General features: G+C 38.3%; 1 protein-coding gene and 2 non-coding genes across 3 annotated transcripts; 1 reads left to right on the top strand and 2 right to left on the bottom strand.

The window, feature by feature from the left end:
- Positions 1-32,438: 32,438 nt before the first annotated feature.
- Positions 32,439-34,057, bottom strand: LOC138885264 (uncharacterized). Its single transcript, XM_070166195.1, has 2 exons — positions 33,745-34,057; positions 32,439-33,019 (listed from the first exon to the last, which is right to left on the bottom strand). The coding sequence occupies exons 1-2, from the start codon at positions 34,055-34,057 to the stop codon at positions 32,439-32,441; spliced, it is 894 nt and encodes a 297-aa protein (XP_070022296.1).
- Positions 34,058-67,562: 33,505 nt separating this feature from the next.
- Positions 67,563-67,644, top strand: TRNAS-AGA (transfer RNA serine (anticodon AGA)). Its single transcript has one exon. It is a non-coding gene; the product is annotated as a tRNA-Ser (tRNA).
- Positions 67,645-67,695: 51 nt separating this feature from the next.
- Positions 67,696-67,769, bottom strand: TRNAN-GUU (transfer RNA asparagine (anticodon GUU)). The gene has a single exon. It is a non-coding gene; the product is annotated as a tRNA-Asn (tRNA).
- Between the last annotated feature and the right edge of the window lie 4,320 nt (positions 67,770-72,089).

Raw genomic sequence — 72,089 nt, 5'->3', positions numbered from 1 at the left:
ATCTCACTAAAGTGCCTTAATTTGTATGTTTGTTGCTGAATTGAATGCTCGTAACGGAGCGTCTTGATGAGCTGATCTGGAATGAGTCTTATGCCATGTGTGGTGAGGTTTTTGTGTAGTCCATGTATTGTACTTGTGTCTAGAACTTGCCCGATATGTGAGTTGAAGCGAAATTTTAGGTGATGCTCGATTTGAAAAATGATTTTAGGTTTTCTTTGATGTTTTTGCTTAATTGCTTTTCACAAATAAAATTTGTCCCAAATTAACCCTTTTGAGCCTATGGACTTTTGTTTGGCACCCGCATTACGAGCCTATACCCTTTTTGTTCTTCATTGACATTGTTTTGATCCTTTTACCTCTTAAAGCACTTTAATTGTGAGATGAGCGCTAAAAGAAGTAAGACGGAACTAAGTGTGGGGTGGCTTTTGAGTGGAACCAATAAAAGAAAGAAAGGTGCACTTGTTTTGTAAACTAATACACTACTAGCGAAAACTGAGTGAAAAGAAAAAATAAACTGAAAAAAAAAGAGAGAGGAATACATTGTGTCTTGTTCCAGGTAGTGGGTATGAATTAATATAGTGCTTAAAGAAGAAGGGAGTATTTGTAGGGTGACATTGTTTATGGAAGTGAAGTGGGTTGAAGAAATTGCGCTAAAGTTGCTCATGTTATGTGTTAAAGTGCTTAGGAGGGTTAGTCCATATTCCGAAATATATCCTACCCGTCCCTTAGCCCACATTACAACCAGAAAAATGTCCGAATTTATTTTGGGTCGAGCAAGCCTACATTAGTAAAGATTTACATTAAGGGCAAGCTTATGGTACCAATTGCATGCATGTGACTTCTTTTGTGAGGGTGAGTGATTTCTTTGATATATGTGAGCATATGATACGAATGTGTGGATTGAATTCAATTTTCGTTGATGTGATTGTGAGGGCATATGATTCGTGACGGAAAAGCAAGTCTTGACTTCTATGTAGAGTACGTTGAGGAAGTATGAATATTGCATGGAACTTGAAGAGTCGACTTTTGAGGCTAGGATTGTTCACTGCTAGGCGTAATATATGTAAATTGTTCTGGGTGTAGGGCGTTAGGGGAAATGGTTGAGTGAAGGAACCTTTAGAATGTATAGTTTGATTGCTCGAGGACTAGTAATGAAGTAAGTGTGGGGTGTTGATAATATGTTAAATCTAGGTAATTTGGCGATTGTTTATGCTCCCACTTGATTATATTTGTCACACCTCCTTTTTCCGCGCCTGAGGGGGCGCAGGGGAGTTTTATCCAATTAAAGGACAATCGAAACGGGATTCGTTTAATTATTTCAGAGTCGCCACTTGGGAGATTTAGGGTGTCCCAAGTCACCAATTTTAATCCCGAATCGAGGAAAATAATGACTCTATATTATAGTCTGCGTACCAGAAATCCGGATAAGGAATTCTGTTAACCCGGGAGAAGGTGTTAGGCATTCCCGAGTTCCGTGGTTCTAGCACGGTCGCTCAACTGTTATATTCGGCTTATTTATCTGATTTTTAATACAATATGAACTTATGTGCAAATTTATCTTTTAACCGCTTTACTATTATTTTTTTTAGGAATGTGAACATCGCTTAAAATATATCTTTGGACTGTGTCACATGAAATGCACCCACAATCCGAAACATATTTTATTTGATGTTTTAGGATTTGGATTTGGGTCGCATGAAATGCACACCCAAGTTTAAGAAAGTAAATTATTAAACACGCGCCTAAAGAGACTATCGCGTTATTATTTTGCGGAGGCCGTGAAGTTCGCTAAACGACCCTCCTGAATTCTAAGTAATTTTAAACAAAGTATTTACCGAGGGCCCCGCAATTTGTGTTTTTATTCGGCGAGGCTCGTCTCATCCTTATTTTTTAAAAGGAATTTGCAACGTCATGGAAATGCATCTCATACCACGTCACAGTCAATGTACCCGTGATTAGAGACACATTTCGATTTCGTTGAGATTTGGATTTGGGTCACATAAATGTGCACCCGAGTTTAGGGAGATAACATTATTAAAGGCGCGCCTAAAGCAACTAGCGCATTATTATTTTGGGGCAGGGCCGTGAAATTTACTAAACGGCCCGTCCCGGAATCTAAGTATTTAATACATATATTTTGCGAGGGCTCCGCAATTTGTACATTTTTATTTAGCGAAGCTCGTCTCTTTTTTTTTTTATTATTATTTATTATTATTATTTATTTTTTATTTTTTATATTTTTAAAGGGATGCCATTTTTACGCCTTTAACCATACTAAACCTTACAGCCTCTTTACAAATACAATCTCATAACTTGTCAAGATTTAACAAAAGAAGTTAAGCGAATGAGTGTTTCGGGCGTAGCAACAACAGGTACTAATACTAATTTTGTCCAAATAAACTAAGACAATAATAACATAACACATTGAACGAAAATGCATACGGTGAAACATAAGCAGAAAATTATCATATCAATTGATATATTGCAACTTCAAACATTGAACGTAAAATTTCATTAATCCAATACATCGAGGTTTACTAACCTTTGCACCTCGACAAACTCAGAGCAACAAACACGATTCCGACGGAACTTAAACCGGACCTTTCTGAACGAAGAACAACGACGGAACCTCGGACAGCGCCTCGACGTACCGGACCTCGACTCAACCTTTGGACCTTGGACTGGAACTCGACCTCAACACAAGGTCAAGCAGCTCACCTCCATGAACTCCGGCTCAACTAGTGGCGTGAAGTTGACGGACTGTTTAGTCGACGATTGTGGGGGTCGACGGGCAGTGTTTAATAGTGACGAGGTGATGGTTGTCGACTGGACAATGACGAGGGCGTTAGTTGCGACAGTAGGGTGGGTTGTTTGAACAGTGGTTAATGGCTGGAGCCCGGACGTGAGAGAGTGGAGGTTATGGCGTTGTGGGGTGTTCGTCACTGGTGGTGGCCTCAAGGTGGGTTTGGACGTGGTGGTTCCGGCGTCGTTGGGTCGTGACTTGTTTTTGACGAGTGAAGCAGCGCGGGTTATGGGGTTTCTGGGAAGGTGAGGATGGTGGTCTGTCGGTGATGGTGGAGCTGGAGGAGGGGCTGTTTTGTCGTTGATGGAGGTACGTGGAGGTGCGACTGGTTGTTTGGAGGTTGACGACGGTGGTGATGGGGCTGGTGGTTATGGCGGAGACGGGGTTCGACTGGAGTTTTTGGACGTGGGGGGTGGTCCGGCAATGGAGTTTTCCGGTTAGTAGGGTTTTGCTCTTTCTTCTTCTTTTGAAGAAGAAGGAGGAACAGTGGTCGAAGGCCTTGTTTGGTGCTGCTGGAGGGTCGTTCGGGTGGTTTAACGGAGGGGTCGTGACGGGGAGTGTGAGCGTGGGGAGGGAGGTCCGGTGGTCGAAGCCCTTTGGTTTCTGCTTCTTCTTCTCTTTTAAGAAGGAAGAAGAACAGTCCTGCTTCAATTTTTTCCAAAAGTCCCTTTTTAAAATTCCCCCCGTCCCTTTTTGTTCGTTTCGTGTTTTGTAATGCTTTGCCCATGAAAATGAGCCCCACGCGTGGTGGGGTTCGAGGCATATGTCCCCCACGCGTGGTGGGGTTCCCCACGTGTCCTGGACACGGTTTATTATGGGCTCGGTCCGAAAATTAGGCCTAAAACCGGGTAGTTTGAACCCGAATATTATTCTTTTGCCCGGACCCGAAAAATAGGAACACGTTGCTTAACTAGTCCTATGTAAGCAAAATAACTACCGAAAATAAGACTAGTATTCAAACAAAACTATATCTTTTTTTAAATATTTTTTCAAGATTTAAAATAGCTACAAAATATTAATAAAACTATTTTTGTAATTTTCGTTTTTTTTAAATATTAAGATAAAATATGAAGCAATATTTTTTTGTATTTTTCAAAGTTAAAATGACCATAGAATATTAATAAAACTATATTTTTTGTAATTTTAGTTTTTTAATAAAGACAAAAATATAAAGTAATATTTTTTTTGTATTTTTCCAAAATTAAAACGACTACAAAACATTAATAGAATTATATTTTTTTGTAATTTTCGAATTTATATAAAGTACCAAAATAAAGTACAATTTTTGTATTTTTCAAGTTTATGAGAAATACATAAACCTAAAATTTATATATATATTTTTTGAAATTTTCTTTTTGCAACGAAATAAAGTAAAAATAGTTAAAATAGCTATACTAGACCCAATTTCACATATTCACGCTAAAAATGTGAAAATTCTCGGGGAGGGTCAAAAATCACGTGCTTACAGCTGCCCCTCTTTGACTGGAAACACGAAGAGTTTTCCGACAAAGAACGACTAGACGTGTTTTTGACCCGACCATTACTTGGACGGACTACACTTAAGGAAAGGGAGGGAATGTGACCGAGCCCTGGTATCTGAGCTGCCTACATATCCTTGGTTATACAGGAATCAGGCCACGTGTAGTTCGGGATGAGAGAGATAGTGAAGTGTACCGAGGTGAAGAGCCGATCGAGGTGCCGTTCCGTTGAGGTTCCGGTCCGCGGTCCTGTCATTACAACAAAAATGAAAACTGAAAAAGACTAACTAAGTCTATCAGCTACTAGTTACAAGGTTTCCTATCTCTTAAGTCTTCTGAAACTTGGTCTTGAGTCTTGAATGGTGCTTCATACAGACTTTGGATTTGAATCTTGATACTTGCTAGTTGTAGGCGCTAGTTCTTGAACAGACCACATTTGTTCTCCACTTCCGTATTTTTCTCCCTTTTTGTTTTTCTTCTTTTTCTTCTCTTTTTTTTTTGTTTTTGTTTTTGTGACTAGCTTTTGTTGACCCTCTCAGACTGTTGACTCGCATTCTTGGGGCGAGCTTCTTGTTGCTTCTATCTTGGATTGAGTGCTGGGGACTTCTATCGTAGCCTTCTGCCTTCCAATGGGTTGCGGCTTGACTTTGAACGATGTTTCCGCTGTTCTACAGGCGGACCCCTAACTTCTTCAATCTTCGGCGTACAACAACCTCCGCTCTATAGGCAGGCTCCTGACAACCAAAACAAACAACACAAATGAAATTTCCTAACCCAGTTTGCACTGGGAAAGTTTGTGAGTCATTAGCAAAATTGTAACTCATTGATACTACTGATGCAGTGCTGAGAGTGAACTAAACACTAGACTAGGATGTATTCCCTTGTTATACAGGTGGGCGCCTAATTTCAATGCTTGAAATGTAAGGACTGAAATGTATTCCTCTGTTCTATGGGCGGGCTCCCAATTTCAACACTTGAAAAGTAAAGACTGAAATGTATGTCTCTGTTATCTGGGCGGGTTCCCAATTTCAACACTTGAAATAAAAACTGGAATGTATTCCTCTCGTTATACAGGTGGGCGCCTGGGTTTAGGAAAATGACTCTTTTTTTCTTTTTCTTTTTTTTTCTTTTTTTTTTCAAAAATGTTTTTTTTTAGCATCTTAGGAGAAAGATTCATCGGACTAAGATTTTGACCCTAGGAGAAGGTTCGTCAGATTAGGTCTCTATCTTAGGAGAAAAATTCATCGGACTAAGATTTTGATCCTAGGAGAAGGTTCATCAGACTAGGTCATGTTTGTTTTTGGTATCTCAGGAGAAAGATTCATCAGACTGAGATTTTGATCCTAGGAGAAGGTTCGTCAGACTAGGTCTCTATCTTAGGAGAAATTCATCGGACTAAGATTTTGATCCTAGGAGAAGGTTCATCAGACTAGGTCATTTTTGTTTTTTGGTTATCTTAGGAGAAAGATTCATCAGACTAAGATTTTTTTGTTTTTTGGTTATCTTAGGAGAAAGATTCATCAGACTAAGATTTTGATCCTAGGAGAAGGTTCGTCAGACTAGGTCTCTATCTTAGGAGAAAAATTCGTCAGACTAAGATTTTGATCCTAGGAGAAGGTTCATCAGACTAGGTTTTTTTCTTTTTGGTATCTCAGGAGAAAGATTCATCAGACTGAGATTTTGATCCTAGGAGAAGGTTCGTCAGACTAGGTCTCTATCTTAGGAGAAAAATTCATCGGACTAAGATTTTGATCCTAGGAGAAGGTTCATCAGACTAGGTCATTTTTGTTTTTGGTATCTCAGGAGAAAGATTCATCAGACTGAGATTTTGATCCTAGGAGAAGGTTCGTCAGACTAGGTCTCTATCTTAGGAGAAAAATTCATCGGACTAAGATTTTGATCCTAGGAGAAGGTTCATCAGACTAGGTTTTTTTTTGGTATCTCAGGAGAAAGATTCATCAGACTGAGATTTTGATCCTAGGAGAAGGTTCGTCAGACTAGGTCTCTATCTTAGGAGAAAAATTCATCGGACTAAGATTTTGATCCTAGGAGAAGGTTCATCAGACTAGGGTTTTTTTCTTTCTTTTTTTTCAAAACAACTTAGGAGGGAATGCATCTCCTATGGGCAAAACATAACTTTGAGGAAGTGCGTCTCCTATTGGGGATAACTGTTCTTAGGAAGTGCGTCTCCTACTGGGTGAAACTATTCTTAGGAAGTGCGTCTCCTACTGGGTGAAACTATTCTTAGGAAGTGCGTCTCCTATTGGTACAATGGATCTAGGAAGTGCGTCTCCTATTGGTAAAACTTAACTTTTTTTTTTTTAGGAAGTGCGTCTCCTTAGGAAGTGCGTCTCCTATTGGTGAAATTATTCTTAGGAAGTGCGTCTCCTATTGGTACAATGGATTTAGGAAGTGCGTCTCCTATTGGTGAAACTGAACTTTAGGATGTGCGTCTCCTATTGGGGAAACTTAATTTAGGATGTGCGTCTCCTATTGATGAAACTATTCTTAGGAAGTGCGTCTCATACTGTAAAAACTGAACTTAGGAAGTGCGTCTCCTATGGGTAGAACTGAAACAAACTTAGGAGGAAATGCATCTCCTATGGGTGAAACTAAAACCAACTTAGGAGGAAATGCATCTCCTATGGGTGAAACTAAAACCAACTTAGGAGGAAATGCATCTCCTATGGGTGAAACTAAAACCAACTTAGGAGGAAATGCATCTCCTATGGGTAAAGACGTGGAATGTATTCCCTTATTATACAGGTGGGCGCCTAATGGTAAAGACACAAAATGTATTCCCTTGTTATACAGGTGGGCGCCTAAAATATGAAATGCACAGACAAAAGTATTCCTCTCGTTATTCAGGTGGGCGCCTGATAAGAAATTTAAAGACTGAAATGTATTCCTCTCGTTATTCAGGTGGGCGCCTGGTGGTAAAGATATGAAACATGATATGCCCGCATTATACTGGTGGGTGACCTAGAACAGAAATGAAAAGACAGAAATGTATTCTCGCATTATACTGGTGGGTGACCTAGAACAAAATATGAAAAGACAGAAATGTATTCCTCTCGTTATTCAGGTGGGCGCCTGTTAAGAAATGTAAAGACTGAAACCAACATATCCTATTTGAGGGCGGATGAACCCAACATATCCTATTTGAGGGCGGATGAACCCGACAGATCCTATTTGAGGGCGGATGAACCCGACAGATCCTATTTGAGGGCGGATGAACCCGACAGATCCTATTTGAGGGCGGATGAACCCGACAGATCCTATTTGAGGGCGGATTAACCCGACATATCCTATTTGAGGGCGGATGAACCCGACATATCCTATTTGAGGGCGGATGAACCCGACATATCCTATTTGAGGGCATATTAACCCAACAGATCCTATTTGAGGGCGGATGAACCCGACATATCCTATTTGAGGGCGGATGAACCCAACATATCCTATTTGAGGGTGGATGAACCCAACAGATCCTATTTGAGGGCAGATGAACCCAACATATCCTATTTGAGGGCGGATGAACCCAACAGATCCTATTTGAGGGCGGATGAACCCGACAGATCCTATTTGAGGGCGGATTAACCCAACCTATCCTATTTGAGGGTGGATGAACCCAACATATCCTATTTGAGGGTGGATGAACCCGACAGATCCTATTTGAGGGTGGATGAACCCAACATATCCTATTTGAGGGCGGATTAACCCAACATATCCTATTTGAGGGCGGATGAACCCAACATATCCTATTTGAGGGTGGATGAACCCAACATATCCTATTTGAGGGCGGATGAACCCGACCGATCCTATTTGAGGGTGGATGAACCCGACAGGTCCTATTTGAGGGCGGATTAACCCAACATATCCTATTTGAGGGCGGATGAACCCAACATATCCTATTTGAGGGCGAATGAACCCGACATATCCTGTTTGAGGGCGGATGAACCCAACAGATCCTATTTGAGGGCGGATTAACCCAAAATATCTTTAAAACTTGAAAATGTCTTACCTTGAATACTTGCTGGGGATTGGGATGAATTTTCCCTCTTTTTTTCATTATTATCTTTTATTCTTCTCTTTTTTTTTATATTATTCATAGCTTCTTCCTCCCTTGAGAGTCATTTTGCCTTTCCCCGAAAGGAACCGCTGAGGATACCGACTTTCCAACCTTGTGTTGGACTCCTCGCAACTGCTAGGGATAATACTGTTGGGGAATTATTTACTTACCTGTTGGGGGTAAAATGTTATCAGCTGAGGGTACCTGACCTACAGAAAATATTCTGCCCCAGTTTGATAATATCCCTTGTGGCATGCAGTTCTGGCATCAATGCCATTTCCTTTACCTGTTTCAAATTAAACAAAATTGTTAGTTTAAAATATGGTGGTTGGTTGTGATACTCCTACTGGGATGGATTTCCCTTTTCTCCTTCCTTGCTCTGCGTTCAACAACTTGTTGGGGATGATATTATGTGCTGGGGATAATCCCTTCCTCCTGGGGGATATCCCTCTTCTTTTGTGGCATAGCTTGGAAACTGGCATTTCCCCGACCTTTTAGTCTAGTATGGATTTCGCCAAATCATGCTCACTTCTCTCCTTGCTCTGTTCATGGGCCTTGGACTTTGAGGTTTATAACCTTGGGTTTGACAAGGATATCTCTTTTGACGCTCGTCAATCATTTTGTCAATTCCCTTTGCTGGGGATATCTTTTTTGACACTGGCCTCGCGCTTGTTCCTCGCTGACTATACCATTTGGATATACTAGTCAGATCTCATTTTGGAAAGCTGATGGCATATTTTGAAGTCATTTTATACTTGTTCTGACCGGACAGACTCTATTGGGGAAAGTTTTTTATGAAAGGAGAAAAATAACAGAAACAAAATAAAAGACGAAGGAAACGATGACTCTTTTACAAAAGAAACTATAAATAAAAACCTATCAAACGCATATACCGATTCTAATGGCCATGACATGCGTATGTGGCCTATCCTCTACCGTCAATCATCTTTCAAGATCTTCAATTGGCGATTCCCCTTATGATTCCCAATCTTATTCGACTTGCAGTGCCCGAAGGGTTTTCACTATCAAGTCTCTCTCATTTTTGGCCTTTCTCTCAGCTTTCATCGCCTTATGGTGCCTGTGAAGGTTTTCACCGATAAGACTCTCTCATTTGTATCACTTTTCAGCTGGGAATTTGGAGTGTTGCCGGCATGACTCTTTTTGTTGGAGATTAGAGTCCTTTCTGTTGTGGAAACAGAATGTTATGTTCGCCGGTAAGAATCTTATTTGTCTGACTTGACATCTTTTGAAGACTGGTCAGAAGGTCTTTCTTTGGACCGTAATGTGGGTTTTGGATAGGGCTAGAAAGAAAGGGTATTAAAGGCTCAAAAATGCATTAATTTTGGGTTATTAATTACAACCTTCGGAATTAGATTTATTTACATCAAACGCAACTTTTTGCCCCAGTTTCTTGCTTGGGGATATTTTAATTGATTTTTTTTTTCATTTTTCAAAACTATGACCGAGCCGTGAAGCGCCTACGTATCCTCTTTGAGGAATCAGGTCAAACGTAGTTCCCAATTCCTCTTTTTCATTTGACTTTCCCCTTTTTATTTTGCTTTTTGTTATCCTTTTTCTTTTCTCTTTTTCTTTTCTCATTTTCTTTTGTCGTTTTTTTTCTTTCTCTCTTTTTCTTTTATTCTTCTTTTTCCATTTTGTTGTTTTCTTTTCTTTCTTTTCTCTTACCTGCCATGCTCGCGTATTTTATTCGTTGCTACTAATTCCGAACGAGGGGTATGAAAGAAAATAAATAAGGCTCAAAAGGGTAACGAAGGATAAAGTGTTTGGGTAGCAGAACAAAATGCCTTCGTCATTCCAGTCTTCAAAACATGCCAAGTGCAAACAACACAATTTAAATTTGTACTCTCTTTTGAGGGTGCTGGACTTGACAATTATATTCAACATTTGTTTGTTCATCTGTCACTTCTAAAGCACCGTTGGGCGACCCTCATGCCAATTTGGCGAATCTTGCTTTTAACGGTTTTTCTTTGTGTTTCACTTGCCCCAGTTCCATATGACTCGAGCTCTGAATAATCTCAACCGTCCTTATTTCCTTTAAATGGTCTGAATCGCCTTTCCAGGGTTTTATGATTAACTTTTAAGATTAGGCCCAAACTGGGTGCGCATGTCATGTCCCTAGAATCGGCATTGAGCGAAATGATAAAAGGACTAAACGAAAAGACGACTGGAACTAACAAAAGACCGGCTTTGTATTAGACTACCGGCGAAATGGTTTGAATAATAAAACAAACAAACAACCAGAATAAAATCCTAACACAAACTGGACAAAATTTAAACAAACTGCTATGACAAAATGGAAAGATAAGAAGGTTTGACGCCAGAAAATATTCGGATTACAACTCTAAGAATAATCCGGACAACAGAAATGACAACAAAATAAGCCACCACCAGCTTCTCTTTTGCTAATCCAAGGAACGGAGCGTGCTCCCACTTTATCAAAACTGGCATCTTAGCCACTGAGCTTCGCAACAATACTGTCAAGACCATTACCAGCTTCAATATCATCAATCTCCGTCAACAAGTTTCCAACAGGATTCGAATGCTTCTGTCATCATACCTGATCCTCGCAGAGTGTGCATCATGAGGTGCAAGTAAAGGATTCTGGGTGTCATTGTCCGGCTTATCACAAACCAACCACCTTAACTTTATTTGCGAAACAAACAGGTTAGAATGGACTCAGTCGGTCCTCATTATTAACAACATTTTTTTTTATTTTTCTTTTTCGATGTTTTTCTTTTTTTTTTCTCTTTTTTTCCGCTTTTTCTTTTTCATTCTTTTTTTTCATTCTCTTTTTTTCATTTTTTTCATTTCTTTTTTGTTTTTTTTTTCATTTCTTTTTTCATTTCTTTTTTCCTTGTGGTCGAATCTTATGGAGATTGCCTACGTATCATGACCCCGCATGAATCAGACCTTGCGTAGTTCGGACCAATAAGAGATAAACAATAACAAACAATTTTTCAATTTTCATACTAAAACATACTGGGTTTCAAAGGTTTGAAGATGACCTATAAACTCGAAAATCAAATAACCCATATACTTTAATCAAGAGATTTATAAGCCCAAAAACAAAAGGCTAACTCCCTTTCTCTGTTCGACAAATGCAACCAAATGGTTATTTTTGCAAATGTGGCCCCTTCCGAATTTCACATGAATTTTGAGGCCGGGGAGGATTATTTTATGACACTTTACCAACTTGTCCATTCTTTTACGAAAATAACCTTTCGACAACTGAAAGATACTCTAAGGCTATTTCGGCAAGAACGGTTTAAGACGCGGCCGAAGCTGGCTCGGCTTATTATGACAAATTTTGAACGGTATTCACTTGACCGTCGACTCTTTGTTTTTTTTTTATTATGATAAAAACCTTGTATTGCAAACACGGCCTTTCGACGTCTCGGGGACGAAGCTTTTTAAGGCTGTGTGGGTCCATATCTCAAAATGACCCAAAGGTGGCTGTTTATGCCAAGTCAGCCTTCCGGCGTCCCTTTCGGGAACATTCGGCTATTTATGACAAAACAGCATCACCTGACTTATTTATAACTCTTTTTTTTTCATCGTTTTTCAAATTAGAAAAGTCAATATTGCAAACACGGCCTTTCAACGTCTCGGGGACGAAGATTTTTAGGCTGTGGGGGTCAACTGGACCAAGTCTTAAAAATGACCCAAAAGTGGCTGTTTATGCAAAGTCAGCCTTCCGGCGTCCCTTTCGGGAACGTTCGGCTATGTCTTGATAAAACAACGTCACCCGACTTCTTTATGACAAAAACTAAAATTTGACATGTTTTTTTTTATTATTATTATTTGTTTTTGGCTTTTTAGCAAAAGGTGGGGTTGGACCCGATGAGGGTTGCCTACGTATCTCACATCCGGTGAGAATCAAACCCGCGTAGTTCGGGCAAATAAACTATTATTGAGAAGACCCTTTTCCATTTTCTATATATATTTTTTTATTATTATTTTCACAACAATCAAATAGACTATTATTCTATTATTTTTCATTTATAACAAACAAACGAATTAACGAAAAACATAAAACATTCCTTCTTTTTGAGAAGGTGGGGTTGGACCCGATGAGGGTTGCCTACGTATCTCACATCCGGTGAGAATCAAACCCGCGTAGTTCGGTCTCAATAAAGGATAAGTAGATGAACTAACCTTTTTTGAATTTGAAAGAACTACTTTAAAAAAAGAAAGGAAGTATTTATTTTTGATTGATTTTCTTTTTAAAAGAAACACTTCTAAGATATATTTTTGAATTTCATTTGCTTTTTTTTTTATTCTAAAAAAGAAGAAGAAAATATTTTTTTGGAATTTTACCTTTAATAAAAGAAATGCTTCTAAAATGTTTTTTTTCTGAATTTTCTAAAGAAGAATCAAAATATTTTCGGATTTTTATTTATCTATTTTATCTTTTTTGAATTTTGAACTTTCTTTTGAATTTTTTTTTTGGATTATATATATACTTATTTTTGGAACAAATAAAAACTCTTTTTATTTTTATTTCTGGCATTTTCATAGACAAACAAAATAAAATAAAATAAAACATTTTTTTAAAAAAAAAACAAACTCTTTTTCATTTTCATTTAATGGCAAAACAAACTATTTTCTTTAATATTTTTTAAAAACAGACAGAACAATGGTGATTTTTTTATTTTATTTTTTCATTTTTAAAATTTCGGCAGAGTTTCGACTCTACTCGGACTTCTATGCTGTTATTTTCTCCTCTTTTTCACGATTTATTTTTAATCTGTGGAAAATAACGAAAACATACAAAATCTTTTTGAATTTTCATGCTTTGTTTTATTTGTAATTGTTTTTTTTATTATTTATTATTTCTTTCAAAAATGTGGCATGGGAGACATAACGATTTCCAAGACTTCTTGGATTCCGCAAATGCTCCCCATGCGCTTTTCCCAACATATGAAGCGTGGGGGACATATGGGAATTCCAAGACTTCTTGGATTCCACAAATGTTCCCCATGTGTTTTCCCAAAAAGCAAGCGTGGGGGACATAGGGAATTCCAAGGCTTCTTGGATTCCACAAATGTTCCCCATGCTTTGATTAAAATAACATCATGCTGGAAATGACCAAATGACCCATTCGCCCTTGACTGAATATAACATGTAGCACATAGGATGCCATAAGATGGTCTATTATTTTCAGGTTGCTTGTCCTAGACGGACCCAACCCCTGTGTTGAGTCCCCTAAGTCAAATGCACATGATGCAAATAAACGTTCCTACTAGGGATCCGGCATGTGGCTTTGTTATACTAGGTTCAGAACCTGGGTGTTTGTTCTAGACCTGGCTTACCCGAGCGGACAGCTCGAGCCGAGGGGGGGCAGCGTACCGGGAATACAGAAGCTTCACCGGCTTAGCAACTTATCCGAACCTCGTTCTAAATTGGGATTTGACACTATACAGAAAAGAAGTCATACGAAGTATGCCCTTCTTCATGATTTAGAAGACTCAGAAAGTATAGGGGTTTCGGCACAGTTTATATACAGTTCACGTAATATCAAAGCAGTAAAAGCAGCATTTAGCACATTATGCTCAAACATGTAAAAATCAGATAATAAATAAAGCCAAATAATAACAATTATTCTAAGCTCGAATTCTTAACCCTGAACCAGTGGTTCTGGGTATAAATCCCCAGCAGAGTCGCCAGAGCTGTCACACCTCCTTTTTCCGCGCCCGAGGGGGCACAGGGGAGTTTTATCCAATTAAAGGACAATCGAAACGGGATTCGTTTAATTATTTCAGAGTCGCCACTTGGGAGATTTAGGGTGTCCCAAGTCACCAATTTTAATCCCGAATCGAGGAAAATAATGACTCTATATTATAGTCTGCGTACCAGAAATCCGGATAAGGAATTCTGTTAACCCGGGAGAAGGTGTTAGGCATTCCCGAGTTCCGTGGTTCTAGCACGGTCGCTCAACTGTTATATTCGGCTTATTTATCTGATTTTTAATACAATATGAACTTATGTGCAAATTTATCTTTTAACCGCTTTACTATTATTTTTTTTAGGAATGTGAACATCGCTTAAAATATATCTTTGGACTGTGTCACATGAAATGCACCCACAATCCGAAACATATTTTATTTGATGTTTTAGGATTTGGATTTGGGTCGCATGAAATGCACACCCAAGTTTAAGAAAGTAAATTATTAAACACGCGCCTAAAGAGACTATCGCGTTATTATTTTGCGGAGACCGTGAAGTTCGCTAAACGACCCTCCTGAATTCTAAGTAATTTTAAACAAAGTATTTACTGAGGGCCCCGCAATTTGTGTTTTTATTCGGCGAGGCTCGTCTCATCCTTATTTTTTAAAAGGAATTTGCAACGTCATGGAAATGCATCTCATACCACGTCACAGTCAATGTACCCGTGATTAGAGACACATTTCGATTTCGTTGAGATTTGGATTTGGGTCACATAAATGTGCACCCGAGTTTAGGGAGATAACATTATTAAAGGCGCGCCTAAAGCAACTAGCGCATTATTATTTTGGGGCAGGGCCGTGAAATTTACTAAACGGCCCGTCCCGGAATCTAAGTATTTAATACATATATTTTGCGAGGGCTCCGCAATTTGTACATTTTTATTTAGCGAAGCTCGTCTCTTTTTTTATTTATTATTATTATTATTTATTTTTTATTTTTTATATTTTTAAAGGGATGCCATTTTTACGCCTTTAACCATACTAAACCTTACAGCCTCTTTACAAATACAATCTCATAACTTGTCAAGATTTAACAAAAGAAGTTAAGCGAATGAGTGTTTCGGGCGTAGCAACAACAGGTACTAATACTAATTTTGTCCAAATAAACTAAGACAATAATAACATAACACATTGAACGAAAATGCATACGGTGAAACATAAGCAGAAAATTATCATATCAATTGATATATTGCAACTTCAAACATTGAACGTAAAATTTCTTTAATCCAATACATCGAGGTTTACTAACCTTTGAACCTCAACAAACTCAGAACGACAAACACGATTCCGACGGAACTTAAACCGGACCTTTCTGAACGAAGAACAACGACGGAACCTCGGACAGCGCCTCGACGTACCGGACCTCGACTCAACCTTTGGACCTTGGACTGGAACTCGACCTCAACACAAGGTCGAGCAGCTCACCTCCATGAACTCCGGCTCAACTAGTGGCGTGAAGTTGACGGACTGTTTAGTCGATGATTGTGGGGGTTGACGGGCAGTGTTTAATAGTGACGAGGTGATGGTTGTCGACTGGACAATGACGAGGCGGTTAGTTGCGACAGTAGGGTGGGTTGTTTGAACAGTGGTTAATGGCTGGAGCCCGGACGTGAGAGAGTGGAGGTTATGGCGTTGTGGGGTGTTCGTCACTGGTGGTGGCCTCAAGGTGGGTTTGGACGTGGTGGTTCCGGCGTCGTTGGGTCGTGACTGGTTTTTGACGAGTGAAGCAGCGCGGGTTATGGGGTTTCTGGGAAGGTGAGGATCGTGGTCTGTCGGTGATGGTGGAGCTGGAGGAGGGGCTGTTTGGTCGTTGATGGAGGTACGTGGAGGTGCGACTGGTTGTTTGGAGGTTGACGACGGTGGTGATGGGGCTGGTGGTTATGGCGGAGACGGGGTTCGACTGGAGTTTTTGGACGTGGGGGGTGGTCCGGCAATGGAGTTTTCCGGTTAGTAGGGTTTTGCTCTTTCTTCTTCTTTTGAAGAAGAAGGAGGAACAGTGGTCGAAGGCCTTGTTTGGTGCTGCTGGAGGGTCGTTCGGGTGGTTTAACGGAGGGGTCGTGACGGGGAGTGTGAGCGTGGGGAGGGAGGTCCGGTGGTCGAAGCCCTTTGGTTTCTGCTTCTTCTTCTCTTTTAAGAAGGAAGAAGAACAGTCCTGCTTCAATTTTTTCCAAAAGTCCCTTTTTAAAATTCCCCCCGTCCCTTTTTGTTCGTTCCGTGTTTTGTAATGCTTTGCCCATGAAAATGAGCCCCACGCGTGGTGGGGTTCGAGGCATATGTCCCCCACGCGTGGTGGGGTTCCCCACGTGTCCTGGACACGGTTTATTATGGGCTAGGTCCGAAAATTAGGCCTAAAACCGGGTAGTTTAAACCCGAATATTATTCTTTTGCCCGGACCCGAGAAATAGGAACACGTTGCTTAACTAGTCCTATGTAAGCAAAATAACTACCAAAAATAAGACTAGTATTTAAACAAAACTATATCTTTTTAAATATTTTTCAAGATTTAAAATAGCTACAAAATATTAATAAAACTATTTTTTGTAATTTTCGTTTTTTTTAAATATTAAGATAAAATATGAAGCAATATTTTTTTGTATTTTTCAAAGTTAAAATGACCATAGAATATTAATAAAACTATATTTTTGTTTTTTAATAAAGACAAAAATATAAAGTAATATTTTTTTTGTATTTTACCAAAATTAAAACGACTACAAAACATTAATAGAATTATATTTTTTTGTAATTTTCGAATTTATATAAAGTACCAAAATAAAGTACAATTTTTGTATTTTTCAAGTTTATGAGAAATACATAAACTAAAATTTATATATATATTTTTGTGATTTTTTCTTTTTGCAACGAAATAAAGTAAAATAGTTAAAATGGCTATACTAGACCCAATTTCACATATTCACGCTAAAAATGTGAAAATTCTCGAGGAGGGTCAAAAATCACGTGCTTACAATATTCCAATATCATAATATGGTTAATTGATGAAAAATAGGCTCTAATTGTGAATTGTATATATTGCAGGATGAGGAGCCTAGGTGATGCCTTAAACAGTTGTGATTGGAACCATTTTGGAGCAAGAAAGACCCCTCAGAGCTGAGTACGCTTGAAGACGAGGAACAGAAGTGATGAAACACAGAACTGGACATGCGCGCCCAGGTGCGCGACCGCGCTACTTTTAGCGCGTCCATGACAGAATCTCAGCCAATTAGCGCGGCCAGGTGCGCGGTCGCGCTAGTCCAAAATCCGGGAAGAGTTATTTAGGGGCAAAATTGGAAATCTGGAGGAAAACTCACTTAACCTATATAAAGTCAAGCTCGCCCAAGGAAGAGATGAGGAAGTTTTTCATAGTCTAGTGCAAGAAATAGAGAGACAAGAGGCAAGGAGGAGATTTGACCATAAAATTCTTCTTGTCTTCTCTTGGTTTTTGTTATTTGGGATGAAATCGCATCTATTTGTGATGAACACTAGCATGAGTAGCTAAAACCCATTGTTCTAGGGTCATAGGTGAAACATGAATGTTGTTGTTTGAAGTTTAATTTGACAAAGTTGGTTTATCATATTGGGTTGTTTATTTAATTCTGCTTTTAATTATTTTACTGAGTAGCTAACAGTGAAATACTATTTACGAATCTTTAGTTGAACTCGAAAGTGGGAACTTTAGATTGTATATAGAATTAAATAGGGCAAGTTCTTGAACTCGGGCCTCGGGGAACGGATTAGCAATTGGGATAGACATATACCCAATTGCCTTTCTTGGTTGAAATACAGGAATTGTAAATGCATTCTTGTTAATCTTAATTCCATAGACATATAGGCATTGAGTTAACTTGAATAGGCGAGTAAGAACTCGACAGATTCTTATGAGTAACATTAACTCTGTCAATCAACAATCCAGGTAAATCAATTAGTCATTTTAAGCTAAGAACATAACACGATTGTTAACTAGCCTGTGACCCTGGAATATCCTCTCCTACTGTTTGTTACTCGAAATTGTTATTTGTTTGGTTAATTTCTCTAGTTAGATTATTGCTTGGTAGTTTAGGTAGTAAAACAATTACATCTCTATTTTGTGAAAAACCTCTTGGACAAACAAATTAATTGAGTTTGAATTAGTCAACAGTTAATCATAAGTCTTCGTGGGAACGATACTCTACTAACTACTTTATTACTTGACGATCACGTGCACTTGCGTGAGTGTTTTTGGTCGCAACAGCAACTCTGATCGAGCTTTGCTCAAGCTCGGCCTGCAGGGACGCCACTTGCGCTTGAAGGTCGACACACTCAGCCACGACCCCCTTGTTTACCTCGAGTTTGTCCTCCTTGGCTCTAAGCGCCCTCTCGAGCCCATTGCATCTGCCGATGGTCCGCACAAGCTCCTCGTCCTTTTAGTCCAACTCATCTCTAAGGGACTGTAGGTTACCGCCTACTCTGAACCGTGCACGCATCTTATGGTACTTTCCACGATACTGGCACTACTTCTAAACCATTTTCTAGAAAACAATATTCCGCTTCTCCTCTCGATGGGCGCTCTTGATCTCCAAAATGAGAGTATAAAAAAAAGAAGATAAAAAAGGAAGAGACGAAAAGAGTTAGTAAAGATAGAAAGGGGAGAAGGGCGCGAAGTGCAAAAATAACGAGGAAGAAAACTCACCCTCAGAGCCATACCAGATATGCCTAATGACAAATCGACATCCTTAAGCGCTTGTAGAGTCATGTTCTCTGAGGTAGAGCCAAGAGGGGCCAAAGAAGGGACCACACTCAACGTATCGGCCAACAAGTTGCAGTCCAAAGGGATGACAATCAAACGAGAAGACCCATCTGTTCTAACCTCAACTCGGGTAAACCCTTCGTCAAATATCCTCTTATCCTCGGGGTCAACATCGGATCCAAATTCGTAATCGCCTACGACCACTCTTTTCGCCCTCTCTTCGGCTGAGGAGGGAACATCGACCCACTCTGACATTGACAGATCACTCCTCGGAATGACCGCAGTTGCCTCTGGTCGTTCCCCTCCTTCCACGAAAGCAATCTCCACGTTAGACGCGGACACGGTCTTTGCGTCCAAAGCCATTTCGCCCCTCGGTTCGACCGTGGTCAACTCGGGATCACCCCCTTTGGGCCTCTCATCCTCGATCCCTACGTTGTTGACCTCTATTCTCCGTTTTTTAAGTGGAGCGTGTTCTTCCTCGCCCTGCAATGACTCATCCACCAAATGAAACACTGAAGAAGCCAAAATCTCCACTAGTGAGGTAGCAGCTTAGCGGCTAGGTCTACGCCAGGCCGGGGTCCAAGAAGGAATAACAGTCTGAATGGACTCGCTTGCAACCGCAACGAGTAGAGGCCCAATCGAATCACCTAACTGACGGAAAGAGGGAGTAGGAGCCCTCGCCCTCCTCAGAGCTCTCCGACCTACCAACAAAGAAAAACTTGAATAAAAAATGAAAGAAGAGAAAAGACGGTACGAAGGTCAAAATGACTAAGATCGAAATGAAATGACTCACCGGCCAAAGGCTTGCACCCAAACCTCTCATCGAACTGCGCCAACTCACGGATCCCCACCATGTGAGGCAAAATTTAGCTCACCCAGTCGCGAATGTCGGTTACTAACGAAGGAGGATCCTTCTCAGCTACATAAAAAAGAAGGGGGAGAACAATTAGGTCACCAAAGAGAAACAACAAAAATTGGGAGAAACATTTACGAGTAAAGTTCCACTCATCGAGAAATCCATTAGGGTTAGACACTGTCACACCTCCTTTTTTCCTACACCCCCGAAAGGGTATAAGGGAGTTTTTTCCAATTTAAAGTGACAATCGAAACGGGATTCATTTATTATTAAAAATTCAGAGTCACCACTTGGGATAATTTATGGTGTCCCAAGTCACCGGTTCAAATCCCGAATCGAGGAAAAGATTGACTATGTTTTACAGTCTGCGAACACAGAAATCTGGGTAAGGAATTCTGTTAACCAGGGAGAAGGTGTTAGGCATTCCCGGGTTCCGTGGTTCTAGCACAGTCGCTCAACTGTTATAATTGGCCTATTATCTGATTTTAATACATGTTTTAGCCTATGGTTCAATTTTAACTTATTAACCGCTCTTATTCATTTTTAGGAAGATTGCAACGTCATTTAAAATATGTCCTGAACCACGTCACATAAATGCAACCGCGGTCCACGACACATTTTGTTTAACGTTGTTGAGATTTGGATTTGGGTCACATGAAATGCACACCCGAGTTTAGGAAGGTAATTTTAAATTACGCGCCTAAAGCAACTACGCATTTTTCAACTTTGTGAGGACCATAGAAAATTCGCTAAATGGCATGCCTCGAATTCTAAGGATTTAAATTAATTAAATGAGGGCCATGAGTTTTGAGGTTTTATTGTGGATGGAGTGGTATAAATTGATAAGTACAAAAGGCTTAAAGAAATGGGTTAGCTACATGTATATCACTGGAGCCTTTTGTTATAGCATACTACAATTTAGTAAGGTGGAGTTGGCATTTATGTGAAAATAACAAAAGACAGGTGTCAGTTTTGGGTTCATCTCCATATCATCTTCAAAAGACCGACTTTCGTTTTCAAATTCTAGAAAGAAAATAACAAAATTTTATAACAAAATAATGAATCTTAAATGACCATATGAGCACAAAAAAAAAAAGAAACCATGCTGAGAACTATTCGGATGAACCATAAGGAACAAAACAAACATGGACATACAAAAATTCATTTTAAACTTGATTATAACAAAGAACACTTAAAGAAATTAATTTATTTAACACCATGCTAAAGAGAAAGTTGTAGTATCACCACTATAACTTCTACAATACCCTTTTGAAGCACAGGAAGTTGAATCTTCACATGGTTAATTTAAGAAAATATGCAGCCAATAACATAAATTAAAGATAAGATCCTTCCACTAACACAATCTATTTTTTTTTTACATCTTAATGTTGACAAATTATTCAACTTCACATACTTCTTTAAATTTCAAAATATGAACATGGTACTACATGGGCTTGAAATCTAAATGTAAACAAAACAATACCTGCTGGTTACAAGTCATGAGCCAAAAAAAATAAAAAAAGTAAAATAAAAAAAAATAAAAAAACGAGACAGAGTCATGAACATACTAAAATAACGTTAACATTTGCAAATCTCAATTCACTCAATCAAAGAAACATCATTCATGCGAACAGATCCAATACGAAAGAAACTTTATCAAAAGAACCAAATCAATCTGCTTCTGCTTCAATAAAGATGCTTCGACATTTTTTAACTCAAGAGCTTGAATTACATACCTACAAGAGAGTGAATTTAAATGAATAAAATCTGAAAGTTGTAGAGTCAATACAGCAGCAACAACAAAATCTCTATCAACTCTTCTTCAAACCCAAGATGCAAGGCCTGAAATATTGAAAGAAAAATTTAATGAAAATTTTCAACCTAAATTTCTCTCCTCCCCCTCTCTTATTTTTTTTTCCTCAAACTTTCTCTTCTATTTATGGCAAAATTTTCGAGATTTTTTTTTAAAAATATTTTATTATTTTATTATTTTTTAATTAAAAGAAATCTCACTTACAAATTGCTTTTATCTTTTTATAAAAAGAAATCCCACCTTTTTTTACTTTTATTTTTTAAATTTCAACTTTAATTACTTTTATCTTATTTAAAATCCCACTTTTGTTACTTTTTAAAAGAGAATTCCACTTATTTAACTTTTCTTAAAAAAAATCCACTTTCTTTTGCTTTTATTTTAAAAATGCTACTTTCTTTTACTTTAATTTTTTTAAATTTTCAGATACCTTTATATTTATTTTTTAATTCCAACTTTCTTTTACTTTTTATTTTTTTAAAATTTCCACAAAACTTTACTTTTATTTTTTAAATTTCCTACTTTCTTTTACTTTTTAAAAGAGAATTTTACCTACTTTTACTTTTTTTTATTCAATACTTCCCTTTTTCTTATTTTTTTAAATCACTCCTGAAAATTAAAAAAAAAATTAATATTTTTCGGAATTTTTTTTATTATTTTAAAAATAAAAATAAATAATATTAATAGTAATAATTCACTTTTTAAAATTTTGTATTTTTACCCTATAATAAAAAGTGTAACAAAGCTAAAAATTGTAGGTTAAAACCCCTAAAAAATTTACATAGAAGAAGTGATAAAAAATTAATTATTGTCAAAAATTAGGTGCTCACAGTTGCCCCTCTTTATTTGGAAACATGAAAAGTTTTCAAGCAAAGATAAGGTGAGCCATGTTACTAATTTTTGAATGTATTTTTATTCAAAAGGGAAGAAATAAGGATAAGAGAAACGAGAAAGGGTGCAACCGAGTCTTGGTTTTGGACAGCCTACATATCTCGGGTTATAGGGGAATCGGGTCGCGTGTGGTTCAAGAAGTTTTGGTAGCTGGTACTACCGAAGAGCTGTGATTTTGCTGTTATTGCTGCTATTTCTGCTTACTAAACTCCTTATTACACCGTGACAAAATAAAAGAAGCCAGACTAAACTATGATATACGAATTACAAGAATCCTATCTATATCTTCAAACTTGAACTTGCAGTTTCTGCTGCCCTGCTGACTTGTACTCTCTGAGTGAGATTCCTTTGTTGCTGACTTAAATTGCATTCTGAGATGCTTTCCCTTTGTTCTTCAAGTGGGCTCATTATTGTTGTCTTTCTTTGAACCTTGCTTCTTCCCTTCGTTCTCCAGGTGGACTCCTGATTACCAATATTTGCATTGCTTTTCCTTGAAACTTGAACTGCTTCCCTTCGTTTTTCAGGTGGGTTCCTGATTGCTGAACTCCTTTGAACCTTGATGTTTCCCTTCGTTCTCCAGGTGGGCTCCTGATTGCCAATACTTGCACTGATTTTCCTCGAAACTTGAATTGCTTCTCTTCGTTCTTCAGGTGGGCTCCTGATTACCAATACTTGACTTGCTGCTTCCCTTCGTTCTTCAGGTGGGCTCCTGATTACCAATACTTGAACTGTATTTCCTTGCTCTCCAGGTGGGCGCCTGATTGCCAAAACTTGAATTGTATTCCCTTATTCTCCAGGTGGGCGCCTGATTGCCAAACCTGGAATTGTATTCTCTTGCTCTCCAGGTGGGCGCCTGATTGCCAAAACTTGAATTGTATTCCCTTGTTTTCCAGGTGGGCGCCTGATTGCTGAAACTTGAATTGTATTCCCTTGCTCTCCAGGTGGGCGCCTGATTGCCAAAACTTGAATTGTATTCCCTTGCTCTCCAGGTGGGCGCGTGATTGCAAAACTGGAATTGTATTCCCTTGCTCTCCAGGTGGGCGCCTGATTGCCAAAACTTGAACTGTATTCCCTTGCTTTCCAGGTGGGTGCCTGATTGCTGAAACTTGAATTGTATTTCTTCCCTTCGTTCTCCATGCGGGCTCCTGATTACTGAAACTTGAATTGTATTCCCTTGCTCTCCAGGAGGGCGACTGACTACTGAAACTTGAATTGTATTCACTTGATCTCCAGGTGGGCTCGTGACTGCTAAAACTTGAATTGTATTACCTTGCTCTCAAGGTGAGCTCCTGATTGCTTGACTTGAATTGTCTTCTTCTTGAAACTACTTTTCTTTGACTTGTCCTCCCTTGTTTCTCCAGGCGGGTTCCTGATTGCTTGGGTATGAACTGTTTTCTATTCTTTGAAAGTAGTGTTGTCCTTCCATTCTCTTCAGATGGGCACCTGACTTCCACAAAATAGACAAAACAAAAGAAAATTTTCTGCCCCAGTTTGGTAGCCGGGCATATCCGTGAGTGTTAATTGAATCATGGTACCAAATATCTATAAGAATTTGAAAGCTAGACCCCATTATCCAGAAGGGTCCTGAAAACTTCTAGTAAAATGCCTGTTTCAAAGCTACATTATATCTTCTAAAGGTATGACTTCTGCTGAATCTTATTATCTAAGACAGACTTAAAACTCATCCCATTATCCAGGAGGGTCCTGAAAATCAAAATCAAGTTTTATCTTAAGAGTGACATTTTTAGGGATAAATTATACTCCCTTATAGTAGAACTTACGCTAAATCTTGTTATCTAATGGAATTCTTAAATCTAGGTCCCATTATTCAGGAGGGTCCTGAAAATTTCTAGTGAATCCTACCTCAAGCATGAAAACTTCGAAGTTTCGCTTATATTCCTTTGGGGTACATTTATGCTAGATTCTGCTACTCGTGATTATTTTGAATTTCAAAACTAAGTCCCATTTTCCAGGAGGGTCCTGAGAACTTTGCGATCAAACCTGTTTGGTACTTGCTCTTTCTTCACGTAGGATTTCTCCGAAACAAATGAAATTTTTGCCCCTATTTCAAATCAAAGAAAAATCTTGTCAGTTTAAAACGTGGTAGTTAGTTGTGGCAATTTTGCTGAAGGTGGTTCTTCCTTTGCCATGTTTTGCTTTGACTGGCTGCCTTGAGCCGGTCGAGAATTGTTTGACCTTCTAATTTATCCTTAACCCCAGGACCCTAGATGATCTGAGTACTCTACATCCCAACCGTTGTTTTTCATTTCTGACCTCTACATCTCCCGCGATATTACTGAACTATTTCACCGATTTAACTTTTACTTACACTCTATGTCCCACTTTTCATCACACTATCTCTGGCATGGCCTAGCCGTATTTTGCTTTGTGCAATTTTGAAACTGGTAGTAAACTTTGAAATTCCTTCTTATTTGTTGAAATAAGGCTAACCTTGGAAGAGCTTTAGAGGAGTAAAATTAACAGCAATGAAATGCGACGATTTTGAGAATTAAGAATAAAGAAGAAAATCCAAATTTGGATGACTGTTGGAGAGAGAAAAAGAAACTTATCTGAGTGGAGTAACTGCACCAATAATCATGGTATGCATTTTGGATAAATCAACCCAGTCTATTTAACCAATCACTTTTCCAATTGTTTTACTTTGTGCTCCAAGATCTCCGCAACCCAATGTTTACTTTCCGCCAGCTTACAGACCTTGTTCGACTTGTAGTACCCTGAAGGGTTTTCACCGACAAACGTCTCTCATTTGTTCATTTCTCAATTCCTTGTCGCCTCATGGTGCTCGTGAAGGTTTTCACCAATAAGACTCTCTCATTTTTACTTTCTCTCAACTTTCGTCGCCTTATGGTGCCCGCGAGGGTTTTCACCAATAAGACTCTCTCATTTTTTGATTTCTCTTGCATAAACCGGAGTGTTGCCCCTGATATGAATCCTCTTTACCTGCTTGACTTAGCATCTCTCGAAGACTGATCGGGAGGTCTTTCTTTGGACGGCAATGTGGGCTCTTTGGATATGTTTGGAAAGAAAAGGGTATCAAAAAGGCTCAAAGTAACTTAAATGGGTCAAAATTACAACTTTTGGAATCTGATCTCTTACCACAATCACAACTTCTGCCCCGGTTTCTTGCTTGGGGATTTTTGATTTTTATTTTGATATAATATGACCGAGCCGTGAGGCTGCCTACGTATCCTTAACAGGAATCAGGTCAAACGTAGTTCACACCTTAATTTCTTTGTTTTCTTGTATTTTCTCTTTTCGCTTTTTTTCTTTTCTCTTTTTTTTCTTTTTCTTTTCTCTCTTTTTCATTATTGATTCCAAAAGAGGGGTATGAAATAAAATAAATAAGGCTCAAAAGGGGAAACAAAGGGTAGAGTGTTTAGATAGCAGAACAAATTGCCTTCATCATTCCAATCTTCGAAACAATGCCAAGTACAAATAATCAACAATTGAACCAAAGAAATCATACATAATATCTCTTGACTGCATTAGAGTTGATAGCCATGTCTACACATTTGCCTTCGATATCTATTAGATACAAAGCACCATTGGACAACACTTTTGTTACAATGAACGGTCCTTGCCAATTTGGGGCGAACTTGTCCTTCGCTTCGGCCTGGTGTGGAAGGATGCGCTTTAATACTTGCTGACCCACTTCAAACTTTTGGGAACGCACTTTTTTGTTGTATGCTCTCGCCATTCTCTTTTGATATAACTGGCCATGACACATTGCTACCAATCTTTTTCAATCAAACTCAACTGTTCTAAACGGGTTTTGACCCACTTATCATCATCAATCTCAGCCTCAACAATAATCCGAAGGGATGGGATTTTAACTTCTATAGGTATCATTGTTTCAGTGCCATATACCAACAAATAAGGAGTTGCACCTACTGAAGTACGGACAGTAGTGCGATAACCCAGCAACGCAAATGGTAATTTTTTCATGCCATTGCCTGGAACCTTCTATCATTTTCCGAAGTATCTTCTTTATGTTTTTGTTGGCTGCCTCGACTGCTCTATTCGCCTTGGGACGATATGGGGTGGAATTGCGATGTGCAATCTTAAACTGCTGACATACCTTTTTCATCAAATTACTGTTAAGATTAGCACCATTATCCCTGATGATCACCTTTGGGATTCCAAATCGACAGATGATATTTGAGTGAACAAAATCAACCACTGCTTTCTTGGTTACAGACTTAAAAGTTTTAGCCTCAACCAACTTGGTGAAATAATCAATGGCTACCAGAATGAACCTGTGCCCGTTGGATGTTGCCGGCTCAATTGGTCCAATGACATCTATGCACCAAGCAACGAAGGGCCATGGTGCTGACATTGTGTGCAATTTCGATGGTGGAGAATGAATCAAATCTCCGTGTATCTGGCACTAATGACATTTGCGCACAAAACTGATACAATCTCTCTCCATGGTGAGCCAATAATAACCTGCTCGGAGAATTTTCTTCGCCAACACATATCCACTTGTATGTGGTCCGTAGACTCCCGAATGTACTTCGGACCTTACAGTCGTAGCTTGTCTAGCATCTATGCATCTTAACAATCCAAGGTCTGGTGTTCTTTTATACAAAACTCCTCCACTAAAGAAAAATCCACTTGCCAACCATCGAATTGTTCTCTTTTGATCCCCTATGGCTTGCATCGGATATACCCACATTCTGATGTACTCCCTGATATCATGGAACCACGGTTCACCATCAAGTTCTTCTTTCACCATATTACAGTAAGCATGCTGATCTCTGACTTGAATATGTAGAGGATCGACATAAGCTTTGTCCGGATGGTGAAATATTGATGCCAAGGTAGCCAAAGCATCGGCCACCTCATTATGGACCCTTGGAATATGCCTGAACTCTACAGATCGAAAATGTTGACAAAGATCATGAAAACATTGTCAGTATGGTATGAGCTTTAAATTCCGTGTTCCCCATCTCCCAAGACCAAGACTTCCTGGACATCCATGTCTGCAGTTAGACTTAAACCCAAAATGCATGCCTCGTACTCAGCCATATTATTGGTACAATATAAATGAAGCTGAGCCGTAACAGGATAGTGATGCCCTGTTTCAGAAATAAGCACAACCCCTATTCCAACTCCTTTCATGTTGGCAGCCCCATCAAAGAAAAGTTTCCAACCTGGTTTTTCAATCTGCTCCAATTCGTCGATATGCATCACCTCTTCATCGGGAAAATAAGTTCTCAATGGCTCGTACTCTTCATCGACCGGGTTCTTGGCCAAATGATCGGCCAATGCTTGGGCTTTCATCGCGGTTTGAGTCACATAGATGATGTCAAACTCCGTGAGCAAAATCTACCACTTCGCAAGTCTTCTTGTGGGCATAGGCTTTTGAAAGATATACTTTAATAGATCCAAGCGCGAAATGAGGTAAGTAGTGTAGGATGACAAATAATGTTTCAATTTCTGTGCTACCCAAGTTAGGGCGCAACATGTCCTTTCTAGGTGAGTGTACTTAACCTCATAAGCCGTGAACTTCTTGCTAAGATAGTAGATGGCTTGTTCCTTCCTGCCAGTGATGTCATGCTGACCCAATACACAACCAAATGAATTTTCTAGGACTCTCAAGTAATGAATCAAAGGTCTCCCTGGTTCTGGTGGAACCAGCACAGGTGGGTTTGACAAGTATCCTTTTATCTTATCAAATGCTTCTTGACACTCATCAGTCCACTTGACCGCAACATCCTTCTTCAGCAACTTGAAAATAGGCTCACAAGTTGTCATGAGTTGAGCAATAATCCTGCTGATGTAGTTCAACCTCCCTAACAGACTCATCACCTCAGTCTTGTTCCTCGGAGGCGGCAATTCTTGGATAGCTTTGATCTTTGATGAGTCAAACTCAATGCCTCGATGGCTGACTATGAATCCCAATAATTTTTCGTATGGAACACCAAATGCGCACTTGGCAGGGTTAAGTTTGAGGTTGTACCTGCGAAGCCTCTGGAAAAATTTCCTCAAATCTTCGACGTGGTCGGCTTGCTGCTTCGACTTTATGATTACATCATCTACGTATACCTCAATCTCCTTATGTATCATATCATGGAACACAATAGTCATTGCCCTCATGTAAGTTGCCCTAGCATTTTTCAAACCAAATGGCATTACTCGGTAGCAATAAGTTCCCCATGGCATTATGAATGTCGTCTTTTCCGCATCTTCTTCATCCATTAAAATTTGATGATACCCTGCATAGAAATCCACAACAGATCCAATTTCATGCTTGGCGCAATTATCGATCAAAATGTGGATAATTGGATAGTGGAAAATTATCCTTTGGACTTGCTTTGTTGAGATTGCGGTAATCAACGCATACTCTGATCTTGCCGTCCTTCTTTGGTACTAGCACAATATTAGCTAACCAAATGGGATATCGTATGACCCGAATGACCTTTGCGTCCAACTATTTGGTGATTTCTCCCTTAATCTTCACACTCATATCAGTTTTGAACTTTCTCAATTTATGCTTGACGGGAGGGAATGCCGGGTCAGTGGGTAATTTGTGGACCACCAAATCAGTGCTCAACCCTAGCATGTCGTCATATGACCATGCAAAAATATGTTTGTATTCAATCAGTGCTTTGATTATCTCTTCCCTGATCTTTGGTTCAAGGTGGACGCTTATTTTAGTCTCTATGATATTATTTGCATCCCCTAAATTGATGGCTTCTATATCATTCAGGTTGGGTTTGGGTCTTCCTTCAAAGTGATTTAATTCCTTACTAATCTCTTCAAAAGCCTCATCTTCATCATATTCTGATTTGTCATCACACTCTACTTCTTGAATTATTATTTCAAAATCAGATTGATGTTTAAGACTGAGCTAAGGATTCCTCATGCATACCATTTCATTAGAACCAGCGTAAAAAGAACTGTACAGAAAAGAAAAGAAAAAAAAAAGGAAAACCATCAGGAATGATGAAGAAAGGGAGATTGCATTTCATTGAATGATAAAAGATAACAAGGGTTGCACACTCAAACAGACTGAAAGATAACAATCTGGATTACAACCCTGGAATAACCCAGACAAACTGAAGGAAAATCAAAATAAACTACCAAAACTCCTTCCGAGTGGGGAGAGGAGTAGCCTTCCAATTGTTAAGCTTTGTTTTTGGCCCGACAAATTGCACTTCCGCGTTGCTAGAACCTTCTCCAATTTCCACCATGTTTACATCGTCGAACAATTTCTCGAATTTTTCAATTAATTCCTTGTCAGGATCAATCACAGAACTGAGAATTGCTGTTACTGGGCGACTTCTGGTACCAGACTTGACAAATGATCTGGAAAGATGTGGGACCGGATTTGAAAGGACCCATGCCCTCTATTTCAATTTCCTGACTCTTTTTATGTCTGAGGCTGTGGGCTTGAATCCCAGGCCAAATGTTCCCAAGTTTTTAGGGAGGGACACTGGCTGTATGATGCCCTGCAGAGATGAACCCAAACCTTTGCCTGGTACAAAACCATTCTTCAACATTTCAAAGGCCACCCTGACTGATGTGGCAGTTATTTTCGGATTTGGAATGTGTTTCCCCTATGGAACTTTCTCGACCAACATCGTGTCAAAAACCTGGTAGACCCACGGCCCCTTGTCATCTTCCATTTCAATGAACGACACAACGACATTGCTATGAGCGCACAAATTATCTTCACCGTGCACAACTATTTCCTGTCTATCCCATTCAAATTTGACCATCTCGTGTAGTGTTGATGGGACTACTTTAGCTGCATGAATCCATGGTCGACCTAACAACAGATTGTAGGAAACAGCTATGTCTAGCACCTGGAACTCCATTGTGTACTCAACTGGCCCTATTGTCAGCTCTAGCACTATATCCCCAACTGGATCTTTGCCTCCGCCATCAAATCCCCGCACGCAGATACTGTTCTTATGAATCCTCTCATCTTCTACTTTCAACTTGCTCAGAGTGGAGAGAGGGAAAATGTTCGCACTAGAACCGTTATCGACCAATACCCGGGTAACCATGGAGTCCTCACATTTCACCGTAAGGTAAAGAGCTCATTTGTGCTCAGTACCTTCTACAGGTAATTCCTCGTCAGAAAAAGTGACTCTGTTCACTTCAAAGATTTTGTTGGCTATCTTTTCCAGATGATTTACTGAGATTTTATCGGGAACATGAGCCTCATTCAGAATTTTCATTAAGGCTCGATGATGCTCGTCTGAGTGGATTAACAATGTCAATATTGAACTCTGAGCAGACGTCTTTTTCAATTGTTCCACGATAGAATAGCCTTGCATCTTCATCTTTCTCAAGAATTCCTCTACCTCTTCTTCAGTTACAGCTTTCTTCACTAATACTGGGTTATCTTTAGCTTTTCTTAACTCCTCGGGGGCAAAGCATCTCCCCGAACGAGCCAAACCCTAGGTCTCACAGACTTCTTCTTTAATTTTTTCCCTTTATAAGTCACTGTCACCCATTCATAATTCCACGGAATAGCCCTGTTATTGACTCTCGGTAACTGGGTTACCGGCTTAATAATGACATGATCTGTGCGGGCACCTTCCACAATTACGATAGGTCTTCTTGCCATTCCTGGCACAGCCACTTTCACCCTTTCTTGTTTTTCTACCACATCACTTGAAAACCTCTTCTTAACTACCATAGATGGTTCAATTGGCTTGACCTCACTAGACCGAATCATCATGAAGGTCTGTGAAGGCTTCGTAGGCTCCCCTCCCTTATGCATTATTTCAATCATATTTGTCTTTTGGTGGGTTGGCATCGGATTCCGGTTGATATTGGGCGCCTCTGGAGCTTGAACTTCAATTCTATTAGTTCAATGAGCTCCTGGATAACACTTTTTAGGTGCCAGCACTTCTTCGTGTCATGACCCGGAGTACCAGAATAATTTTTGCAGCTTACAGAATAATCCAGATTTTTTGGGGGAGGATTTGGCAATTTTGACTATATCGGCCTTAGCATGTCCAGTTGTCTTAGCCTGTGAAATAGACTAGTATATGACTCTCCCAATGGAGTAAAGGTTTTCATTTTATACAACCTTTCATCTTTAAATGCTTGATTAGGCCGGAAACTTGGTCTAGGAGGGTTTCGGTAGGCTCGTGGTGGTGGATAAGTGTTTTGGGGAATGGGCGCACACCATTGCGCGTGGGTAGGAGGTTGGTTGTATGTTTGGGCGTGGTGGACAGAAAAATGAGGTTATGGTGGGGGTAATAGTGTTGGGGTGGATTACACTGGGTGTGGGGGTAAGTTCGGTGGTGGGGTCGAGGCTGATTATAGTGGTAAGATGAGCCTCTGGTTCCGAACCAAGCTCCTGAATCAATTGTTGCCACATCCTCTCTCTTCTTTTTCCCAATTATTCCTCCCGCGCTGCCCTGAATAACCTGAGTGGTTGCCTTAATAGCTGAATAACTTATGATTTTATTCGACTTGAGCCCTTCTTCTACATTGCCCCCCATTTTCACCACTTCGTTGAAGGATTTGCCTACAGCCGATACCAGATGACTGAAATAAGTGGGCTCTAAGGCCTGCAAGAAATAATCCACCATTTCACTTTCTTTCATCGGAGGGTCAACCCTCGCTGCTTACTCTCTCAAACGGAAACCATACTCTCTAAAACTTTCACTGTGCTTTTTCTCAAGTTTTGTCAAGGACAGTCGATCCGGAATGTCCTGGAGATTGTACTGGAAGTGACAACCAAATGCCTGGGCTAGATCATTCCATGTGTACCATCTTCCGTGATCTTGCTAGGTATACCATTCCAACGCTGAACCACTCAAACTTTGACTGAAATATGCCATTAGCAATTCATCCTTCCCTCCAGCTCCCCTCATTTTGCTACAAAACCCTCTCAAGTGCGCTATTGGATCACCGTGCCCATTGTACAAATCAAACTTGGGCATCTTAAACCCTGCCGGCAATTGCACATCTGGAAACAGACATAGTTCTTTGTAAGACACACTTACTTGACCTCCCAACCCCCGCATGTCCCTGAATGACTGTTCTAAACTTTTAACTTTCCTGAACATCTCCTCCTATTCGGGATTTTTGGACAGTTTCTCAGCTTCCACAGGAAGATCGAAACGAGGAGTGTAAGAATAGGGTTCCAGAGCTTTAAAAGTTGGCTTAAGGGGGTAATACTGGTTTTCATGAGCCCGGAACAAAGGCTCACTGGAGGATCGATGAATTGTAGCAGGCGGTGGTGCTACGAAGACAGGAGTGGCTGGTGGAGGAGGGTACGGAACTGGTTTGGGTTGTGGAGCTTGCGGGGTTTGGGAGGTGGTGCCTTGGTAGTGATGGTAAATAGGAAATCCTGCAGATGAATCAACAGTAGGATGTTCTTGGGATTGAGTCAATGGCGGGATGAAAGCAGGGTTGACGGGGTAAGCTGGTAGTGGTTGCCCTTTTGCCCAGGCCTGGTACATTTCGGCCATCTGCTGCTTCAACTTATACATCTCTTCTTTCATCGAATTAACATCCAATTCTTCCACCTCTCTTGAAGGATCGATGCTACTCGCATCAAGTTTTTGGTTAGACATGATCAATTCACCTTTGGACCTGGTGTTGTATGGATGGGTTGCCAGAATGCTCAACAAACTAACTACCTGCCTTAGCTCTACAACATCAACAACAAACTTGTTAGTAATTAGAGCTTAATAGATTAGTAACCGCATATTTGTGGAATGCAATGCACCTAAGTAATTAATCATTTCTATCATGTATTTGCTCGATTGCTTGTGCCATCTCGGCTTTTCCTTATTTCCATGTACAACTTCCCTTTTTCTCTTTTTTTTCTTGCCTTTCTTTGTTTGACTTCTCATTGTTTTTTTATTCTCTCATTTCCCTTTCTTATTTTGTTTCCTTCTCATGGTTTCTTATTTTCTTTCTCTTTTCTTTTGGTTATGGTCGAGTCCTATAGAGATTGCCTATGTATCATGACCCCACATGAATCAGACTGAGCGTAGTTCTGGGTTATAAGTGTAAAAATAAGTAATAAAACATTTTTGGGATTTTCAAAAGGCAAATACTTTGATTATAACGACTCAAAAACTAACAGACTCAAAAGAAACTAACAGACTTTAACAGAAAGAAAATACAGACTCAAGTAAAAAAATCACGAATACATTAATGCCTCAAATGCTCCTGGGGCCCGGGGGACATCATTCGGTCTCGCCACGGGCCTATATGCAAGATCCTTTTGAAGCCTATCCAAGTCACTCATTATCTGTCGGACAAACGTCATCACTGCCGCGAAGAAAGTGGTGCGAGTCATATCCTCACATGCTTGGCATTTCACAACAATGTAGTTTGCAATGACTCTGACCCACTCTCAGATTCTACCCTTTTCCCGAAGTAGACGCCCGACCTGTTGATCCCGGGCTTCTAACACCTGAGTGTCATGGAGATGTTGATTTTGCAACTGTTGCATTTCTTCCTCTATCTGAGCTATCAAATCATAACAGTGTTCCCTATCAGCCTTGATGTCCTTGGCTTGCTTGGCTACTTCATTCTCGAGGGTAGTCATTTTTCTCTTCAGGCTGGTGATTGTCCCTTCATACTTTCTTTTCATTTGTTGCACAAACTTTGCCCACTCTTCCGCCTCCTTTGCCCATTGTGCCCGGACTTTGGCTAGGTTGGCCTCAGACTTTTCCATGTCATATTGACACTCAAGGGCTTTCTTTTTCAGACTACTTATAAGCCTTTCATCTGCTCGGCTTCTTTCCGGGTTTCTAGCAGCTGTTCTCATTTTCTGAATTTGGGTTTTGAGGGCTTCATTTTCCTGAGTTAGCTTTTTCTTCTCGCCTTCATCCGCGGTGGCTTGCAAACCATTCTCAAACTGAAGGTCCATGACTTGCTTTTCTAGCTTGCCTATGGTGTCTCTATACTCATTTTCTTTAGCCAGCCAATCCCATTGCTCTTGTGATGCTCCGACAAATTCTTAAAGATGAGGTCTTTTGGCCGGCCTTCCAAACTCAACTTCCCTTTTATACTAGGCAAGATATCTTGGTGCAACTTCACCTCTGGACAAATCACGCACTCGAGTGTTCGCCATCAAGTACTAACATTCGCTCCAAATTTGGCGGACTGCTGCTTCATGAAACTGACCATCGGGACCAATCTCGACCACATGGCGACTAATGTCTTCATCCTTGGGAACCATTTGATATCTTCCTAATTGTCTCAAAACCCGGTATGGGGCATAAGGCTGGATACTCCTAAGACCCATCAAAAGAAAATGAGGCCCGGCAGCTGGCATGTATATGATCTCATCTACGGGAAGCCACCCAAACGTCCACTCTATTTGACTTGCACTGACGGAACAGAGATGTGATACCCATTCTATAACCCCTTCTGGCAAGCTAACCCCATCAACCCTCGTATAAAATTCCTCTATGCAGGTTTTCTTTGTCGACCCATAACTCAGGAATTGAGGACGATGGCATAGATGTTCAATCATCCACATCTGCAGCAACAAGTTGCACCCCTAAAAAAAGTCTCCTCCGGCTTTGCAGGCTGTGAGAGCGCGAAAGATTTCAGCTACTATCATGGGTGCGAGGGTGCTTTTGGCCTGAGTAAGCAAAGTGCTGACAACCTCAGCTATTCGTATGTCGATATTTCCATCTTTCCTAGGAAACACCAGAAGTCCCAAGAAGACCACCATAAAAGCAAAACACCTGTATTCTTCCCATTTGAGGCGGTTCCCTTTGCTACAAATTTTATTTTTTGGATTGTTAAACCCTCCTATGTGACCGTATATTTGGTATATAAACTGTGGAGTGGAAAATCCTGCGGCCAAATCTGGGTTATGGACCCCCCTGCTTATCTTTAAGGAATCTAGGAATCTGTGCACAGCGACGACTCTTGGAGCAACCAGATACTTGTGTCTCAGAGGAACTTTAGCGCTCCCAATATATCTGGCTATTTCTTCCAGAGTTGGGGTAAGTTCAAAATCTGAGAAATGGGAAACGTTGTGGGCTGGGTCCCAGAATGTAACCAATGCCTTTATGATGTCCCCTCTAGGCCTGATCTTCAACAACCCAGTGAGTCCTCCCAAGTATAGATTGACCTTATCTTGCCCTGATTTACCTAGATCTTCCCACCACATACACAGCTCCAAAGGGATCTTGTTCATGACTGTTATTGGCAAATTTTGACTCGTGCTCATTCTGCACATTTATTAGGGTGATTAAGCAAAATCATGACTCATTTGACTCAAGAAAAGTTAATTTTTGAAATTGTCATTTCAAAAATAAAACCCGGCTTTGCAAATACGGCCTTTAAGCACTTCCGGGGAGAAGATTTTAAGGCTGTGCTTGCTAACCGGCCAAAAATTCGAAAAAGAGACCAAAGGTGATTGTTCTTGCTAAAACAGCCTTCCGACGTCCTTTTGGGGACATTCGACTATTTTAGACAAAAATGGCATCACCCTGCTTATTTAAAATAAAATATTTTTTTTGTTTTTTGGGCTATTTTTGCAAAAGGGAAGTTGGACCCGATGGGGGTTGCCTACGTATCCCACATCCGGCGAAAATCAAACTGGCTTAGTTCGGGCAATTCTAACAAAACAAAAACCAACGCTTTTTTTTCTTCTTTTTTCACAAAAATTTTCTCTTTTTTTTTTTCAAAATTTTGGCAGAGTTTCGGTATGTTTTGAACATTGGTTTTCAAAAACAGACAATTATCTCTCTTAGTCCCCACATTTTTCTTTTCAACTTTTTCTCTATGAGCCGGTCAACATGCAAATCCGAAGCAAATGAATGCACAAGTAGCAAGTAAGATGGATCAGGATGGTCTTTTCATTTCGGGTACACCTGTCCTAGACAGACTAAACCCCTTGTTAAGTCTCCAAAGTCAAATGCACATGATGCAAGTAAATGTTCCTACTAGGGATCCGGTATGAGGCTGAGTTATTCTAGGTTCAAAACCTGCGTATGTGTTCTAGACTGTGTACCCGAGCGGACAACTCGAGCCGAAGAGGGGGCTACGTACCGGGAACCAAAAGGTCATCCGGCTTAGTAACTTGTCCGAGCCTCTTTCTTATTTCAAGGTATGACACTAACATAATAGGGAGTCTCGACCAGCGAGCACATCCCCGAAATTGAGAAGAGAAGGGTTTCGTAGTAGTTTATATACAGTTCAAATAGTATCAAAGCGGTAAAAGCAATATTTAGCACATTAGGCCCAAACATGTAAATAGATAATAAATAAAGCCAAATATAACAATTCATCTAAGCTCGAATTATGAACCTTGAACCAGAAGTTCTGGGTTCCAGTCCCCAGCAGAGTCGCCAAAGTTGTCACACCTCCTTTTTTACTACACCCCGGATAGGGTATAAAGGAGTTTTCTCCAACTTAAAGCGACAATCAAAATGGGATTCATTTATTATTAAAAATTCAGAGTCTCCACTTGGGTAATTTATGGTGTCCCAAGTCACCGGTTCAAATCCCGAATCAAGGAAAAGATTGACTCTATTTTACAGTCCACGAACACAAAAATTCGGGTAAGGAATTCTGTTAACCCGGGAGAAGGTGTTAGGCATTCCCGGGTTCCGTGGTTCTAGCACGATTGCTCAACTGTTATAATTGGCCTATTATCTGATTTTAATACATGTTTTAGCCTATGGTTCAATTTTAACTTATTAACCGCTCTTATTCATTTTTAGGAAGATTGCAACGTCATTTAAAATATGTCTTGAACCACGTCACATAAATGCACCCGCGGTCCACGACACATTTTATTTAACGTTGTTGGGATTTGGATTTGGGTCACATGAAATGCACACCCGAGTTTAGGAAGGTAATTTGCATGCTATTTGCTGATGACATTATTCTAATTGACGAGACACGAGGCGGCGTCAACGAGAGGCTAGAGATTTGGAGACATGCTCTTGAGTCTAAAGGTTTCAAGTTGAGCAGGACGAAGACGGAATACCTCGAGTGCAAATTTGGAGTTGAGCCGACGGAAGCGGGAGTTGAGGTGAGGCTTGACTCTCAAGTCATTCCCAAAAGGGGTAGTTTCAAGTACCTTGGATCGGTTATTCAGGGGATCGGGGAGATTGACGAGGATGTCACACACCGTATAGGGGTGGGGTGGATGAAGTGGAGGTTAGCGTCGGGAGTCTTGTGTGATAAGAAAGTGCCACCGTTACTAAAAGGTAAGTTTTATAGAGCAGTGGTTAGGCCTGCCATGTTATATGGAACTGAATGTTGGCCGGTAAAGAACTCACACGTCCAGAAGATGAAAGTAGCGGAGATGAGGATGTTGAGGTGGATGTGCGGGCATACAAGAATGGATAAGATTAGGAATGAAGATATTCGAGAGAAGGTGGGCGTGGCCCCCATAGAGGACAAGATGCGGGAAGCAAGACTCAGATGGTTCGGACATATTCAGAGGAGGAGCACTGATGCACCGGTGAGGAGATGTGAGCGACTGGCTGTAGTGGACATGCGGAGAGGTAGAGGACGACCTAAGAAGTATTGGGGAGAGGTGATCAGACAAAACATGGCGCGACTTCGGATTACTGAGGACATGGCCCTTAACAGGGAATTATGGAGGTCGAGTATTAAGGTTGTAGGTTAGGGGAGAGTTGTGAATATTTCTACATCACAATAGAGTGAGACTAGCCAGTTAGGAGTTAGACTAAGAATGTCATTGGTCATTTATTGATGCGGGGCTTTACCTGCTAGTCTTACCATACCAGTCATCTTTTTCGTATGTCGTATTCTGTATTTCATATTTATTGTATGGCTATTATTGTATTGCTGTTATTTTATTATGCATTTTTATAGTACTAATATATCGGTTTCGGTTGCTTTTTGAGTCGAGGGTCTCCTGGAAACAGCCTCTCTACCCTTCGGGGTAGGGGTAAGGTCTGCGTACATATTACCCTCCCCAGACCCCACGTGTGGGATTATACTGGGTTGTTGTTGAAATGCACACCCGAGTTTAGGAAGGTAATTTTAAATTACGCGCCTAAAGCAACTACGCATTTTTCAACTTTGCGAGGGCCATAGAAAATTCCCTAAATGGCATGCCTCGAATTCTAAGGATTTAAAATTAATTAAATATGGGTCATGAGTTTTGAGGTTTTATTGTGAATGGAGTGGTATAAATTGATAAGTACAAAAGGCCTAAAGAAATGGGTTAGCTACATGTATATCACTGAAGCCTTTTGTTATAGCATACTACAATTCAGAAAGGTGGAGTTGACATTTATGTGAAAATAACAAAAGACAGGTGCCAGCTTTGGGTTCATCTCCATATCATCTTCAAAAGACCGACTTTCATTTTCAAATTCTAGAAAGAAACTAACAAAATTTTATAACAAAATAATGAATCTTAAATGACCATATGAGCACAAAAAAAAACCATGCTGAGAACTATTCGGATGAACCAGAAGGAACAAAACAAACATGGACATACAAAAATGCATTTTAAACTTGATTATAACAAAGAACACTTAAAGAAATTAATTTATTTAACACCATGCTAAAGAGAAAGTTGTAGTATCACCACTATAACTTCTACAGTACCCTTTTGAAGCACAGGAAGTTAAATCTTCACATGGTTAATTTAAGAAAATATGCAGCCAATAACATAAATTGAAGATAAGATCCTTCCACTAACACAATCTATTTTTTTTTTACATCTTAATGTTGACAAATTGTTCAACTTCACATACTTCTTTAAATTTCAAAATATGAACATGGTACTACATGAGCTTGAAATCTAAATGTAAACAAAACAATACCTGCTGGTTACAAGTCATGAGCCAAAAAAAAAAAGAAAGTAAAATAAAATAAAATAAAAAAACGAGACAGAGTCATGAACATACTAAAATAACGTTAACATTTGCAAATCTCAATTCACTCAATCAAGAAACATCATTCATGCGAACAGATCCAATACGAAAGAAACTTTATCAAAAGAACCAAATCAATTTGCTTCTGCTTCAATAAAGATGCTCCGACATTTTTTAACTCAAGAGATTGAATTACATACCTACAAGAGAGTGAATTCAAATGAATAAAATCTGAAAGTTGTAGAGTCAATACAACAGCAACAACAAAATCTCTATCAACTCTTCTTCAAACCCAAGATGCAAGGCCCGAAATGTTGAAAGAAAAATTTAATGAAAATTTTCAACTTAAATTTCTCTCCTCCCCCTCTCTTCTTTTTTTTTTCTCAATCTTTCTCTTCTATTTATAGCAAAATTTTCGAGATTTTTCAGTTTTTTTTTTAAAAAAATATTTTATTATTTTATTATTTTTTAATTAAAAGAAATCGCACTTACAAATTACTTTTATTTTTTTATAAAAAGAAATCCCACCTTTCTTTACTTTTATTTTTTAAATTCCAACTTTAATTACTTTTATCTTATTTAAAATCCCATTTTTTTACTTTTTAAAAGTGAATTCCACTTATTTAACTTTTCTTAAAAAAACAATCCACTTTCTTTTGCTTTTCTTTTAAAAATGCTACTTTATTTTACTTTAATTTTTTTAGATTTTCAGATACCTTTATATTTTTTTTTAATTCCAACTTTCTTTTACTTTTTATTTTTTTAAAATTTCCACAAAACTTTACTTTTATTTTTTTAATTTTCTACTTTCTTTTACTTTTTAAAAGAGAATTCCACCTACTTTTACTTTTATTTTTTTATTCAATACTTCCCTTTTTCTTATTTTTTAAATCACTCCTGAAAATTAAAAAAAAATTAATATTTTTCGGAAATTTTTAATTATTTTAAAAATAAAAATAAAATAATAGTAATAGTAATAATTCACCTTTTAAAATTTTGTATTTTTACCCTATAATAAAAAGTGTAACAAAGCTAAAAATTGTAGGTTAAAACCCCTAAAAGATTTACATAGAAGAAGTGATAAAAAAATTAAATATTGTCAAAAATTAGGTGCTCACAAACACCACATGCTACGTCCTCACGTAGAAGAAATTGACCCAAAAATAACGATTTATTTTATCATCCGTCTTCACCACCAATCCCTTGGTCCCACGATGGCGAAGGTGTATCATTGTTCCCCTGTTAAAACTTGGGGCGAAGAGATGAAGCAGATGACGGAGAGAAATCCCACGGTTGGCTAGCTCCGCATACTTGATAAGAATAAGGAAAAGCTTATAGATTTACGGGGAGATCTGTGCCGGGCAAACGCCATAATAGCGGCAGAGTCCTCCGCCAAGGAACGAATAGGAAACATATAGCCGACGACAAATGGATACGCGTAGAATGTGTAGTATTTTGGGCGATGTATCTGCACCACGTCGTTTCTAGCCGGGATATGTTTGACATGGTCTGGAATTCGCCATTTAGCCCTAAATGCAACAAGTGTCGCCGCATCCATCTCAGAAACGACAGGCTCAGGATTATTTTTAGGTCACTTCAAGATGTCCGACCTGGTCCTCCCAGAACGTGGAACTATCTCATCCATAGTGGGAAAACTCTCATCTTCTATAATGGCCACTCCTTATTAATGAGAAGCCATGTCCACTGTCAATGGGACAGGATCAGAAGCTCCCTCAAGGTTATAAGATGCACTAGCCATTTTTCTGTCACGTATATAGGGAGAAATTGCAAATGTGAAAGGGGTAACAATAGCATGCAAGAATTCTGAAAAGAAGAAGGGGAAGCTTGAAGTTTCAAATGCTTAAGAAATGCAGCAGTTCATTTGAGGAATTCTCATCCCTATTTATAAGAATACTGGCACCCTAATCGAGAAAGCCAAATGCCGCCACTTTGATTTAAAGTGGAAGAGGAGTGGGAAATGACATAACGTATCGGGAACATGCGTTATAATGACGCATGATGAAATGATATCATTTCAAACTAACGTAATAGTTAGATGTGGCTCTTAAAGCGCCACATCGTCAACTTGCCATAAAAAGGTTACTCCTCGGCCAGCATGCCCAGATTTCTCAAGTGGCAACTGGCGAAGTCCGCCCATCGAGCTCATCCAAAAAATAACCTCGACGGACGAAGGAACTAACTGTATGGGTCAAAATTTGACCAAGGAAACTTGTCCAATAGAAGATTGCTAAGAACCGATTAGGCCGAGGTCATGCTCAAGATGGAAGGAACCTATTGGCGAGCTGAGTAGCCGGGGTCGAGGTCTAGTACTCAGATCGACCCTAACGGCTAGTTTAGTAGTAAGATATTTTAGGGGAATATTCCACAGAATATTCTCTGCACTTGTACTTTCAGTTAGGTAGGAGATTTGTCTCATATAAAGGGGAATAGAGAGAGAAGAAGAGGGTATGTAATATTCTATATGATAAGCTCTCTCATGAAAAGTTGACTCTCAAGTAAATTACAAATATTGCCTTTCCACAAATATTCGATTTGTTGTTCATCTCATACTTTCTCGCATCAGATCCGAGAAAGCCTCATGTATTCTCACGTTTGTTTGTCTTACATCATTGTTAGAGAGAAGAATCATCCACCTCACTAAATATTTGGGTGAATCATTCTCTCTATTTACATTCATTGTCATTTATTATATTTATTGTTCATCATTGCCCCACCACATACTTGTAACTTTGCCATCTAATACCCATTGCATTAAATTAGTTTAAATGCAATTCTACATTATTTGTGTAACCGGTTTCAGATCTAGGATTTGTTATGTTTAACAAGGATTTATCCACTACTTTCTTATTTAATTAGCTTAACAAAAAGGCTTAAAATTTTTTGGTCAAACAATTGTCACGCACTTCAATGGACTACTTCGATCCGTTCTCATTAGTAATTTTATCAAATAATATATTTAACTAATTATCACCAACAAGAAATAAAAAACATTATGGATTACTGAATTACATAGCCGATATGAAAGGACGACTTTGAAAGGATAAACATTATTAATGCATTTTTAATCAAAAGGAGTTAGGAATGCATAAATATCTGCCACTGCGAAAATGAAAAGGAAAGGAAGAGAAGGGATAAAGAAGCCGCGCAGAGAAGAGTCAGCTAAGCTACCTAATTAATATGGACGAAGGCAGTTAGTTAAGCTGATACCACTGGAAAATTTCTCAGTTAGCTACTATCAGAAACCACTTTGCTTAAAATAATACAAGTTATAAAATAATACTATCTAGTTTAAGAATTTCTTCCTCATAAAAACAAAATGAGAAGGTTCGTGCTTTTGATTGGAATGTGAGCCTGTGCGAAAGGATGGAGCCAATTTTTTTTTTTTTTGCGCACACAGCATTTACGCCAAATTATATAACTTGTAGTTTACTAAGATTAGTGATTAAAATGAACTATAATTAACTGGTAACAATTTATGTAAAGCTACATGGCATATGTTATGTATAAATTGAGTTAGTTCGGACGAGTAGTTTTTTTCCCACCAAAGTTTGGATGAGTTTATTCCCCTCTTCAGTGGCGTGGAGCATGATTATTTTTGGTATGATCGGAGTATTCCTCTCCTAGCTCAATATTATTCCTTCACGTATAACTCGATTTTATTCATAAATAGTTTTATGAGAATTAACAAGTGTAAAAAAAATAGACGAATCAAAAGTTAGCAATAATACTATGATAAAGAATCTGAGAAAATTTTAATCTTAAGATAATCTTAGATGTCCTTGTATTATCTTTTAACTTCCTTCACTAATCTACATTGCACTCTCTCCTTTGTCCAATAATTACTTCTTCTTTGTATAACACAAGAATGATGGAGTCCAATTACTTTTGTGCTCCTCCTCCTCCTCCTCCTCCTCCTCCTCCTCCTCCTTCTTCTTCTTCTTCTTCTTCAAGGAATTGGAAAATATTTAGAAATATAGACTATAATTGTAACTACAGATTTTGGCATAGCTCAGATACAAAAAAGAGGTTTTTTTTTTTATAGTAATGGAATATTTATAATAAAAAACTAGAAGTAGCTTTGCTTGTTACAAGTCATAGAAAAGCTGCGACTCGTCGGTGGAATATCACAAGCGATATTTTGGTTTCCTACTGTCCTAAGCATATTATAAGCAGTAGTTGGCAGGGATTTAACAAAAAAGCAATCTCCATTTTGTTCCAATGTCAGTTGTTGTATCACAAAAGAGGTGGACTTGCATGGAGCTTTGGGGCTTCAGGATTTAGCTGCTTGAAGTGATCCTTGGTACGTCTCTAGCTAGTAGATGAGCCACTTAATTACCTTCACGAATGTTATGTCGAAGGAGAAGGAGCTTCTGCTGGGGCATTAATGATCTGCATGCATAAACAATATTAGAGAAAATAATATGATCATGATATACTGCGATGATGGCCTCTGTTGAATCTGTTTCCGCCTCAATGGGGAAAAGTTTGAATTTTGGGACAATGTTGTAGGCCCTCGTGTATTGCCTGTAGTTCAACATGTAACGGTGATGTAGCAGTACAATTTTTTTTTGGAAGCCAAGGATCCAATTACCAGCGTGATCCCTGAAGACTCCTCCTAATCCTGTACCTTTTGCATTTTTTTTGTAGGCGCCATCAATGTTGAGTTTGTGCAAGTTTCTTTTGGGGAGCATGCCATCGTATGTGAATTGACATTTTCGTTTGAAGTGGTGCACCTTTAGAATTTAGAAGAAGAAATTCCAAAGCCTGGCTCGAGATAGCGTTTAATGTGGGAGAGTAGTTTGTGTTATTGGAACTATTTTTGTTTCTAATAATCCAAATACCCCATATGAGGAAAGGGAATAGATTAGCCCATTCTATTTTTGGAGATTGTAACATCAGATTTCATTCCCTTAAATTGAGTAGCCAATGATTGTTAGCAATGATGATATGGGTTTTGATGCCTAGTTTTCTCCATATTGGACACACCTTTCGACATTTTAGGAAGATGTGGGTAATGATTTCTTCTTCTGTACAGCATATAGTGCAATGAGGATCAATGTTGATGCCTATGCGGTTGAGCAAAAAGAGTTAGGAACTGTCAGAGCATGATACACAGGTTTAGAAACTGCTAGAATATGATACACACGTTATGTAACTAGTTTTTGTTTGTTGGGAGATTAAGAGATTGTAGCACCCTTCCTAGAAGGTGGTTATAATTTTGATCACTCCAGCTAGGTTGTAATAATCATTTAGTTTGTTAATGGTAATCTTTCATATTTATTGCCAAAAAAAAAAAAGAAGTAGAAACTTCAAATGAGTTTATACAACGCTCGCGTGTATGTCAATTCCGTAGGATGATCATCCGACGGGAATAAAGGCTATTGAATTCACCCGAACTCTGATATTGTGCTAGTTACTGTTATGGCTAGTGTTGTATTGGTATATTGCTAATGAACTAATTACAAAGCGACCTGTAAAGATAACAAGACATATTAATCAAGAGATAGTGGTTCAATTGTTTCCTAAGTAAGGATGGACGGGTGACGATTGACTGAGGGGCCCTTCGGCCTAAGGGAATAGACTGTAGATGGGGACAAATAGGCCGAGACGAGTAAGCTGCGTATGACGAAGCCTACGAGGTGATACATGGTTGTACTTGTCAGCTTTGGGCTGGAGATTGACGATTGACTGAGCGTGCTTTGGCAACTCGTGGTGGAGTGCTCTCTGGTGGGTTAGCTCTATTATTGCCTCATAACTTGAGGGAGTGATCAAATAATCAAGTTTCAGAAGATAAAATTAGAATTACGAATAATTTAGGTGTGCACCAAATAAGTTTAAAGGTGTAATTGAATATCATATGTCTTCCATTAAATATGGAGTACATAAAACTAACGTTTAGAAAATTTTACAGCGAGCTATGCTATCAAATATGGTCAGCCTAATAAATTATAGATTTACAACCATACTAGTGGGTGAGATTCGTAAGAGTTGCCAAATCCAAGTACTAACTTTTTCTTAAAATAAGATAAGATTAGAGAAGATAATAATAACATTCTTTTATGGGTTTTAGCTTATGACAGTTATTAAAGTCTTGTCAGTCTTTAATATGTTTCATGAAATGCTTGCTCACCTAATAGCATTACAGTTGTGCTAACATCCACTCTTCTTCAATGAATCCCCCATTGTCCTTCATCTCGAAATTTCTATTGAGTTGACATATTTTTCTTGTTTTATTCGACATGTTGTACTTACGTACAATTAGTTCAGTTTTGTTAATTTATTTATAAAGAAAAAAGATAGGGGTCAAAATTGACCAATATTAAGAAAAAATTAATATGATTCCGATTTGAATGAGATACTATTAAAGTCTCTTAACCCAGCTTGAACACGATGTCAATTGAGTGAAAGCATGCTAGATACCGTTTTGGCCGAATAATTTCTGAAGGAGTAGAGATTCCGAGCATAATCAATCTTCTTTTTCCTATGGGTAACCATCCGTTGTGTGGTATGGAATTGTAATGTGGATCCAGTAAAGACCTCTATTAAAAATTTCTTTATTTTAGATACTTAAACCTGAGATATTTGATTAAGGATGAACGAACAAATATATATATATATATATATATATATATATATATATATATTCGTTCTTTTAACTCACTACTAGAAATCCGCTAATTTGCGATCAGGAAAAGCGACCAAAGTTGGTCGCTTATTGGCCAAACAGGCCTGGTCGATATTAAGCTGGTCCCTTTACCTTAGGGACCAAATATTCCGGTAAAGAAAAAAGCAACCAACTTTGGTCGCCTTATTATTTTAATAATATAAATTTGGCGACCAAAGTTGGTCTCCACAGGTAAATTACGTTTTTATTTATTTATTATTAATAAAAAAAAAGCGACCAACTTTGGTCTAAAAAGAAAATATTATTTTTTAAAATCTGGATATTAGAGACCAAAGTTGGTCGCTTTAGTATTAATTTTTTTAAAAATAAGCGACCAAAGTTGGTCGCAAAATGCAAGAATTAATTATTTTTAAATTTTAGGCGATCAACATTGGTCGCTATATTTCCAGAAATTATTTTTTTAAAAATGGAATAGCGACCAACTTTGATCGCTTTTTGAGAAATCTGGGTTCAATGGCGACCAAGGTTGGTCGCCATTTACCAGAAATTTGTTTTTTTTCCAGGGAAAAGTGACCAACTAGCGACCAAAGTTGGTCGCTTTTCTTGGTATATTTTTGGCAGAAAATGTCTGTATTGGCAGCTACACCACCTGCCAGCTTACCCAAAATCCTAAATAGGCATTTTATGCCAACAACAACAACAACAATAAACAACAACAATAACAACATTAAAACTAACAAACTATAAAGTTCAATAGAAGTAACACATTAAGATAACCAAATTAAGTTAATTGTTATTACAAGTCCATTCGAATACCGATTGTATTTGTCTAGTTGAAAGTGTATAAAAGTCAATGATTGTTTTGTACATCATTATCATCACCGTCTGATGAACTTTCACCAAGACGGTATCCAGAAGGGTGTACTTGTCTAGGATGGGAAGAACAATCTCGGGGAGGACGGGAGGAATGAGCACGGGGAAGGCGAGCCTCTGGCGATGAGTCACGAGACCGGGGAATTGGAAACTGCCAGAAGCTAAGAGAGATTTGATCTGCTCTTGCATGCCAATGTACTGAGCATCTCTAATCTTTTCTCTCTCCTTGGCGGCTTCTAGCTCGGATGTGAGCTTTGTCACAGTCTCCCGCATAAAGGAGAGGCTCTCTCCATCAAGTTGCTCGGCTTGCGAGGAAGTCCTTATTCCTTGAATTCCACACTTATAGCGATGGAATTTCTTAGTAGGAAACCCGTATACCTTCCCCCATTTTGGACCCCCAGCAGCCTGCATCCAGATTCTTTCAGCATCCTCGTCCGAAGGTTGGATTGGGTCGCCCGACTCACTAGGTGGCTGACTGCGAATGAATTCCTCCACTTCAGCTGTGAAGCGACCCTATAAGAAAAATTACATTGAATTAGTATTTCAAAATTCATATAAAAGTAAATCAAAATACTTAATGAAAAGTGAAAACTTACATGTATAGTTGAGGCTCGGCCCTCGACCCACCTTTCTTGATCTATCTCTTTCTTCTTCTTTACAATATGAGTATCCTTGAATAGCTCATCTTGGTTCATCGCATGCCCCAACTTCTTCTCCTGAAAACTCATAAATTTTAGTTAATAAACAGAATAGATATACTTTGAAAATTAAAATAAATTAAGCAATTACGAACCATTCTTCTCTTTATTGTCCCTAGGCTGATCGCACCTCCAGTGTGCAAGGATCCTCCCTTCTCAGATGCACGAGCTTTCTTTCCTTTTTCGCTCTTCTCTAAGAACTCTGCGGTAAGCCATTGCCTTTGCAAATCCTCCCATAAATTCTGAAGCAACCAGCCAGGCTTCTGGTTCAACTTTCTAGCTTTGGAGAAACAATGCGACAACCGCTTGCGAGCTTTGAGATGAAAATTTGCAGCCACATCCGCGCTATACCGGTGTTCCCATACACACTTGCTCTGTATTTCAAAAGTTAAGTATTATATGGAAATATCATAAATTCTATATTCGATATATTATACTTAGCTTTTGTTAGCTAATAATTATTCAAAAATTAAGTGCATTAACTGCTTATAATATAGTATATAGTATATTAGTGCATTAGCTAATATTATATCGAATATAGCTTTTATATATACTTGATAAAAGATATATATATATATATATATATATATATATATATATATATATATCTTCCCCCATTTTGGAACCCCAGCAGCCTGCATCCAGATTCTTTCAGCATCCTTGTCCGAAGGTTGGATTGGGTCGCCCGACTCACTAGGTGGCTGACTGTGTATGAATTCCTCCACTTCAGCTGTGAAGCGACCCTATAAGAAAAATTACATTGAATTAGTATTTCAAAATTCATATAAAAGTAAATCAAAATACTTAATGAAAAGTGAAAACTTACATGCACAGTCGAGGCTCGGCCCTCGACCCACCTTTCTTGATCCGTTTCTTTCTTCTTCTTTACAATATGAGTCTCCTTGAATAGCTCATCTTGGTTCATCGGACGCCCCAATTTCTTCTCCTGAAAACTCATAAATTTTAGTTAATAAACAGAATAGATATACTTTGAAAATTAAAATAAATTAAGCAATTACGAACCATTCTTCTCTTTATTGTCCCTAGGCTGATCGCACCTCCAGTGTGCAAGGATCCTCCCTTCTCAGATACACGAGCTTTCTTTCCTTTTTCGCTCTTCTCTAAGAACTCTGCGGTAAGCCATTGCCTTTGCAAATCCTCCCATAAATTCTGAAGCAACCATCCAGGCTTCTGGTTCAATTTTCTAGCTTTGGAGAAACAATGCGACAACCGCTTGCGAGCTTTGAGATGAAAATTTGCAGCCACATCCATGCTATACCGGTGTTCCCATACACACTTGCTCTGTATTTCAAAAGTTAAGTATTATATGGAAATATCATAAATTCTATATTCGATATATTATACTTAGCTTTTGTTAGCTAATAATTATTCAAAAATTAAGTGCATTAACTGCTTATAATATAGTATATTAGCGCATTAGCTAATATTATATCGAATATAGCTTTTATATATATTTGATAAAAGATATATATATATATATAAAAGTTATATTCTATAATACATATTTAGATGGAAATATCATAAATATAAATAATTGTACTGTTTAAAAGAACATTTATACCTTAAAGTCATTGAAAATTTGCTCCTTCAGCGCGAATGGGAAATCACTCCAAGACGCATAAGGGCCATCATAAAGCTTTCTGGTGGCTTTGATGATAATCCTTGTAGTAATATTACTAGGGATGAACCTGCAATTTAATAATAAAAAAATACATTAATATCTTAGTAAAACTGTACAAAATAATAAATGTAAAAATAACAAATATCTCTTACCCATCACCCTCAGGGACTATGATGATCCTGCCATACTGATCATAATGCACCTCCTCGTCATCATCAGCATCACCGTCCGAAGCATGTATATCAGAGGCATGTGTGGAAGGTGTAGGGGGGTCAGAGCTAGTATCTCGCAGGCGAAGGCCTAAAATAGGTGGAGTTTCAAATGAAGATGGCTGCGAGCCCTGTGACTGTGACATAGTTGTATGGCCCGTAAGTGAACGTGACACTGATAGCTGTGACCCGAGTGGCTGTGACCTGAGTGGCTGTGACACTGATGCCTGTGATCCATATGGATGTGACATGGATCGATGCGATCCATGTGATGCAGATGGCTGCGATCCACGTGGTCGTGCAGCAGCCGGACTGTATGTCGGGCGTACAGTCCTATGGCCCTGTGACGAAAGACCTGGTGTCTGCATGAAGGTGTCGGGCTGGTGATACTGTGGGAGCTCAGAATATCCCTGGGGTGGAGGAAAAGTCATAGTCATAGGCATAGGCATCTCTGAAGAGGCAGGAAAAGATGGAGGATTATCTTCTACCCTCCTTTTTAGTTTCTTAGCCTTTTCTCGACCCTTGCCTGTCATCTGCATAATATAATACATATTTAGATTGAAACATATAAAGAAACTAGCTATAAACGAGAGTTATTAAAGAAACCAACTTTTTAAAGCTCATCGACGTATAGTTCCTCGTCCGAGAATTCTTCTTCCTCACTAGTTTGAGCTTCATCAGTTGATTCTTCTTCCTCGTTTTCTATAATTCTTACTTCATTTATATCAACTTCTTCCAATATGTGTTCAGGATGTTCCAAATCATTTTCTAAAACTTCATCCACTATTTGGTCAACACTGGAGATATTGTTTTGATATGCAACATCTAACACATTCTCGACTTCCACCCTACCCACAGGCTTAGTTTTTATTAAACCCACCAATCGGACTTATTCCGCCGCAATGGATAAGGAGCATAATACATTTGCCTAACATTATGTGCAATTATGAAAGGATTATAACGATCATACTCCCTCGTATGATTAACCTCAATTATGTTGTATTGATTGTGTACTCTTGTACCTCTTGTTGGATGTGGGTCAAACCACTTGCATCTAAAAAGTATCAATTTCTTATATGGCCAACCTGTATATTCTAGTTCTATTATTTCTTTGAGCACACCATAATAATCAATAGCTTCATCTTGGTTGTCATCACCACCTTGAACCCACACCTTACTGTTGTTGCTATTTTTATTTTTAGAGCAATCCTCTATATGAAACTTATAATCATTCACAACGTACTTAGACATTGTTGTGACCTCAACCCCAGGTCCCCAAGATATATCTTTCAAAAATTGATTTACACAATTATTTGGATCATTTACCTACATATTGTTAAAAAAATTCATAAGTTAGCATAACTTCCAAACATTGTTTACCTACATCGTGTAAGAATATTTTAAGGAGAAACTTACAGATTGTTTGAACCACGTATCAAATCTCGTATATACAGCATCATGGCCAAATTGACCCACGAAGTGACTGTGACACATCAAATATTTTTAGTAGTTCATTGAGATGTAATCATAGTAATTTTTATATTTTGATAACCACTAAATCAATACTCACTTGAGAAATGGTACAACTTCGGGACAATTTAGCAACACGTGAAGTGTAGCTGACTTGAACTCTATATCACTCAAACTTCTCTTTCTAACATCCTTAGAACATCTGCCTGGTTGATTCAATATGGACATAGACGGATATAATGGATCATTCCTAAGGTCGACTGTGTGCCTGTTGGGCCTATTCCAAGCACATGGCACATTACTCCTAAAATAATAAGAACAAAAATGAGCAGTTTCCTTTGCAAGATTAGCTTCGCATATAGATCCTTCAATCATATTCCTCTGCTTAACAAATTATTTGCATTTGCCAATTGTCCTACATAATTTCAGGTTAGCCAAGAACATTCAAATAAAACAGAAAATTACATCAAATATATAATATTACCTCTCAAAGGGATACATCCATCTGCATTGAACAGGCCCTCTAAGTCGTGCCTCGTGTACAAGGTGGATTGGAAGGTGTTCCATCACATCAAAAAACCCACATGGAAATATCTTTTCCATCTTAGAAGAAGTTACACGAATGTTCTGATCCATCCGGTGTAGGTTTTCTTCCCTTAATGTGGAAGAACACAAGTCTTTGAAAAACAAACTAATCTCTGTGATGGGTTTCCAGATTCTTTCAGGCAAACCACAAAATGAAATAGGCACTAAAGTCTCCATGAAAACATGACAGTCATGACTTTTCAAATGGCTCAACTTCCCTACCTCCATATCAACTTTTTTCCCAAAATTCGACGCATAACCCTCAGGCATCTTCAATTTTGTTAACCAATCACAAATCTGCCATCTTTCCTCCAAAGTGAATGTGTAACTTGCTTTGGGCTTGAATATCTTACCATTGTTTGCTGTCTGCAAGTGTAATTCAGGCCGCCTGCAATATTCTTGTAAGTCCATTCTAGCCTTACGGTTATCCTTTGTCTTACCTTTAACATCCATCACTGTGTTGAACAAATTATCAAAATAATTCTTCTAAATATGCATGACATCAAGGTTGTGACAGAGAAGATTATCCTTCCAATAAGGCAACTCCCAAAATATACTCTGTTTTGTCCAATTATGAGTAACACCGTATCCGGGGAATCTATAAGGTGGAGCTTCAGTAACTTTCCTGAAGTTCTAGACCCTCTCCCAAATTTCCTCACCTGAAAGTATCGGAGGTGGATAATCATATTCCATTTTATTCTTTTTGAATGCATTTTTCATCCTTCTAAACTCATGACCCTCAGGCAAGAATTGACTATGACAATCAAACCATGATTGCTTTCGGCCATGTTTCAAAGTGAACACTTTACTATTTTCCATGCAGTAAGGACAAGCTACCTTTCCAACAGTCATCCACCCAGGCAACATTCCATACGCAGGAAAATCGTTAATTGTCCATATTAAATTAGCACGCAAATTGAAATTCTGCTTAGTTGATATGTCATATGTTTCAACATCATCGTACCACAATTGTTTTAGCTCATCAATCAAAGGTTGAAAATATACATCTATCAAACTCTTCGGATTACGTGGACCGGGGATAATACAATTTAAGAATATATATGGACTAGTCATGCACAACTCGGGTGTTAGATTATAAAGTGTAAGAAAGACCTGCCAACATGAATACAGTATCGCAGATACAGAAAAAGGCGTGAAGCCATCCGCACACAAACCTAACCGAATGTTCCTTGGTTCACTAGCAAAATCTGGATATGTCCTATCAAAGTGCTTCCAAGCTTCTCCATCTGAAGGATGACACATAACACCAGGTGGTCTTCTATTTTCAAAGTGTCATCTCATATGAGGAGCAGAACTCATCGACGCATATAACCTCTTTAGCCTAGGTATAAGAGGTAAATAATGCATCGCCTTGATAGCGACCATCTTCCCGCTGGAAAGCCTCTTGAAACGAGGCTTTTCGCAAAATTTACAACTGCTTAAATTTGCATCATCTTTATAATATAACATGCAACCATCTTCACAACAATCAATTCTCATTGACGAAAGTCCTAACTTAGAAACTAATCTCTTTGCCTTATAGAAATCACCAGGTAATTCGACATCGGAGTCAACTAGTTCACGCATAAGGTCAATGACAGAGTCCATGGCTCCTTGAGAAATATTCTAATCAGATTTGATACTTAGTAATCTAACTGCAACAGACAACTCAGAGTGCGGACTTCCTTTACGTAGTGGACGACTAGCTTCCTCTAAATGTTCATAAAAATGTTTTGCTTCATCATTAGGAGTTTGTTCAACATTTTTATTGGGCTCACCACCTAAGTGCATTCCAAAAGCATCTGCAACCATATCATGAATTTTGGAATCACGATTTGTATTCTCCACTGATCTACTACTTTCACCAACAACCATGTTATGAAATATCCCATGGCTACCATCGATCTCTCCATGATTAGTCCACACAAAGTAATTCGCTATAAACCCCTTACTATAAAGATGAACCTTAACTTCCACCGGTTTTTCAAACTTCATACAGTCGCACCTAACGCAAGGGAACCTAATTACTCATTCATTTATGTATGGCGGAAGTGACATTGCATGTCTAATAAAGTCATCAACCCCTTCTACAAAATCCTCCCGCAATCCCCGCCAATTAGGATAATTCCTATTGTACATCCAAGTACGATGTTCCATCTATATAAATAAAGCAAGAACAAATTAAATTAGTTAATTCATATCCTAATCTTTTTTTAGTTAACCAAAAGTCCAATTCATATCCTAAAAGTCCAATATGACCTTAAGTTCATAATTAATACATTAATAAACTCCTCCTTTTAATTCTTTTTTCTTATCTTATAAATGTATAATGCATAGTTTAAAGCATGAATTTAGGTACTCTTATTTAGGTATTGCTCCTCTTCTAAGACAATGAATTGTTTCTTTTCACAATTGAACTCAATATAAAATAATACAAGAACTAAAAGATTATAATTTCTACCTTAAGTTCATAAATCTAATGTAGCTCAAACCAAAAACCCTAATACTAAATAGACAAAAACTCTAAAAAATTACATAAAATTATATAGCAAAAATTAGAAATTAAAAGGCTAATAAGGTAGATTACTAACCTTGGTAGATTAAAAGGAGGATTAAAAAGCAGTGGTGGCAAGGGATGGCGGACAGCAGCTCCGGCGACAGTGGTGGCGGCGAACAACGGCTCCGGCGACAGGTTTAGCAGCGGCTCCGGCGTGGTGGCGCGCGGTCACAGTAGTAGCAAGGGGTGGGGGATTGATTTATGTAAGGGAATAGATAAGGGGGAGAATATGTTGAGAGAGAGTTTGGGAAATTTTGGGGAGAAAATAAGAGATTGGGAGGGGAAACCCGATTTTTACTCCTGGATTGAAAAATAGCGACCAACTTTGGTCGCTATTTTGGTAGCTATATAAGTATTGACTGTTTGACCAAAATAGCGACCAAAGTTGGTCGCTATATTTGACCGTTTAACCAAAATAGCAACCAACGTTGGTCGCTATTTTACAAAAAAAATGAATTTACTTTTTTTTCTATTTTGATATTAAATATATATATAGCATAAATTGAATTAAAATCCTAAATTTCTACTATATACATATCGAATATATGCACTAAGTATGATGTAGCTTATATATATATATATAATATATACTTACACTATACTTTTGTAATACAAGGGATGAATAGTACTACGAAGCGTGCGTGTGTGTCTATATATATATATATATAAGCTATATTCGATATATATTAGCTAATGCACTCATACTTAGTGCGAATCAATTTTTTACTCTGCGCAATATTCGACCTCGTTCAAATCAACTAAGAGTCAACATTCAACCCTGCTCGAATCGACTCACTTTCGACCTCGCTCGAATTGACTCACATTCGACCTCGTTCGGATTAACTAACATACTACCTCGTTCGAATTAACTAACGTTCGACCTCGTTCGAATTAACTAACGTTCGACCTCGTTCGAATTAACTAATGTTCGACCTCGTTCGAATTAACTAACATTCGACCTCGTTTGAATTAACTCACATTCGATCTCGTACGAATTAACTAACATTCGACCTCGTTTGAATTACCTAATATTCGACCTCGTTCGAATTAACTCACATTCGACCTCGTTCGAATCAACTAAGAGTCAACATTCGACCTCGCTCGAATCGACTCACATTCGACCTCACTCGAATCGACTCACATTCAACCTCGTTCGAATTAACTAACGTTCGACCTCGTTCGAATTAACTAACGTTTGATCTCGTTCGAATTAACTAACGTTCGACCTCATTCAAATTAACTAACGTTCGACCTCGTTTGAATTAACTAACATTCGACCTTATATGAATTAACTCTCATTCGACCTCGTTCAAGTTAACTCACATTCGACCTCGTTCGAATCAACCAAGAGTCAACATTCGACCCCGCTTGAATCGACTCACACTCGACCTTGCTTGAATTAATTAAACACTCGACCTCGTTCGAATTCATATTCGATCATACTTGAATTCAACTCATGCTCAACCTGACTTAATTTCGATTTACAACTTCATTTGAATTAAGTACAACATGGGACTTCACCCAAATTCAACCAAAGATATACTCGGCCATGTTCGAAGTAGCATGTACAAACTCAACTCTTCTAAAGAAAAACATTCGAAGAAAAATAAAAAGGCACAAGAACATACAACAAAAGATTGTGATCATTCCATTCCAAAAAATAAAATATCTTACAAAGGGCCAAAACGATGCCCCCCTCCCCCCCCCCAAAAAAAATAAATAAATAGAAGAAAACAAAAACTAAGTACAAAACATCACACCACATCGTCCCCGCCTTCGCCACTGCCACCTTCACTTCCCGGTCCAGCAGCTCCATCTCCATCATCGCCCCCGCCATCGGGATACTCATCGTCATACCAAGCATCAGATGCAAGCCCGTCTAAATCATCTTCACCACCATCGGTCCCCGGCGTAGCGGGGTCATAACTACAGTCAATCCTAGCGTCACGTGCCTTAACACAGGCATCTTCAAAATCGGCATCAGGAACCTTCCCTGCCTTCATCAAATTCCTATATATGTCTAACTGAGCCTCGGCGTGGATCCACATCTCATATAAATGCAGTGGAATGTCGAGGAAAGCAGAAGTATGAGAGGAGGACGGTCGAGCCAACAGTCGCGCCTTCTCGGACTCAAGAGTGGTAACTTGATCACTAAGGCTCGAGACATCTCTCTCGAGCCCACCAATTCGCTCGTCAAGCCGTGCCTCCCTTAGTGCGGCCGTTTCCGCATAATTTGCTCGTTTAGACTTGAGGATGGGGATGGAGTCCTCAAATGCCGCCACCTTTTCCAAAGTAGCTGCCCTAGCCTTCTCGGTCCCCTCTAACTCTGCCACTTTCTCGATCAACTCACCACTCAGACTGGCAACTCTGATCGAGTTTTGCTCAAGTTCGACCCGCAGGGATGCCATTTGCGCTTGAAGGTCGACACACTTGGCTACGACCCTCTTGCTCACCTCAAATTCGTCCTCCTTGGCTCTAAACGCCCCATCGAGCTTACTACATCTGTCGATGATCCGCACAAGCTCCTCGTCCTTCTGGTCCAACTCATCTCTAAGGGGCTAGAGGTTACCGCCTGCTCTGAACCGTGCATGCATCTCATGATCTTGTCATGATATCGAAGGTACTTCGAAAGATTCCCCCACAAAAAAAAGAGAGAAGAAAACAAAAACTAAGTACAAAACATCACACCACATCGTCCCCGCCTTTGCCACCGCCACATTCGCCGCCTGATCAGACCATCTCCACCATCGCCCCTGCCATCGGGATACTCATTATCATACTGTGATGACCCAAAATGTCATCTTTAAATTAAATAATCATCTCGGTATTTTAAGACCTTGAAAAAAAGTGCTATCAATAATTTCTCGACTTACGTGCGCAGTCTGTAGAATTTTTCGGAAGGTTTTTGTATGAAAAATAGATTAAATTATGAATAAACCTGTGCAATATAGCGTACAAAAATAATAGGAAGCAGATAACCATGATGGCAACAATGATCAACCAGTGATATAAATAGCAGACAACCAGAACACCATAAATGTTTCTCAACAAATAATAAATACAAGTGCAATCAATTAATCAAGTCCTTCAAATATAAATCTTTCGCTTATAAATCCTTCAAGTAATAATCTCTAAGATAATATGTTTTTCAATAAATATATTATATTAGAGATTATTACTTGAAGGATTTATAGGCGAAATATTTATATTTGAAGGACTTGATTAATTGATTGCACTTGTATTTATTATTTGTTGAGAAACATTTATGGTGTTCTGGTTGTCTGCTATTTATATCACTGGTTGATCATTGTTTCCATCATTGTTATCTGCTTCCTATTATTTTTGTACGCTATATTGCACAAGTTTATTTGGTAGTCTGGTCCTAGCCTTGTCACTACTTCGCCGAGGTTAGGCTAGGCACTTACCAGCACATGGGGTCGGTTGTGCTGATACTACACTCTGCACTCTTTTGTGTAGATCCCAGTGCTGTACATTTCGGACCGCAGTGAGATTGATGTTTCTTGTTCATCAGGCGACCCGAGGTAGTCCTGCAAGTGTTCGCAGGCCTTGGCGTATCCTTCTATCTACTATTCCTGTTTCTTTCATGTATTTCCGGAGACAATGTTGTATTTATTTCTTTCAACCTTTATTTGTAGTACTCCTAGACAGTCTGTGAAGTTGTGACACCAGTCTTGGGTAGATTTGTTATGGATTGGTATTAGCAGTATTATTAAAACTTTACAATGCAACCTTCCGCTTATTCAATTCTGTTGTTATCTAATTGTTGGCTCTTAACTGTTATCGGATTAAAAATGGAAACAAGGTAAATAGTTCAGTTGGTTGGCTTGCCTAGCTTTCACTAGTAGGCTCCATCACGACTCCCGAGGGCGGGAAATCCGGGTCGTGACACATACCAAGCATCAGATGCAGGCCCATCTAAATCCTCTTCACCAGCATCGGTCCCCGGTGTAGCGGGGTCATAACCGCAGGCAATCCCAGCGTCACTCGCCTTACATGGGCATCTTCAAAATTGGCCTCAGGAACCTTCCCTGCAGTCATCAAATTCCTATATATGTCCAGCTAAGCCTCAGCGTGGATCCACATCTCATATAAATATCGTGGAATGTCAGGGAAAGCAGAAGTATGAGAGGAGGACGGTAAAGCCAATAGCCGCGCCTTCTCGGCCTCAAGAGCGGCAACTTGATCACTAAGGCTCGAGACATCTCTCTCGAGCCCACCAATTCGCTCGTCAAGATATGCCTCCCTTAACGCAACCGTTTCCGCATCATTTGCACGTTCAGACTTGAGCACGCGGATAGAGTCCTCTAATGCCGCCACCTTTGCCAAAGCCACTACCCTGGCCTCCTCGATCTCCTCCAACTCTACCACTTTCTCGATAAACTCACTAGTCAGGCCGGCAACTCTGATCGAGCTTTGCTCAAGCTCGGTCCATAGGGACGCCACTTATGCTTGAAGGTCAACACACTCAGCTACGACCCCCTTGCTCAACTCGAGTTCGTCTTCCTTGGCCCTAAGCGCCCCCTCGAGCTCACTGCATTTGCCGATGGTCCACACAAGCTCCTCGTCCTTCTAGTCCAACTCATCTCTAAGGGACTAGAGGTTACCACCTGCTCTAAAGCGTGCACGTATCTCACGGTACTTGTCGCGATGCAAGTGGTACTTCAAAACCATTTTCTGGAAAACAACTTTTCGCTTCTCCTCTCGGCGGGCACTCTCGATCTCCAAAATGAGAGTCTAAAAAAAAGAGAAAAGAAAAGAAAAAGGAAGAGCCAAAAATAGTTAGTAAAGATAGAAAGAGGAGAAGGGCGCAAAGTGAAAAAATAATGAGGAAGAAAATTCACCCTCAAAGCCATCCCAGATGTGCCTAATGACAAATCGGCATCCCTAAGCAATTGTAGAATCCTGTTCTCGGCAGCAAAGCAGAGAGGGGCCAAAGAAGGGACCAAGCTCGCCGTATCAGCTAACAAATTGTAGTCCAAAAAGATAACAATCGAACGAGAACACCCATCCATTCTCACCTCAACTCGGGTAAAGCCTTCGTCGAATAACCTCTTATCATCGAGGTCGACATCGAAGCCGGATTTGTAATCGTCTACGATCACTTTTTTTGCCCTCTCCTCGGCCGAGGAGGGAACGTCGACCCACTCTGACGTTAACAGATCACTCCTCGGAATGACCGCAGTTGCCTCTGGTTGCTTCCCTTCTTCCGCGGAAGCAATCTCCACATTTGACGGGGGCATAGTCTCTATGTCCAAAGCCATATCGCCCCCGGTTCGGCCGTGGTCAACACGGGATCACCCCCGTGGGCCCCTTATCCTCGATCGTTTCACCGTCAACCTCTATTCTCCGTCTTTTTAGTGGAGCCTCTTCCTCCTCGCCCTGCGCTGACTCATCCACCAAATTAAACACTGAAGAATCCGGAATCTCCGCTAGTGGGGCAGCAGACTAGCGGCTAGGTCTATGTGAGATCGGGGTCTGAGAAGGAACAACAATCTAAACGGACTCTCCTGCAACCACGACGAGTAGAGGCCCATTCGAAGCACCCGACTGACAAAAAGCGTGAGTAAGAGCCCTCGCCCTCCTCGAGGCCCTTCAACCTACCAACAAAGAAAGACTTAAGTAAAAAATAAAGGAGAGAAAAGATGGTACGAAGGTCAAAACAACTAAGATCGAAATAAAATGACTTACCGGCCGAAGGATTGCGCCCAAACCTCTCATTGAACTGCGACCACTCATGGATCCCCACCATGTGAGGCAAAATTTAGCTCACCCAGTCATGAATGTCGACGACTTCCGAACGAGGATCCTTCTCGACTACACAAAAAAGAAGAGAAGGGGGGAACAATTAGGTCACCAAAGAGAAACAACAAACAGCCAGTTGGGAGAAATACTTACGAGCAAAGTTCCACTCCTCGGGAAATCACATGTTCCGTCCTCACGTAGAAGAAATTGACCCAAAAATGACGATTTGTCTTATCGTCCATCTTCACCACCAATCCTTTGGTCCCACGATGGCGAAGGTGTATCATCGTACCCCTGTGGAAACTTGGGGCGAAGAGGTGAAGCAGATGACGGATAGAAATTCTACGGTTGGATAGCTCTGCATACTTGATACGCATAAGGAAAAGCTTATAGATGTACGGGAAGAGCTAAGCCGGAAAAAAGCCATAATAGCGACAGAAGTCCTCCGCCAAGGAAGGAAGAGAAAACGTATAGCCAACGTCAAATGGGTACGCGTAGAATGTGTAGTATCTTCGGCGATGTATCTGCACCACGTCGTTACCAGCGGGGATAAGTTCGACATGATCTAGAACTCGCCATTTAGACCTAAATGCAACAAGTGTCGCCGCATCCATCTCAAAAACAACGGGCTCAGGATCATCTTCAGGTCGTTTTAAGAAGTCCGACCTGATCCTCCCCGAACGTGAAATTATCTCATCCATGGTGGGGAAACTCTCATCTTTTACAATGGCCACTCCTTCTTCATGAGAAGGCATGTCCACAGTCAATGGGACAAGATTAGAAGCTCCCTCAAGGTTTGAAGATGCACCAGTCATTTTTTTGTTATGTATATAAGAAGAAAGTGCAAATGTGAAAGGGTAACAATAGCAGAAAACGCTAAGAGAAGTAAGAGACAAAGATGCAAGAATTCTGAAAAGAAGAAGGGGAAGCTTGAAGTTTCGAATGCTTAAGAAATGCAGCAGCTCAAATGAGGAATTCTCATCCCTAGTTATAAGAATATTGGAACCCTAATCGAGAAAGCCAAACGCCTCCGCATTGATTTCGAAACTGAAGAGGCACAGGAAACGACGTAACGTATTGGGAACATGCGCCATAATGACGCATGAGGAAGTGATGACATTTCAAACTGACGTAACGGTCAGATGTGGCTCTTAAAGCGCCATGTCGTCACCTCGCCATAAAAATGTTATTCCTCAGGCAGCATGCCCAAATTTCACAAATTGCAAATGGCGAAGTCCGTCCATCGAGCTCATCCAAAAAACAACCTCGACGGGCGGAGGGACTAACTGTATGGGTCAAAATCTGACCAAAAAAATCTTGCCTAAGAGAGGATTACTAAGAGGCGATTAGGCCGAGGTCGTGCTCAAGATGGAAGGAACCTATTGGCGAGCTGAGTAGCTAGGGTCGAGCTTGAGTACTCAGATCAGCCCGAACGACTAGTTTAGTAGTAAGATATTATAGGGGAATATTCCACAGAGTATTCTCTGCACTTGTACTTTCAGTTAGTAAGGGATATGTCCCATATAAGGGGGATTAGAGAGAGAATGAGAGGGTATGTAATATTCTATATGATAAGTTCTCTCATGAAAAGTTGACTCTGAAGTAAATTACAAATACTGTCTTTACAAAAAGATTCGATTTGTTATTGATCTCACACTTTCTCACATCAGATCCGAGAAAGCTTTCTATATTCTCACGTTTGTTTGTCTTACATCATTGTTAGAGGGAGAATCATCCACCTCATTGAATATTAAGGTGAATCATTATCTTTATTTACATTTATTGCCATTTAATATATTTATTGCTTGCCATTATTCTCTCACACACTCATAACAAGACCATTAAATTCCCCTTTGCATTAAATTGGTTTAAATGCAATTATACATTTTTCATATCAACCGATTTGAGATCTAGGATTTATTATGTTCAAATAGGACTTACCAACTATTTCTTTATTTAATTAGTTTAACAAAAAGACTTAATACTTTTTGGTCAAACATTACCGGCAATTACAGAATTACATCATTGAAAACTTCCACATTTGGGGAAGATTTGAAAATGCTTTCTTATGCAATGGACTTTGTAGTCCTCAACTTTATTCTCATTTCACATGTGAGAGAGAGTTAACTCTGTTGGAAAAATATTGGATTATGGAGAATAAGATATAGCTTGAGGCGTGTCAAAGACACTGTCTTTAAGGATATTTTGCTCACACCGTGATAAATAAAATTAGGCATATCCCTCAGGATTCAACAAGCTCTTCTAGTATAATTAGGAGCAAAAACAACAAAGATTATTGAATAAAAGAAAACCCAACACAAAAGAAAAGGGAAGAAAAGTTTTAGCTTTGTTCACACTTATTTTTTTCTTCATCCTCCAAATAAACAAACATATACTTATATATGAAATCCAAAAAGGACATCTGATTGTTGGCAAGAAAACGTTAGAAACCAAGGCCATTAAGACTCTTAAATTGCCAATTGAATTTTCAACAGTAACCTTCAAATTAGCATTCAATATTGAGAATTATTTTGTCCCAATTGATTTCAAAATGAAACTAAGTTTCTATTACAAATATATTTAAATAATTACTATAATAATGACTTATTAATATCATAGTAAGAAAATGAATCTAGACATAATTTTAGAATATTTCTTTTTGAGTTATCAAAATTATTTTTCTAACAATCCCTCACATAACTCAAAAAGAATATTAAGTAATAGAGTAAAATAAAAAGTTTTGCTGGGTTTTCACAAATGAGCATAATGCGTTGAATCTGGTGTCTCTTGGACTATGAACCAAACCTAGATAAAATAAGATTAAATTTACAGAATAATTGGTGAAGTTTAGAACTTCTATGAACCAAGAATTCTTTTGTAAGTTTAGTGTCTTATCTATCACATTCTACTCGCACACACTTTGTTGTGTGTCATGGTTTTGCGCTAATAGGCCATGCATGCGCCTGGTTTTCATGAGTGCTCTAGAAATTTTGCCACAAATTTCATAGGAACGGCCCCATTCCACACTCGTATAGATCCATCCATCAAGTGTATTCTGCAGCACAATACACTACCTATAAAAAGGTTATGGATTATTGGATTAAGAGTTTAATAATTCAACCCCACATTCTTTGCAGTCTTGCACTATGTACACATACACCATAGGAAGAGACATACTTTAATAGTGCACATTTGATCAACTAATGACTTGTTATTACCCATATGAACCTACTTCATGGGATCTCCAATCATATAGGTTGGGTTACCATCATTATTGATACATCTCAAATTGACAAAAGTCTCAATCCCTCGATGTTTTACTTATAAGTGAAATGATCGGCCAAATCCTCTTTTGACTACACATAATATGTATAAAAAATTCTCATCTTTAAGCAATTGCTTTATGACATTATATCTTAAAATAATATGTCAACTTTTCCCATTGAAAGATTTATTTTCTTACAATAGCTATTGCACCTTGGCAATCCCAATTCATCGACACAAATATTGTCGGTTTAATTCCTAGTGGAATACACTCCAAGAGGTTACTTAATCAGCTTCACTGGCAGGCAATTTTAATATCATACACCCACCCAAGGTGATCACACACTAACTAGCTAGATTTTTCTCATCTGAATCAGAGATTCAATATCTTCACCGTATCTTTCTAATACAGTGGAAAATCCACATACAAAATACTAACTTATAGTATTTTTCAAATAAAGTATAAAATCATCTCAAATGAAGTAAAAGTTTACTTTTGTACAAGTGCCTTTTGAAACATCTTTCAACACATAAGAATTTAGTTTTCTTTTTGGTATCTTCCATATTATAATACCAAAGTAAAATTTTGTAAATATAGAAGCAACTTTAACTTCTACAGAAATATCTCAAATCAGTAGGAGACGGGTCATAATTCAACAATTTCTTCACCCAAATGGCTAAAAGACCAGAAGAAACATAACTTTTCAAAACCAAAAATATAAAATATTTTTTATCTTCCAATACAAATTTTTGCTACAAAAAAATCTCAATTTTGTAAGCCTTTATTATGACATTAATAAACAATTTTTATCACATTTTTCTTTCTTAGGATAAGGCTATATAACCCTGGACATCACGGTCCCCCACATTTTCGAAAATTTCAGGTTAAAAAGATAACTTTTCCATAGCTCATAAAGAGTTCTACTTTACAAATAACAAGCTACTAATATAGCTTCACCCAAAGATTATCATATGGATCAATAAGCATGCAATTTATTAATTAATTAAAAAGTCTCAATATCTTAAGTAATAAATATTTAAATCCGGTACATCATCTTTTACAATTCTCATTCACTCAAATCTCCAATTACAGGAATAGAATTAACCCGTCCAAAAAATAAAAATTTATTTAGAAAAATTTTCATGCATATGTCTTCTTATAGGTTTAGATAAATCATGTTCATGTGATTTCAAAGAAAATGAAAATACTTCAATTGAAAAATTTGTCAAGCTTGGCATAGCAAATTTCGTCAATTTTGCTATTGAAGAGATTCATTCAGTAACCCAATTTTTCTATTAGATGTTTACCACTTATAAGTGTAATTCTTAATTAACAATAAGAATCAATCTAAAAAAAAAAATAATTCACCACAGATCGAAAAGTCCTACTATCAAATTCACATAGTTTGTGCCGAAGTTGAACACATTAATTCTTGAAGAAATTACAATGAGGTATGAATGCCAATCGAAAGCATGAAAGAATATTTTTTAAGAGCTTTTAGAATAAAGTGGTTTCTTAAATAAATATAATTTTGTACTCGTGATTGAATTATATAACTATACAAATCTATAATTATGTAGGCTTAGGCGCATTCAAACACTAGAAAAAATATACCTTAATTTTGTGGTGCAATTTATCCTCCATAATGCGATAATGCACAAAATTGAAACAACAACTTGATTAACATATTGCAACCCACAAAAATAATTTGAATACAGGATGATATTCTCCATGATACCATTATGAAAATGTGAAGTGCAGATCCCATTTTCAGAATTAGAACAACAACTTGTACATCGTCAAATTTGATTCTCTATAATAAAAGAATGTGGAAATATCCTTAACATTATTGGAAAAATACTGGATTATGGAGAATAAGATTTAGCTTGAGGCGTGTCAAATACACTGTCCTTAAAGATATTTCGCTCACACCGTGATAAATAAAATTAGGCGTATCCCCCAGGATTCAACAAGCTCTTCTAGTATAACTAGGAGCAGAAACAACAAAGATTATTGAACAAAAGAAAACCCAGCACAAAAGAAAAAGGAAGAAAAGTTTTAACTTTGTTCACACTTATTTTTTTTTCATCCTCCAAATAAACAAACATATACTTATATATGAAATCCAAAAAGGACATCTGATTGTTGGCAAGAAAACGTTAGAAACCAAGGCCATTAAGGCTCTTAAATTGCCAATTGAATTTTCAACAGTAGCCTTCAAATTAGCATTCAATATTGAGAATTATTTTGTCCCAATTGATTTCAAAATTAAACTAAGTTTCTGTTACAAATATATTTAAATAATTACTATAATAATAACTTATTAATATCATAGTAAGAAAAAGAATCTAGACATAATTTTAGAATATTTCTTTTTGAGTTATCAAAATTATTTTTCTAACAAACTCGACCACTTGCTGAATGAGTAACTGACACTCATGAATAGCAGAAATCAGAGTACTTTCTCCCTATATAAAAACAAAAAAATAGGTTGTAAATAACTAACGGAAAAGGGCCAAAAATGTCCTTGAACTATTCGAAATAGCTCAAAAATATCCTCTGTTTGTTTTTTGTGCCAAAAATATCCCTGCTGCCTATGTTTTGGACCACAAATGCCCCTAAACTGTTAGTCTTGCCATTGAAGCTGACATGGCAGTCCAACTAGGTTAGATTTGCTTACATGGCCATCCACCTAAGCAATCTAGCATGGCAAGACTATTTTTTCGGAAAAACTATTTTTCCGAAATTTTTTATTAAAATACAAAATCAACATTTATTTCGAAAAAAGTAAAAAATATTTAGAAAATTATTTATTTCGGAATTTTTTTTATCAAAATACAAAATCAACACTTATTCCAAAAATAGTAAAAAAAATTCCGAAAAAATTATTCTTGATTGAGCTTTATGATTTGATTAAAAAACTCCATTATTCTCTTTTGTGAATTTATGATTAGTTTGATTTAAATTTTTAGATACTTATCAGTTATAGCTTCACAAAAGGCACACCTCTACTGTAAGTATCAATTGGTTCATCCGAAGTTCTTATAATTTTTGGAGTTTTCAAATTTTCAAAAATTCCGAAATTTAACTTTAAGTGAAATTTAAAAATTTCACGGTAGAATACTTATTCCGAAAAAAGTAAAAAAAATCCGGAACAATATATTAAAGCACGCTCAAAAATAATTTATTTTGTATATTATATATAATATTTTAATAAATAAATTATTTTTCTGAATTTTTTTTACTATTTTCGGAATAAGTATTTATTTTGTATTTTAATAAAAAAAATCCAAAATAAATAGTTTTTCCGAATATTTTTTACTTTTTGGGAATAAATGTTGATTTTGTATTTTAATAAAAAAATTCTGGAAAAATAGTTTTTTCGAAAAAACAATTTTGTCATGCTGGATTGCTTAGGTGGATGGCCATATAAGCAAATCTAACCTAGTTGGACTGTCATGTCAGCTTCAATGTCAAGACTAATAGTTTAGGGCCATTTGTGGTCCAAAACATAGACGGCAGAGATATTTTTGGCTCCAAAAACAAACGGAGAATATTTTTGAGCTATTTCGAATAGTTCAAGAATATTTTTGGACTAATTATTCCAATTGCTCCCAAGGCAAGAGGTTACAATAAACAAGGTGGACCATGTGCCTCCTACGGGCTACGAGAGATGAGTAACGTTGTGTTGACTTTAGGAACCCTTTGCACGTAATATATCCTGTTAAAAACTTCGGTAAACGTCCTGTGAAATTGTTCCATTACACAGGGGCTAGGAATTAGCTTAATTAATGTCCATTATAGGTTTCTAAGCTAGCTCCCACCTAGCTACTGTTGATTTGAAAAGAAAAGAAAAAAGAAAAAAAGACATTTCGCGCACCAACAGCAATTGTATTATACCTTAGTCTAATATATGACGAATAGTACTTGCTATGCTTACAAATATATGCCACTTAGACTAGCTATAAACTAAGATCGATCAAATGGCTCTTTCCTCTAACAAGACACTTATCAAAGAGGATTTTCTTTTTTTTTTTCCCTTTCACCGTGTAATCCTTATTTTTCATTCTTTTAGGTGCAAAAGAATATATGAGGGGAAGCTTCTTTGCTATAAAATTAGTCATCGACGAATGCCTTAAAATCTGGACCACCCAAAAAGAGATAAGGATCAAAATAAAATCTACTCCTTTAACAAATGAAAAGATAAAGGAGAAAAAAAAAAACAAGATAAGAGTAGCTAGATATGGAATATTTAAAGGGGTGATCATACAATAAGGTTCCTTTTCTGTTCAGTAGTGTATTTCAATCTGCAGCAACATTTTCCTCCTTGATATATAGTACACATCACATATATGTAACTGATACATTCTAGTTATCCATTCTAGTTTCTAATATAACCAATCTACAAAACATCATAACCAACCATACTAATTTTGTAGATCATATGGACCACGTAAGAATCCAGCCCAAAGAAGGGTCGGCATAGCATTTCATATCCTTTCTGGATAGCCATATTTATATCAGGGAACATAACCCGATTTCTCTAACTCTCCGCGCTGAACCTTCATTAGTGTTCATGAAACATTCATGGGCTTGGCATTAAAGACAGACTTTTTGAAGGGAAAACAGCAAGTTCAAATGTATCTTAGTGAGCGTGCCGGAGTGGTTATCGGGCATGACTAGAAATCATGTGGGCTCTGCCCGCGCAGGTTCGAATCCTGCCGCTCACGCTTTTCTTCTTTATTTTGCCCAGTCAAAAAATTGGGTGCAAAAAGGTTTAACGCTAGAAGGAGGGCTTGAACCTCCGACCTTGTGGTTAACAGCCACACGCTCTAACCAACTGAGCTATTCCAGCTGTTTAGTTAACTCTGTGACATAGCAAATATATAATATAGAAAATTTGCATTTTTACAGTAAAATAGAAGAGGTGACAGCAATATGCCTCCTACTGTACTGTTTGTGTCTCGATAACCTGTAAACACGATAGTCAGAAAGTACGAGTACCAATTTTGCCTGCTCTACTTTTTATGAGTTGATTGATGACTAGTATTCACCCTTATAAAAGCTCGATGTTATTATGTGGGCCTAACAATGTTCAAATTAAGAGTGAGGTACGGTTACTATTTATAACATTAAGAAGAATGAAAAACAGAATGTTTCCTCTTTAGACATCTTCTCATACTTATAGAAGCTTCTAGATACTTTGATTAAGTTAGAATGACAAAATGAATTTGTGGACAATAAAATTGCATCGAGAAAATAATCAAGGCCGCAAAATATCGCAAAAATTGTAGTATTTTATTTCAAATATTTGAGTGTATAATCTCTATAATTTCTCTGATTCTACTTTTCTAGTATAAATTCGAGGGCCTTTGAACTTGATCTTGAATTTGAATTTGATTTATCCGTTGCGAACACTTTGATTGTTGCCATGAATTGTATCACGAACAAGTAGCCTTGATCTTGAACGCCTTGTATTTAATTTGACTTCGTTCTTGATCTTGAACTTGATTTCTTGAACTTGAACTTGATTGCTTGAAGCTTGTAGAGAAATTTGCGGTGTTTGATCCACGAGCTCTCTCTTGCTTCTTGTTATAACTTCTGGTGTCTTTTCTGAGTTATGAAGACCCCTATTTATAGTTGTGGAAGGGAGGAGTTGTGATAAGAACAAACTCTTTCCGACCAATCAAATTGAAGCGTGACATGGCTGCATTTGATTGGTCAGAACATGTCACTTGCACACGTGGCGTGATTTTATTGGTTTTTTAATTTGATTTGGCATGCCTTGTCATTTTGACACGTGACATAATTTCATTGGCTCTTCGGTTTGACTTGGCATGCCACGTCATTTGACATGTGACACCAAACTAGGCCTCTAGGAAAATGACATCTTGGGCTTAATGAAATGGGCTCATCACTTTAGCCCAATTAAATGGGCTAGCTCAATGACTTAAGACTTATTTATTTAATCTATATATATTGGACTTATATAATTAATTCAATTATATTAGCCCATAATATTTAGTTGGACTAATATATTTAATATATAGTCCATATTATTTTATCAATTTATATTCGATAAAATTTAAATACTTACAAGTGCCCTTTACTTCAAGACTTGTCAAGGTGTAGACTTGTGGAGCTTCTAAGACAAGACTTGAAAAGTTTGTCAAAGACAATTACTATTCCATTTGATTGACTTCTTACAACTGCTCAATTATTCTCCTCTCATGTACTTGTTTTATAATGTAACTTGAGAAGAATGGAAAACAAATGTGAGCCTTTCAGTGAAATTTCATTTATTTGTGTGAAATATTTTTATAGCTTTGTTTTTTTAGTAGTCAAATTCCGCACTCGTATTTATATTCGAATTCGCTCCCCCGAATCTTAAAATTTAGATTTTGCTGAATTCGATACTCAAATTCTTAGATTTTGCTGAATCCGATGTTCGAATCCTTCTCCGTATCGGATACCCGCACCCGAGTCTGAGCAACTTAGATTAAAATTACATGCTTTCAACGGATTTACAATATTGGATATATGTCGATTTCCTTAATTTGGTCGTTGAAATTGTCCGTCGAAATATCAGTGCTATACTGTCCAAACGGCTATTTATTTCTAGCACTGAAACTAAAAAAAAGGACCGGAAATCCCAGAAGGTGACCTTGTGTAAAATGGACTACAATGACGATTTGTATTCCATCCATAATGACGATTTGTAAAATAGACTTGTGTAAAGATAAGCCTACAATCCATAATGAAGATTCCTTTGTATTTCACTTGGACTCTTCACAAATCCTACTAAGGGAGAAATTCAAAAATAGCCAGATTTACAACTGGTCGTTCAAAAATAGCTCAATTTCAAAAGTAATCGAAATTTAGCCATTTTTCATGTAAAGATAAATTTGAGCGAAAATACTGTTCAAAACCCGGAAAATATGCCAGTATATTATACTGGAGTTCCAGCATAAGTATGCTTGAACTCCAGCATATTATACTGGAGTTCCAGGATAAGTATGCTGGAACTCCAGCATAATATGATGGAGTTCTGGCATAAGTACACTAGAACTCCAGCATAATATATTGGAGTTCCAACAAGTATAATTGTCCAGTATAATATACTGGAGTTTGGAGCTCTGGTGCTCCAGTCTTCAGTATATTATACTGGAGTCAGCAAAGTATACCGGTCCAGCATAATATGCTGGAGTTCATACACAGGTGCACCGAACTCCAGTGTATTATGTTGGACCGGTCTCTGTTGCAGAAAAATAGTGGTTATTTTTCATTGACTTCGTAAACGCTGACTATTTTTGAATGACCAGTCCGAAAACTGGCTATACCGTGCTATTTTTACAGAATTAAATTGGGGCATTTGCATCTATACCCGTTTTTTGGGTCACGTTTTAATTTGTGCCCGCTTTGCAAAAAAAATTGCAAGCGTACCCACTTTTTCGCGTAACTTCTGCATACGGGGCTGAAATAGCAAAGGCAATCACGCAAAACTTCAGCATTCTAGTAGACAAGCCTGAAGTAGCAAGTGTGCTGAAGTTTTTGTTTGTAATTGCTGAACTTAAGCATAGTAGCTGAAGTTTTGTTCTCTATTTGCTGAAGTTTTTATTTGTAATTGCTAAACTTAAGAATAGTAGCTGAAGTTTTGTTCTCTATTTGCTGAAATTTTTGTTTGTAATTGCACTAAATAAGCTGAAGTTTTTTTATCCTAGATTCATTAGTTTTGTCATTAAGTTTTTTCAAAAACTTTAGCAGAAGATGCTGAAGTTATTTAGTTCATTTATAAAAACTTCAGCACTAAATAAGCTGAAGGTTTTTTTATCCTGGATAAGCTTTTTCAAAAACTTCAGCAGAAGATGCTGAAGTTATTTAGTTCATTTGTAAAAACTTCAGCACTATATAAGCTGAAGTATTTTTTGTCCTGGATTCATTAGTTTTGTCATAATGTTTTTTCAAAAATTTCAGCAGAAGATGCTGAAGTTATTTAGTTAATTTGTAAAAACTTCAGCACTATATAAGCTGAAGTTTTTGAAAAAACTTTCTAACATACTAGATAAATAATCAGATTGCCAACAGTATCTAAATCATAAATTTTGAAAACAATAAACGTGAAAAGAACAGAATTATCACTGTCTACTAACTTACGTACGTGGAAATATTCACAAATTATTGTCTAATAACTTACGTATTATTTATAATTTATTTTTAAATAATCTGATAAACATATTTATAGCAATCATCCCATGAACTGAAATTTCATAGCAGCACCAACATCAGCAGCAGCAGCAGCAGAAGAAGAAGAAGAAGAAGAAGAAGAACACGAAGGAGGAGAAGGAGGAGAAGGAGGAGGAGAAAATGAGGCTGAAGTTGTTTAAAAAATGGGTACAAGTTAAAAATTTTAGAACAAATGGGTATAGGTTAAATGAGGGCAATCAAATAGGGCGCCCCGTGCAATTTTTTCAATTAAATTGCTTCGATGGATTGGCTAATAGCTTGTCCAACTCCAAATGGGATTGGGAAACTATGCATCGCCTTTGCCAAACTGAATCTCTCAAGGAGTTCAGCCATTGCAGTTGTTCCACATCGAGACAAACCTTTCATGCCATATTTTATAAACCTATATAAATTCATGTGCTCGTAATTATTGAGCATCAATTTGCAGTCTTCGCAAGCCACTTGAGTCTAGTTTTGTGGACTCGAAAGTATTGACGCGAAGGTAATTTCTTTTTCTTTTCTTGTGCTTTTCTTCCTTTGTTGTTTTTTTCTTTTCTTTTTGTATGTGAAGAAAGTGAGTTGATTCCTCCATGCATGAAGAATGCAATTTTAGGTGTGAAGGGATGAGTACTCATCCTTGCCCGAATATCAGATAGACTACTCTCATAGCCCGACTATCGGAGAGATTACTCTCAATGTGGCCCAACTACCGGAGAGATTACTCTCAATGTGGCCCGACTACCGAAGAGACTACTCTCAATGTGGCCCGACTATCGGAGAGATTACTCTCAATGTGGCCCGACTACCGGAGAGATTACTCTCAAAATGACCCGACTATCGAAGAGATTATTCTCAATATGGCCCGACTACCGAAGAGATTACTCTCAATGTGGCCCGACTACCGGAGAGATTACTCTCAAAATGACCCAACTATCGAAGAGACTACTCTCAA

Source organism: Nicotiana sylvestris, chromosome 2 (assembly GCF_000393655.2).
Source record: "Nicotiana sylvestris chromosome 2, ASM39365v2, whole genome shotgun sequence".
NCBI classification, from domain to species: domain Eukaryota; kingdom Viridiplantae; phylum Streptophyta; class Magnoliopsida; order Solanales; family Solanaceae; genus Nicotiana; species Nicotiana sylvestris.
Note: the sequence above shows the minus strand (reverse complement) of the source record. Positions and strands in the feature narration are given on the sequence as shown.

Coding starts and splice junctions, on each gene's coding strand:
- LOC138885264 (XM_070166195.1), bottom strand. CDS start 34,057: ATGGAAAAGTCTGAGGCCAACCTAGCCAAAGTCCGGGCACAATGGGCA. Junction 33,020..33,744: donor GCGTCTACTTCGGGAAAAGG/GTAGAATCTGAG, acceptor TTGATGTTGTAG/AGCTAAGGCAGGTAGTTAGT.